The sequence below is a fragment of the Eumetopias jubatus genome, unplaced genomic scaffold (genome assembly GCF_037043125.1).
Source record: "Eumetopias jubatus isolate StellerSeaLion01/CBP00866 unplaced genomic scaffold, mEumJub1_p1.0 scaffold_1, whole genome shotgun sequence".
NCBI classification, from domain to species: domain Eukaryota; kingdom Metazoa; phylum Chordata; class Mammalia; order Carnivora; family Otariidae; genus Eumetopias; species Eumetopias jubatus.
In genome coordinates, this window is record NW_028274807.1 from 58,342,677 (window position 1) to 58,414,765 (window position 72,089).

General features: G+C 39.7%; 2 protein-coding genes across 5 annotated transcripts; one reads left to right on the plus strand and one right to left on the minus strand.

Moving 5' to 3' along the window:
• Positions 1 to 1,574: 1,574 nt before the first annotated feature.
• On the plus strand, positions 1,575 to 21,980 carry GTPBP8 (GTP binding protein 8). 3 transcript variants are annotated; one of them, XM_028110577.2, is made up of 6 exons: positions 1,575 to 1,944; positions 3,557 to 3,655; positions 5,399 to 5,529; positions 6,715 to 6,814; positions 8,759 to 8,877; positions 21,690 to 21,980. In XM_028110577.2, exons 1-6 carry the CDS (start codon positions 1,609 to 1,611, stop codon positions 21,718 to 21,720), a joined length of 816 nt encoding a protein of 271 aa, XP_027966378.1. In that variant the 5' UTR covers positions 1,575 to 1,608; the 3' UTR covers positions 21,721 to 21,980. The 3 variants fall into 3 exon arrangements, with proteins under 3 accessions (XP_027966378.1, XP_027966376.1, XP_027966377.1); XM_028110575.2 differs by lacking the exon at positions 21,690 to 21,980 and adding an exon at positions 13,566 to 18,909; XM_028110576.2 differs by lacking the exon at positions 21,690 to 21,980 and adding an exon at positions 9,063 to 9,276.
• On the minus strand, positions 15,914 to 30,055 carry RMP64 (ribonuclease MRP subunit p64). Of its 2 annotated transcripts, none has more exons than XM_028110570.2 (9): positions 29,870 to 30,055; positions 28,091 to 28,245; positions 24,992 to 25,071; positions 24,472 to 24,603; positions 23,982 to 24,059; positions 22,726 to 23,087; positions 22,518 to 22,579; positions 19,487 to 19,740; positions 15,914 to 17,463 (listed from the first exon to the last, which is right to left on the minus strand). In XM_028110570.2, the coding sequence occupies exons 1-9, from the start codon at positions 29,970 to 29,972 to the stop codon at positions 17,001 to 17,003; spliced, it is 1,689 nt and encodes a 562-aa protein (XP_027966371.1). In that variant the 5' UTR covers positions 29,973 to 30,055; the 3' UTR covers positions 15,914 to 17,000. The 2 variants fall into 2 exon arrangements, with proteins under 2 accessions (XP_027966371.1, XP_027966372.1); XM_028110571.2 differs by lacking the exon at positions 29,870 to 30,055 and adding an exon at positions 29,415 to 29,765.
• Positions 30,056 to 72,089: the final 42,034 nt, after the last annotated feature.

The following is a 72,089-nucleotide window of genomic DNA, read 5'->3' on the forward strand; positions in this document are numbered from 1 at the left end:
TTGTAATCAGTAGAGTTCTATTATCAATAGCCCCAAAAGAACCACATAGAGTGGGAATAGATGGTTCCTTTCTATGCAAGGGATGCCAAACAGCAAAAAACAATACACATTCAGTTCAAATGTCTATATCCAAACTAATTTGATAGGAATAGTTAGAGTCATTGCCAGCATCCATCCTTGTTTACTCCACTCTGGCCACATTGGCCTCCTTGCTGTTCTTCAGAAAGCCATACACACTCCCGCCTCTGAGCCTTTGCACATATATCTGGAATACTTCTCTCACCTCCTTCAAGTTTGCACTCAAATATCACCTGCTCAGTGAGGATCACACTAAAATGCAACACTCCTACAGCTCTACACATACACACACACACACACACACACACACACACACACACACACACACCCTAGTGACTCAGCTTTGGCTTTTTCCTAAGCATTTATTGTCCAATATATTCTGTGTTTTACTTAATTATTGTCTCAAGGCAATAACACGAGGACAGAAACTCTTATCTGTTTCATTTACTCACTGATATATCTCTAGCACCTAGTATAGTGCCTGGCATGTAGTCGGTGCTCATTACATATTTGATGAATTAACAAATGATGGAATCTAGCAGGGGTGCCTTATCACTCTGTTAGATCATGTACATACAGTATTATACAGGGGAGTACATAATAGCACAGTACATGAATACAGTCCTCATTTATCGGCCTCCCCAGGCTTCTACAATTTAGCAAAACACATCCTAACCTCAGTGCTGTGGCACTAGACCCAGGGCGGGATTTCCACAGTTCTCTGGGAGGAGCGATCCCCTTGGATCAATTCAAGCCTTATCTCACGTCCTTGTTATGTTTGCGCAATCCGTACGATTTAAGTAGCTGCTTGGTTTCCTAATCCACATTCCTTTTTCCCACTAGGATTCAAATCCTATTCTGAATCTAAACCCTGACACCCTGCCTAGCCAGGAGGCTAGATCTTTTGGAGAGGGTGCTACTTCACCCAGACAGACCACCTGGACCCAATATACTGCCAACCATCAGTCAGAATATCACAAGAACACAGAGAATAGTGTTGCAACATCCCATCCACCAGACTGAATCCCCTTTAATACTGATTTGGCCTGATTTTCCTGGACTTTGACAGTTCCCTCTTGGACTCTGTATTTATTGCAGCTCTACAACGGAATTAGCTTTGCCTAGTCAATGATCCGTGAGACAACCGGATACTGTGAGGAGTAAACAGGCCTGGAATCCACCAGAGCTTCATACGTTTGCTCCTTCTCGTTTGACACTTGAGGGCCACACAGCCCAGGTATGTCTTTGCACCTCTGCAAGCTGTCAAACAACCTTCCCACAGTGATACACAAGTCAAAGGCACAGTCTTCAGTCTGGGGCTGAGCGTGAGTCAACCATCAGCCCCCGAGTCCCCACCCCTACCTCCCCGACGCGAGGAAACCGCTGCCTCGGCCTCTGTGGATTGGCAGTTCTGAGGCGCAAGTGTGTGAGGCCAGTTGAGACTACAATTCCCATCAGGCATAGCGGGATCACCCAGGCGCAAACCAGACCTCGGCGCGAGACCCAGCGCGGGACTTCTGGGAGAGGAAAATGACAGCACTGGGCTTGCGACTACCCACCGGCAAGCTATTGGAGCTGCCGGCGGCGCTGGGGCGCGTGAACCGAGCTTGCAGCACGTTCCAAACCTTCGCGGAAGTTCTCAGGTTGCCCACGAGACAAATGACGAAGCTCGCGTTCCCACTACAGGAACTCCAGCGGCAGCTCACACCAGACTCGAGGTTGGACCTTCACGTGAAGACCTTCGACCCGAGTCTGGAGGACATCTCCAAGGCGGAGAGCGTCTTCACGGCCACCGGCCGCAACTGCATCGAGTACCTTAGCTCCGCGGTGCGTCTCGACCACGCCCCGGACCTCCCCCACCCTGAGGTGAGAGCCACGGCTGCCCTCAGGTCGTGACGCCTCGGGCAGGCATTTTGCCGTCACCGAACGAGAGAGATTTTCTAGCTTTGTGGGGACGCATGTAATTATTTTAACTAAATAAGCATATATAGTTTATTTTGGTAATGAACGTACAAGACTATAGGATTGTAAAACCCAAACCAGTTCAAAAAATTAAATGGCTTTTTATTATCTTTTTTCTTTTTAATTAATGTAGGGGAAAACATGCCAACATAAATGAGACAAAGTGAAGACTATGAAAAGTAAAATAGTTACACAAATGTGGTGATCCTTATCAGTACGTAATTTTCACCCAAAGTCTTCTGTCGTGCAAAAGTAATAATTATATATACATGGCAACAATGTAGGTTTTTTTTAAAACAACTTTAGTGAAATTTCATGAGTGTGCATTTTATGCGTGTCTTATTAGAGAGCTCATTATTTGCCACTGCACCACTGCAGTGGAAATTTTCCTTCTAATCAGAACTGCTATGATAGTTTAAATAGAACTAAGGGGTAGGTAAGTCATTTAATAATTTTGAGATAGCGTCGTGTTTTGACTGAAATTTCTGAATTACTGGACTTTTTGTGTAATTCGTTTCTTAAAATTTAGTTTTATTTATATATTATCATTGTATTTAATCTGGCAGAGCATTTGAAATTTATGCAGGACTCAGATCAATTCATGTTGAAGGACTAACCGCAGTCTTGCAAAATATATAGCATCCCTGGCCCCACCCACTGCCACCCAGTCCTATTCATATAACCTGAGGTTATTCAAATAACCTCAATAAAAAGCCATTTAATTTAATGCCCTTCCAGATTTTCAAAACACCTCCCGGCCAGAGGGTGATACCACCTTCACCTAAAACCACTGATTGGTATTGTACCCCCTTCAATACCGTGTTAAAAAGCGGAGTCATGTATATTAATGGTTATTATCAGGAACGTCATGTTCCTTTCTACACTGTAGAGGTCTAAAGGAGAAAAGCTTAATGGGAACAAGAGGTCAAGGGGAAGAAATAACCTCATAAATACAACGGTGTTACAGTCTACTCTGGGAGTTCATAGGGAAATGCAGTTTCAGACATGTAGTTGTACTTTAGAATAAGTTTTGTTGAAATGCATCTAGTTTTTAACTTCAAAAAGTTTGTAAATATGGAATGCTTAACAAATGTCCCAAATATTCTTGAGTAGCATGATGTAGTTAAAGGCACAGGTTCTGGATATAGATGTCCTGAGTTTAAATTCCAACTTCTTCCATTTCCAGCTATATAATTTGGGGCCAGTTACTTAGCATTTCTCTACCTCTAGTTTTATCATTTGTAAGATGGGGATAATAATATTACCTACTTTATAGGGATGTTGTAAAAAGTAGATAAGAAAATTTATATTAAGTGCTTGGAAAAGTACCTGGCACTGGGAATCATTCAGTAGATAGTAGCTATATGTTAGAATTTGAGGTTCGACTAAACATAAGCCTCCTTTTTACATGGCTAGGCAAGACAATAGTTTGACAGATTTTTTCAGCTAATACAACATATAATAAAAATGTATATATAAACCTAGTACTCAGTTATCTTCTTTTTCCTTGTATAAGGTGTGTTTTATAGGCAGAAGCAATGTTGGAAAATCCTCTCTAATAAAAGCCTTATTTTCACTGGCCCCAGAGGTTGAAGTCAGAGTCTCCAAGAAACCGGTATGTTGAAGGAAAGGGTTGAGGAGGTGGGATATAAAAGAAACAGTATATTGAAATGTAAAATATGTCTGAACTATCTCTGAATTGACTAAAGTGACTAATCAATGTTGAGAGGTACAAGAAACCATACTTGCTAAGTTCCTAGAACAGTGATTTCTTTGAAACTAGTATTAAAGTAAGATATTTTAATGATGCCTGTATATATATCCCTGAAGAAGAAGGAAGTATGTCTGGATTTATTTTAGCTGTCTTGCCAGTTTCTTGAGGAAATCTTTTGTCCAAATCTTTTCCAAAGAGTTGCCAAGTAAAGTGTTCTATTGCCATTCTATATTTGCTTCTTTAAGAATGATCATCTAGTCCTACCCTGATTTTAGAGGCAACTGCTTTGAAGAGGCTTTTCCCTCCTACAATTTTGTGTATCTTGCTAACTCCTTTCTCCCTCCCTTCCCTTACTGCCCCTTGTCTCTTAAATGCAGGTATAGAGACAGTGTATTTATATTAGGCAGACCCCATTTTACCCAGGGCCAAATTATGTGATTATCCCAGCCAGTCTGCTGTAGTAGCTTTTCTGTCATTTTTTAAATTTCCTCTACTCTTTCTCAGTGATGCAGACTACCAATATCTAAGATATAGTGTCCTTAAAACTCACCCCCAGTTCCCCTCACCTTATTATCTATCCATGGCAAAACGTTCCCACCAACCTACGGCTCACTGCCCCACTTTCTTTGCATTGGAACCCTTCCATGAAGCTTCCCTAGTCTTCTCTTCCTCCCCATTTCTTCATATAGTTGATTCCCTGGCTCCATCACTGATGCTGATGACTGTAATTCATTAAATCTCCTATCCTTAGGCCTACTCTGTCTCACCAAATAACAGCTAAACTCTGATTTCTAGGTGGGGTGGGTTCCCTTCCTGCTGTGAGGAAGAAATGTATTCTTGACATTCCGAATCTGTCATTTTCCTATGGATAGACATCTCAACTGATTGGGAACCTAAGCACTGTTTTATAAAATCTTTCTTCTGAAAATATTCGTTCTGAGTTCCAAAAATTGACTCTTTAAGCTGTTTATCTTAATCTTTTGTTTTCTGATTAATAGTGTCATTGGACACAAAATCATGACTTTTTGTCATCTTTACATCATTTTAGTTTAACACATATTTTATGGTGTTGTACACGCTTTTAAAAAATGGTTTAATGAAAGCACTAAGCCATCTAATGAAACACGCAAAACATCTTGATAATAGGGAAGCAGTAGTCTAGGTGTCATAAACTATCAGGTTTTGCATCTAGGTTTTATGAAAACCTATATGACTGACAGTAAGTATTTTTAGTTTAACCAATCTGTGCCATAATTTATTTCTCTTTAAAGTGGAGATATTTTATTCATCAGAGAATATTAACTAATGTAGTAACACCATTATAGGGTAACTTTTCACTGAGAAAGAGCTAATGAAAAGACTCCGACATATTTTGGATACATATTCCTAATCAAAAGTTCTTCTTAGGTCATATGTATGCTCTTAAAAATGAATTGGAGGGAAGAAGTAGTATCTTCTAAGCTTATCTCCAGCCACTTCCCTTCTATATTCTTTTCCTGTATCATCATCAGCACAGCTAGGATTATATTCAGAACACTTAGGCTTTTAATAAATATTTGCTGATTGAATAAAAATATTTTGAGTCATTAAATATATAAAGGATGTATTTTAAGAAAGTTTTTATTTTTCCATTTATTTTATCAGGGGCACACAAAGAAAATGAATTTTTTCAAAGTTGGAAAATATTTTACATTGGTGGACATGCCAGGTTATGGCTATAGAGCTCCCGAAGATTTTGTTGACATGGTAGAGACCTATCTAAAAGAACGAAGGAAGTAAGGAAAATGTTTTTTTATAAATTTAATCCAAAAGCATGTTTTCATTAATGGAACATTCTTCACATTATGACTCCATATTATCAAGTGACTTCTTTTAGAAAGTCCATTTTATTCTCATGATATTCTACAATACAATATTTAGGGCCAAGGTATGTACTGCTTGCTTAATTTTTTCTTGTAGATTAGCTTAATCTTAAATTCAAAAGTTTTTCTAAATTAAGAGTATAAATGTATTTCAGCAGAGTTCATTAATTTTCTTATGTCAAACTTGTGAGTGGCTAATTTTGAAAATAAAAATTATTGGTTAATGTGGTATTTACTAAATTTAAATAAACCTCAGTACATTTTAAAAATACCTCTGATATCACATCCTCTGTAAATGGTATCTTTGTTGTCTCCATAGGTAGTCAAATGGCAGTTCTATGTTTCAAGCATTGCACAACATACAGAAAAATTAAATTTTTGAAATATAAAAAAGTATCTACAAGTATCTTGCTTGTTGTAGCTTTACGCAGAAACTAAGATGAAATATTTACACACAAAAAATACAAAACATAATGTCTTTGGTTTCTCTTATCTGTTACTCTTAATATTTGAGAATTTAGACATTTTTGTGATAACTTATAGTTAATTGGGTTCATGTCTCTTTCCCCACTAGAGTTCAAGCTTTTTTTTTTTTTTTTTTTATTTACTTGTCAGAGAGAGAGAGAGAGCACAAGCAGGGGGAACTGCAGGCACAGCAGGCAGAGGGAGAAGCAGGCTCCCCGCCGAGCAAGGAGCCCAATGCGGAACTCGATCCCAGGACCCTGGGATCATGCCCTGAGCCAAAGGCAGACGTTTAACGGGCTGAGCCACCCAGGTGTCCCTAGAGTTCAAGCTTTTAAAGGAAGGGACTCACTCATCTTTGTGTCCAGCCCTAGGCAGAAGATCTTAGGTCCAATACTTAACTGTTGAAATAAATTAATATTTAGTAAATTTAGTTATTGAAAATATTGAAATTGAGATTTATTGGATTGTAGGATGAACTTCTAGTAAACTGAGAATTCCTTTTGCCTAAAAAATTTTTAAATTTTGGAGTGAAAATTATTCAAAAGAAAATTTCTCAGGATAGTGAGGGTCAGGGAGAGAAATGAATGAGTATATTTGATATTGCCATTAATTTTTATTTCTGCATTCTTATAGTTTGATGAGAACATTTTTGTTAGTGGATAGTGTTGTCGGAATTCAAAAAACCGACAGTATTGCCATAGGAATGTGTGAAGAATTTGCATTACCTTATGTGGTAAGTATTTCTTTTGAATCATGGTTGCTGTTGGAAATACCAGTTTGTGTGTATGCATGTGTACATGCTTGTGTGGGTGTGTCTTTTTAATGAGAGAGCAGGTCTTGTCTCTGCAAGAGTAGTTCTCAAATAATCTTTTTTGATTATCAGCCATTAGTAGATAAGTTCTGTGGTATTTATATTCTTTTTCTTTCTCTCAGCTTAAATTTTCAAAATTATAGTCAAAGTAAAGTATTTTTAAGCTGTTCATTTAGTGTTCCTAAGTGCTTTTCCCTTTCATTTTTTTAATGGCAATATAAAATTTGTCTAAAACATATTAGTGGCTCTTTAACAGCAGTTTGGCATATACTACTTATATCAAAGTGTAAATGAAATTGCAACTGAAAAATTTGCTGAAGTAATTTGTAGTTTAAGAACCCTTGCAAGAAAATAGCGGGCTCCAGCACACACAGGTAAGATTTTTACATTCTTTAAGAAAACAATATTTCTTCTGGGAATATCTTACCAGTATTTTTTTCTGTTGTTTGTCCTAGAATAGAATACAAATTAGTAGGTTGGTATCCACATTTACTTTGCTTTGTGAGTTTTCCAGATAAAATAGCACTCCAAAGTTCCTTTCTAAGGAAAAGAATCCATTGACTATAATTTGGTTTCCAAAAAAAGGAAACCACTAAAATGTAACAGTGAAGTTTAATGCAAATCAAACCATGTTACTAATCAGCTAAGTTTTTGTATTCTTCGGATTATGGAATTTTGGGGGTTTGCCAAAGCCCTGTGAAGCATAAGCTATAACTACAGTTAGTATGAGAAGCCAAAGGTTTGATTATAGTCCACATAGTAGAAAATACCCAATAGTGCCAAACTGATTTTAAGTTATATAGTATTCCTGATTTGGCATCATAGGTACCAATTTGTAAAATTGTATATTTTCCTCAGTTTCAAAGGAAATACTACTTTCTTCTTTGGAAAGAGGTTGTGATAGAGGAATTATGTCTCTCCTTTTAAATATCAGCATATTTGCTCTTATGAGGAAAGACTCCCAATTGGAGGGACTCACAAGTCATTAGAAACCACACACTTTCTGCTTCTCGCTCCTTTTACCATTAACATTTTTTATAACTGAAAAGCCTAAATGATTAGTCAGGAAATTTAATTTTATAGAAATTCCCCAGGAAAACTGAAGGTCAAAGTTTTACTTTTTAATTGATTTTGTAATCATTCCTATAATTGTAGTGGATATAAGATACAAATAGCCTGATTTCTAGTTTGTCCTTTATATTATTACATATAAGGCAGAACCATTTTGTAGGTCGAAAATGATTATAAGTTGGCAATTTTATATGGATCAGCCTAATAAAATTATGTGTCTTAGTTAACATAAGATATATAGTGACATGAAATTTGTTTTATGTCAATTGCAAATATGACTCAAGGGTCCTTTTCACTAGTCTTGAATCTAAGATATGTTGGCCCTGTGTAGTTAAAGCACCATTTAAACAGCAAACACGTAGTATATGCTTTATACATTGCATACATTCATTCATTTAATCTTCATGGTAACTCCTTTTGGGAATGTTGCTTTTATTTTATAGATGAAAAAATAAGTATAGAGAGATTAAGAAACTTAGAAGGATCATCTAGTTGTTATTAAACATGTATAGCTAGGGGCGCCTGGGTGATGTAGTTGGTTAAGCGTCCGACTCTTGGTTTCAGCTCAGGTCATGATCTTGGGGTTGCGGGATTGAGCCCTACATGGGGCTCCCTGCTCAGCCAGAGTCTGCTAAGGTTTCTCTCTCCCTCTCCCTCCCCACCCCACCCCCCGCCATGCACTCATTCTCTCTCTAGAATAAATAAATCTTTAAAAACAAATTGTAGTTAAAATGTATAAAACTGTATATTAAAAAAGACTTAATTTCTAATGCTTAAGTATTTGTTTTCTTACAGATGGTATTAACAAAAATTGACAAATCTTCCAGGGGACATCTTTTAAAACAAGTGCTTCAGATCCAGAAATTTGTTGACACTGAAACACAAGGATGTTTTCCTCAGTTGTTTCCCGTAAGGTAAGAGTTGAATTATTTTATAACTTTATGTACTAACATCCTTTAGTATTATGTAGTGTTTCTTAAATTGAGGTATCACTTAAAATAAGAGGAGTTTGGAAGACTATGCATTAACCATGATTTATTGGTACAACCCATCAGCACTTTTATTTTTTTCTTCCTTCTATTTTGTCTTCCTTCTGCAGGCTCTTGCTGGATCTTCCCTGCAGCCTAGCTCAATCCTAGATCTCAGCAGAAGTGAAAACTTTTTACTTTTTAAAATCAGCTAAATAACAGCCACAATAAAGATACTACCATGCTTTTCTCAGTTTCCAAGAAAAACAAATTATCTTTATAGTAGAAAGCTCATTCAGGATGTGAGGGATAAAAATTTTTCTAAAAGGACCAAATATAAAGAAATGCTTCTTATAAGTTAGAATTAAGCATTGGTAGAGACAGAATGGTTATTTCTAGAGCTGGCAATTTTGAGATATTTGATAGAGTTTAGTGATGAAACATGAGTCTATACTTGTAGCTTATACCTTGGATATGGTAAGTACCTTGTACTAGAGCAGAAATATAGTGCCATTCCCATAGGATTTTCTTACTCTAACTTCTTTGAGGAAAGCAATATGGTATTTGCTATGAGAAATAATTAAACCAAGTAACAGTTGTATATGAAACTATCCCCTAATCAGTCATTCAAGGTCCTACCAATCCAGATCACATTTAAATTGTTTGTAATTATGAACATGCCTGTCAGAATCCTTCTTTCAGTCATTCCTACAAAATGCTCTTCTCCCTTGACTTTCATTCAAGTATTTATCCTGTTCATTTGTCTGTGTTCCATTTATATATTGGAGACTCCTAGGGGCAGGAATGAAATCCTACTTCTTAGAGCCCTGAGCATTGTCATGGAAGAATAGCTGTTTCTTTTAACTGTTTAATAAGAAGGAAGTGAGACCATCACTAAAAATGCAGCACAAACATAAGATGGACAGAGGACTGTGGCTTAACAGCAGCATTTATTGGGGAAAAAATTAATCTTTAGTTGACTATAAGCTGAATTTGAATTAACAGTTTAATGGGGCTGAGGAAAAACTGACAATGTTTTCTTGACCTACATTAATAGAATTATAGTGTTCCAAAAAAGGCAATGATCTAGCAGTAGTTCCACACAGCTTTGAGCCACATACCATCAGATCAATCAGGTTAGACGGTGGCTCGACATTAAGAACAACTAGAGCTATCTGAAAACAGATGGTCTTGGGAAAGGTTACATCATTCATAACACTTACCTGGTCCTCACAGTAAACATCCCTATTTCCAGCTACGGTTATAGGTCAAGGAAATGAAATAAGTTGCAGAGAGGTATTTGTTTAAATAGAAAGAGCATGGGCTTTGGGGTCAGATGGCCTTGATTTTGCATGGTTCTTCTACTTCTTGGCTATAGATTTTAAAGCAACTTATTTCATTTTCTGTGTCTGTTTTCTCACTAGTAAAAATATGATTGTTAGAAGGATCAAATAAAATGGATGTACACACAGACACATCATAAATGTTAGCTTCCTTTCTTGCCAAGTCAGTAAGTAGCAGGGGTAGGCCAACAACCCAGAGTATCAGATTTTCAGTACTTTTTAAAGATATTCCCTTCTTTAGATATGTCAGCATTCTCTGGAATCACTGCTGCCATTGTACTTGCCATAAGTGACCAAGGCACTTGAGATACAGGAGCCTGGTGACTTTCAAGAACTTCAGCATTCATTGTATATAGTGACCACATACAGGAATTTGGCAGACTGGACTTTGTAGCTCTCAAAACCCAATTCAGAAAGTAGAGTTATATACATTCCTTGGCTTTATGTGCATGACCAAGTACTAGTCTATCCCTCCAGAAAGAAGTTTGGCCTATTCATGAAATAATTATGATAAAATAAGGTTTTATTTCCTTCTCTTCCTATGATCCTTATAGGAGAAAGGTGGAAGTATAGTCCAGTAAGCTTTGGCCTTTAAGGCTTGGCAAAAGTTAAATGCTGAACTTCATGTCAGAACTCTGCCCCAGCTGAGTAGAGATGTGTAAATGGTGAAAAGCCCCTAAAAATTGATGCTGGGATCAGTCTGTCTTTATAACTGTCATGGGAGAAATATGTTAAGTAGGTACAGTATAATTGCTTTTTATATAGTGGAATTCCAAGCAAAGACAATGGACTCTATTGGACAATAAGGACTCTATTGGACAATGGACAATGGACAATAAGGACAAAGAAAATCACATTACAACATTGACAGAAATGTTGCAAATGAGTTCAAGATGCCATAATTAATGTGCGGACAGTCCAACTTGTATTTCTCCTTTAAACTATGTAACTTCACTTATAACCCAGAAATCATTATGGGCTGTTCTCAAGCAAGCAGCTTTGGTCAAAAAGTCTAAAATGCTGTATTTTATCAAGAAGGGAATTAGGAGTACAGCAGAAAATATTTTACCTGTTTTATATGCAGGTATATATGATTCTTGTATCCATAAAAATCATAGTGTATTCATAAAAGTCCATGTAGCCTGAGAAACCATGTGGTCACTTCCAGCTGACAAATGGATGGATGCATATGGATGGATATAGTAAGATGAGTAGACAATAATAGACACAATAATGGTGATGATGATTTTTTAAAATGATGAAAAAAGGTCTAAATTATCAAGGTTGTTGAATCTTTGTCACAAGAAGAATAAACTAAAGAAATCAAAACTTTTAGTCTAGGAAATAAAATGCAAAATAGAAGATATTCCAATAGCATTTTTCACAGAAATAGAACAGTCTTAAAATTTGTATGGAACTACCAAAGACCACAAATAACCAAAGCAATCTTGAGAAAGAACAAAGCTGAAGGTATCATGGTCCCTGATTTCAAACAATATATTGTAAAGTTACAGTAATCAAAAAGGTATGGTACTCGCATAAAAAAAGACACATATATCAATGGAACAGAATAGAGAGGGCAGAAATAATCGCACACATATATGGTCACTATGACAAAGAAGCCAAGAATATACATTCGGAAGAGGGCAGTGTCTTCAATATCTGGTGTTGGCAAAACAGGAAAGCTACATGCAAAAGAATGAAACTTAGATTACTGTCTTACATTATACATAAAAATTAATTCAAAATGGATTAAGGACTGGAATGTAAGGCCTGAAGCCATAAAACTCCTAGAAGAAAACATAAGCCCTTAACATCAGACTTGGCAATGATTTTTTGGAGTTGACACCAAAAGCGAAGGCAACAATAGCAAAAATAAACACAAGGGACTACAGTGAACTATAAAAAAGCTTCTGCACAGCAAAGGAAACCACACAAAATGAATAGACAACTTCCTGAATGAAAGTATTTGCAAATCATGTATCTGATAGGGGCTAATATCTGAAATACATAACTCCTACAACTCAATAGCAAAAAAAAAAAAATGATTAAAAAATGGGCAGAGGATCTGAATAGACATTTTTCTGAAGAATGCACACACATGGCCAACAGAAAAAGATGAAAACATGAAAAGATGCTTAGCATCACTAACCATCAGGGAAATGCAAATCAAAACCACCACAATGAGATTACCACCTCACACCTATTGGAATGGCTTTTATCAAAAAGGCAAAAAAAAAAAAAAAAGCAAGAAATAACTAGCATTGGTGAGAATGTGGAGAAAAGGGAACCCATGTACACGGTTGGGAATGAAATTAGTGCAGACTCTGGAAAAGTATGAGGTTCTTCAAAAAATTGAAAATAGAACTACCATATGATCCCAAAATACCACTTACAAGTATTTATCTGAAGAAAACAAAAACTAATTTAAAAAGATACCTGCACCCCCACATTCACTGCAGCATTATTTACAATAGCCAAGATATGGAAACAGCCTAACTGTCCATTGATAGATGAATGGACGAAGAAAGTGTGGATATATGTATACACAATGGAATACAATTCAGCCATAAGAAAGAATGAAATATTGCCATTTGTGACAACATGGGTGGATTTTGAGGGGATTATACTGAATGAAATAAGCAGAAAAGACAAATACCATATGATCTCACTTATATGTGGAATTTGAAAAACAACAAAAAAGCAAATCATAGATACAGAGATTGGTGGTGGTTAGAGGTGGAGGTTGGGGGATAGGAGATATGGGTGATGGGGATCAAAAGGTACAAACTTCCAGTTATAAAATAAGTCATTGAGATATACAGCATGGTGACAATTATACTGTATTGCATATTTGAAAGTTGCTGAGAGCAGATCTCAAAAGTCCTCATCACAAGAAAAGGAAAAATTATAATTATGCCTGATGACAGATGTTAACTAGACTTTACTGCTATCATTTTACAATGTATACAAGTATCTAATCATTATGTTGTACAACTGAAGCTAATGTTATGTGTCAATTATACCTCAATTTAAAAAAAAAAAAACTTAGTCTGGTTAATAAAAGGCAAAGTAGTAGATTTGGTGAAATTTTTGGGATCCTGAAGGAAATTGATCAGATAATGTGGATCATCAGATTTCGAATACAAGAGGCTGACGGAAGAGAGGAAAGGTAGAACAAATTAAGACATTCAGTTTCATACGTGGAACTCAAGAGTTTTTAAGTTAGATGAATTCAGATATGTTACTATATCTGAAGTAAAGAAGAAAATTTTTCTTTTCTTTTCACAGTTCTGTGACCTATTCTGGAATCCATCTGTTGAGATGCTTTATAGCGAATATAACAGGAAATCTTAAGACTAATGGCCTCTAGTTTAGCTGAAGATTCAAAATTCTTTTTGTCAACTGGAGTTGAACATATAGAATTTCAACTTTGTTTTAAATGTTGTGTATCTATAATTTGCAGAAGGATAATTTCATCTTTAAAACCTGCATCTTCCCAAAGCAAGAATGAATTTGTGCTGGGGAAAAAAAAGTTTATAAATAAATTATCCAGTTCATTAGAACAGATACTGTTCCTGTTTTAACAGTGTTTCTATTTTAACATATTGACAAACAAGAGCATATAGAAGTCCATTATGTGAAAACCTATTACTATGTAGAGAAGGATTTGCCCTGTTTTTATTGGGCTTTTGTCTTTTAAAGACAATGTCTATTATGTATATTTAAGGATTAAAATGGACTAGGTAAAAAAAGGGGCTACTTTTCTGTTAAGCATTTATAGGTAGATGGAAGATAAATGCTTCTCTCTATGCCTATAATTTATCTTTTTTTCTGAGTCCTTATTTGAATATAAAAAAAAAATATTCTTGATAAAAGTTCAGTCAGTCCATGCTGGAAACATCAGTCATTTCAGACTGGGATCATTCACCTTCAAGTGAACACAGGATTTAGAATCAGAAGACCAGAATTTAAGTTCCAGTTCTAATATTTATTATATTGGGTCTTGGGCAAATTACTTGATTTCTCTGCCCTTCATTTATAACTCACAAAGCTTATAGAAGTTAAAATAGTATTGTATGTGTAAAAGTATCTGTATACTCTATATATATTTGTAAAGTGAAACCAACCAAGAATACAGCAAAATTCAGATTTATCACAGAAAACCTCTTGTCATAGAGGTGGTAACATTTTCTCTAGTGAAAGACAAAAACCAAGAACTAGTTTTAAGTGAGAACACTGATATTTGCAAAAAGCAGAAAAAGTTGATGGACCAGTTTAGAATTGTACAATAAGATTCAGAATGGAAAGATAAAGCCTTACTTTGACCTAAAGTTAACAGAAAAGATTTTTATGAAGATGCTACTGACCTATTCATGTAAGTGGCTTAGCTTTTCAAAGTGAGGCTGAATACTAAAAAATTATAGCAGTAGCCCTGGATAAAAACTTAAGGCTGTAAAACAAGTTTGTGGCTTTTTTAGGGAATTCGATTATGTTTATGTTTCCAGCTTTATAGTTGATAGCCTTGGTCTTGCACTGCTAACCAGCAGTGTTTTAAAAAAGAAACAAAAAACTTTATGTAGGTATTCACAAAGTAAAATATATGGTTACAATAGACTAATCTTAGAAGTCATCATTTTGCTTGCCAGTGGTACTTTACTGCTTGTCTTAGCCGTGGTTCTTCTCAGAGCAGAGCACAAAACAGAAGTTTGCATGCAGTCGTTTATTTGGGAAGTGATCCCAGGGTACAGGAGTGATGGAGAAAGGAAACAGAAGAAAGGAAAGTCAATCAAGGATGCAGGAGTTGGACATCACATAGGTACTAGTCTTGATCTTGAGGGACCTTCTGGGGAGCCTTAGGAAATGTGCCTCTGAGTTGTCTTTGAAGTAGGGAGAAGGTGGCTCCACACTTCTTCCAGCTTGTGCATGCCTAAGTGCCAAGCAGTTCCTGCAACTTGTCAGAAGGAGCAGGAAGAGAGAGGTCTTTGGAACAGGAGGCAAAGTGCAGTTGTCCACTCCTATTGGAAACTGGTTGCTACAGGTGTGGCTGAACTAAGGCCAAGAGGATTTGGCATGGGAGGTCTCACCACAGTGCTCTTATGAATGACCTGAGTGTTTTAATGCTACCAGAGCAGTAAAATTGGTATTCACGATGATGACACTAACAGTTTTTTTTTTCTTTTTTGGCAGGGGGGAGGGGGCGCAGAGGGAGAGGGAAAAAAAGAGAACCTTAAGCAGTTTCCACATTCAGCTCGGAACCCACTGTGGGGCTCAATCTCACAACCCTGAGATAATGACCTGAGCTGAAATCAAGAATTGCATGCTTAACCAACTGAGCCACCCAGGCTATTTATTAAGGACTTTGAAGTAAATCAGAATGTTTAGCAAGGTTTCAGAAAGAAGGAAGCCATGCCCTGGCTGTGTTTATCAGTCTCTTCAGAAGGTAATCTGCATTTTAAACAACCCACCAAGTGATTCTCAAAACAGCCTAAGGTATCAGAACCACCAGTATAGATAAGTGGGAAAATCATGCAACTCTTGATTTCAGCTCAGGTCATTATCTCAGAAAGAACAAGGCCAGATAAAGAATGGAACGGAAACAGATTAAGGATGGCCAAGGAAAACAAGGGTGCGGTATATACTGGGGCACTGTTTTATTTTTCTATATATCTACATATAACATAAAACTTAAGGCTACAACCTTCTTAACAAATAGAAGCTTACTGACCTAATTCTAGTAAACTAGAATATTTGAAAATATGTAAGATTTACCCTCTGAGCAATGGTACAAACAATATAAAAATACCAGATGACAGCATCAGCATTAAATTATAGATTTAATGTGTGGCCTCCTGGGTCTATTTTGTATCAACTAAGCTGTATTTTTTTATTTAACTTTATCTACTTCTACTTTGTTATCCTGTTTGTATATCATGTATAACCACATGTCACCTTACATCCTTTCTGGAAAAAAAGTTTATTTGGAATCAGTCACTAGCACCCAAATAAGTAAACCAGAAAAAAACCCAAAAGCTTGTGGAGAACTCCAAAAGCATTTTAATATGCCCTCCTGTGAGATAAGGTAAATGAAGTGAAATATGGTAGTGACCAGTCCCTGAGAATACAGTTAGTGGCAAAACTTTTTAGATCCTTGTGATGATCAATTCTAATTTATAATCAAGACAGCACAACCAGGAGAAGCTACAAATATTGGTTTTTGGAGATGAGCTTATCTACAATGGAGCCAGTTAAGACCAAAGTGACCTTTTAAGCACTCCTTGATACTTCCAACCCCACCTGACTCCCCAGATACCCTAAGACACAGTAGGTTTTTATAAACCTAATTACTCAGTTCTTAATTCCCTGGTAAATCATAAAATTATTCTGTTTTTCAGGGACAGCTGTTTTACAGTTTTAATCAAGGAATTATATCTGCTTTTCAAGGACAGGATATGGTATATTTTTTTCATCTTAACACCTGGTACAAAGTCAAACTCAAAATCTGACTATTTAATATTCAAATACTTGTCAGTTAAATGACACAGAGCTACTATAAATGTTTATTGAACTGAAATGAACTGCCGTACAATGTTACACTAAGGTAGCTCATCTCTGAGTCCAAGTGGTACTTCCAAGTCTTTCCAGATTTTTTTTCAGCAGTTCCATGTAAAACAGCAGGACACTGGACCAGTTTGTTAAGCACTTAAATGTCTCACAAATGAGCATCTAAACTCCCATTTGAGCAAAAATATCATCAATGTCATCTGTCTCCTTAATGGTTCCTGATGTATTATGTTTGTTCATTTGCATCACTGTCCATGAATCAGTTTCATTTTCCTTGCTTCCTGTAAGGTTTTCATGAATTTGTTTCTCTTTAGTTTGTATGACAGGATTTGAAACTCTGCTACTCAAGAAGTGATTACTGTTAGGGTAGAGATCAGTTCTATGAACTGTACAGTGCGAGAGTCTCCATTTACTACTATCTGTAGCATTCTGAGTCCCTTGAGGGGATGGCTGAATTGCCTCTGAAAGAGTCAACTGCAACTTTCTCTGTAGTTTCCTCTGTTCCAGTAAAAATCTATTCTGAGATCTTCTTCGGCTCACATGATGCTTTGAGGTTTTGATTCCTGAGCCACGAAGAAGGCAGTTGCAAATAGATGTTTTTATGCATTCTAGTTTCTTCGGCAAACTTTAAAGGACAAGAGAAAGGAAAAATCTGGGATTAAGACACAAAGACATTTTCAAAAACTTTTGTCTCCTTTTTACCAACTCCCAAAAGAAAAGTACACAATTTATTTACAAGTCCTATGCCTGTGTACAACCCCAGAATTATCACAAGAAATACGAAAATAGGAGCTTCAACCCAAATCTGTGTTTTCAGAGCAGAGCTTCCCTTTGATTCAGACTAGCCAAGTATGTCCCCATTATGTTCCCAAAGTAAAGTACCTCCTACAACTGCCTGGCAAGGTAGCTGAATGGTGAGATACCCGCACACTTTAGTGTCAGAGCCTCTCCCTGATAACCGCTAAACTGTCCGTAGTGTAATAGGAGTGGACTGGGGAAAGGATATATCACAAAGAGAACCATCTGCCTGGATGCATTAATCCATATCTGGATAAACAACTTCATGTTTATCAGGGAGGGAACAAAGGAAAAGGAATCAAGGTGAGGGAGGGAGTTTATCTAAGAATGAGAAGACAGAGCTTCTGGCATAGACCACCTGACACCTTGGGCTGCCCTAATCGTGATTCATATATCTTCCTCAAGTGTGGGAATTCAGAACTCAAGCAGCTGATCATTTTAGGTGTTTTGCTTCTGAATAAGGTATACTGCGACAAGGTACATCAGTACCTTGCTAACTGCCTCACTGTTTGTGATAGATTTCAAAAGATTTGCATGGGCCTGTAACTTCTACCCCCTCACTCTCCCCTTTTCCTTTTTAAATAAATACATAACTTTGAGGAAACTCCTTTATAATGTAGTAATTCAAGATCAGTTTCATACCCTTTTCTTGTTTACTCTAAGTGGTGATTTTTAAGTGGGGAGAGGGTAAGTGTACCTCCTAATTGAAATGGAAATAGAAAAAAATGAAAACAGAAGAATCAGAGGATCTGAATTGAATTCTGGATCTCCAGCTGTAACAATCTGAGCAAAATTCCCTATGTCCTCAGCTACAAAATGGGAATAATACTGCCTACCTCAGAGAGTTATCATGGACATTAAGCAAATTTAAAATGTACTGTAAGTATAACATATTGAAGCAGCAAAACAGGGCAGTACGAAAGAACAGTTATTTTTGTGGGGAAGGGAATAATGGTTTAACCAAATACCACTTTGTTACCCTTCTCACTAACTCTTAATTATTGTCATCTTTGTCTCATCTACCCCTTTTCCATCTTGGGCTGAGTTCCCACCCTAGAATAGTTCCTCTTTAGATGGCTACAGGTCTTTAAAGGACCCTAATGTAGAAACCCTTCCAACAATTCATTTCTTAGGAATACTTAACAACTTCTCCCACAACTCTTAATCAAAACTTGTTTTTGTTGATCTTTACAGCCATTTGTGTCTAAAATTGTTACCATGGGCATCTATTAGTTTCTCAATAAAAATATAAAACCCTAAAGTGTCTAACTTCATTGTAATGCTTCAAGTAATACTGGCTCACAAAGAAAACCATCCTTAAGCAGTTCTGTGAATCTAAGAATCAGAGGAAAAGGAAGAAATCAATACATGGGGAGTCTGGCACCCATGAACAAACATTACTTGACCCTAAGCCCAGAGTCTGGTGTGTGTCCTTGTAAGAGGCAGACCCTTCTGCTCTCACACCCTCATCCTGCTGCCCTGAAGCTGTGGGCAGACTGGCTGTCTCTCCTACTAGAGCAAGAGTGAAGAGTTAGTACTCCATGAGGATTAAGTCTTACACAATGTATCCCCAGGCTTAGCATACCACAAACACTCCTAAGGCTTTCTGAAGGAACAAATGGAATGGTGAAGAACATAAATGAATAAATCCAATTAACCAAGTTAACTTTCTTCTTCCCAGTGATACAGCTGTGCCCAACAAAGGCAAACAAAATTGCAGTTTGAATAGATCCTTCTTTTAGCCACCCTAGGGCTACTGGCCATCCCATTTTTTAAAAAGCTGACTTGTATATACTTTTGCCCTATACAACAGAAAAAGTAAAGGAATATAATTCTTATTATATACCTACCTATAGCCTTGAGCTTCCACATGTTTAAGCCGGTTACTTTTAAGAAGTTTGTTACCTAGAAAGGAGGCCTGAGCCTTGAGTTTTTTGCTCCTGCACCACAAAATTGCTGTTTGAATTTCTTCAGAAAGTTGAGTGAAACTCTCAGCCTCTCGAAATCTTTGCACAAAACTTTTGGCACAGGGAGTTCCTGTTGCTTTCTGAGAAGAACGTTTGGTTCCCTTTACTTTGGACTGAGAACATTTAAATTTGGTCTCCTGAAACATGGAAAGGTGAGAAAAATATATTGGATTTGGTACTGATGTGTAAATATATAACAACAGAAAAGTTGACTCACTGACTATGAAAATTAGAAAATGTCTTTTTTTAAAAGAAAGGTTTTTTAAAGCTCACTGTGCTTTCCTTTGTATTAAAAAACTTAACGAGAAGCCATCAGAGAGGAGGACAAACCATGAGAGACTCTTAACTATAGGAAACAAACAGGGTTGCTGGAGGGGAGAGGGGTGGGCATTGAGAAGGGCATGTGATGTGATGAGCCCTGGGTGTTATACGCAACTGATGAATTACTGAACTCTACATCTGAAACTAATGTTGGCTAATTGAATTTAAATTTAAAAAAAAAACAAAACCTAATTTTTTATCCACCGCTCCTAACACAAGATTTTTTTTACCCCCTCTATGCAACAACAGATCCCATCTATAACTGAATTCAGATGGGAAACATAAATATTCTAACTGAGATCTATTTAATCTATACATAAGAATGAAACTCTACATGAATAAATACTGGTCAAAGTCTATCTGGTAGGGGAAAAAAAAATGACTGACGAGCCCTTTTCCTTGATACTACTAGACTACCACAAATTTGTTTTTCACTTATTTCCATACCCTGAGTTTCCCTCCTCAGTGATGGGTCATAAATGTTACTGAAAACACATGAAGACAGGGATGATGCTGAATGTATGTTAAAAATGCTTAACTGAGCAACACTTCTAATTCAACCATCTTTTGATGTGGCACCTTTGTCTCTTCAACCCCATCCTTCTATGTCAAGTAGAGTCTGAATTGTAGCAGCTTTCATTGTTTACGAAAATATGCCACTTACTAGGTCTGCTTTCATCCTTCATTCAAAACTTCTTCCAAATTTCTCACTTTCAAGAAAAACATTAAAAAGTAGTAGAAAATATAAAAGTAGAGACCTATCAATACTTTGCATTGGTGATCGATAAAAGAAATTTGACCTTAGAAGCAAGCTGAGCATGTTAGTGCTAATTGCTAAAACTGTGGTAGTGATTAGTCATGAACAAGGGCTGCTGACCAACCAACCAGCTTTAAAACCAGCTCACCCAGGAACAGCTGGATGGACTGCAGAACTTTCAAGGGTCAGAGAACCATAGTTCTTGAGACAGAGTTGACAAAACAATTTGGGGGACTGATATAATGGTAAAGAACACAGACTGTGAGGGGCCCCTGGGTGGCTCAGATGGTTAAGCGTCTGCCTTCGGCTCAGGTCATGATCCCAGGGTCCTGGGATCGAGTCCCGCATCGGGCTCCCTGCTCCTTGGTAGCCTGCTTCTCCCTCTGCTTCTCTCTCTCTCCCTCCCTCTCTCTCCCTCTGTCTCTCATGAATAAATAAATAAAATCTTAAAAAAATAAATAAATAAAATCTAAAAAAAAAAAAAAAAAAACACAGACTGTGAAACCAGACTGCCTGTGTTCAAATCCCAGCACTGCCCTGTACTTGTGGTGTGTCCTGAGCAAGTTCCTTGTCCTTTCTAGGCCTCAATTTTTCTCATCTGAACTATGGAAACAGTAATAATAGCACCAACCTCACAGGGCTTTTGCAAGGATTGTAGGAATTAACACACATAAAGCATTTCAAAAGTAAATGCAATATCTGTATTAGCTATTATTAGGACTATGATGATGATGATGATGATGATGATGATGATGATGATGATGATGATTCCTCCCTCCAGAACTCATAAATTGGATAGAATATAAATCCAAGCTAGAATCCCTATAAACATTCAAGAAAGAACTCTGACTTAACAGAAATGATTAAGAATTTTTAAATAGAAAAGAAGAAGTAATCCATGCAGGAAACCAGGAGAAAACAATCTGAGAAGGACAGATGGTAACAGAAGTCAAGTAATTACCACATCAAAGTGGGTGACACTCATGTACTTTACTTATCTGTTGCTAGGTCCAGAACAGAATTTACAGACACTGACTAAAAGGAATCATGTTAAAGCTTGAAGCCTAACGGGGAAAGAAAGAGAAGCCTCATGACAAAAGATGAGGATGACAGTAACAATGATAACAGCTAATAACATCCGACCACAGTTAAGTGCTTACCATACTCCAGACTCTGTGCCAAAGACTACATGCATGAAAACTGCATAACCCTATGGGGGGCATACTATATTAGAAAAAAGAGGTGTGGGCAGGTCAAGAAACTTAAGGTCACACAGCTAGTACCAACTAAAGCCAGGACTCAAACCATTTCTGACTACATGCTCATACTCTTTACTTTTTAAGATTTTATGCATTTATTTGAGAGAGTGAGAGAGTGAGCGAGCATGAGCCGGGGGCTGAAGCAGAGAGGGAAGGAGAGGGACAAGCAGATTCCACACTGAGCACAGAGCTTATGCGGCGCTTAATCCCAGGACCCCGAGATCATGACCTGAGGCAAAATCAAGAGTCAGACGCTCAACTGACTGAGCAATCCAGGCACCCCCAAAGCTCATACTGTTAATACAATCCGCACCTACAATAGATCCTAGGGACGCTTTAAAATTCTAGTGAAACTGAGTAAGATGTTTTTGAAGGCATTCTCTAACCCAAATTTATTGGATGCACTCAGTCCCTTGGGAGTGCCTCTATTCATTCAGAAGCATAGGCTGAAAACTAAGGTGGCATTATGCTGAGAGCTGGGGATAAAAACAGAGATTCAATCTTTGCCCTAGGCAAATGGCATCTACTCTACAAATTAGCAGAAATCATAAGCCATAGTAATATAAGCCAGACAAACCTGAATAGCTTTGTGTTTCAGCTGTTTGCAGAAAGCTCTCACATCAAATTCTGATGACTTTTCTGTAGAGATGGAGAGACCACAGATACAAAAACTTAGGCATACCATTTTCAAATCAGTGAATTCTTAAGTATATGACATTTCTTGCCAAATTTCTAGAAAAGAAATAAAGGGAATTATAAGAGTTTGCTATATAAAAGCAAATTACCTTTGAAGATTCTCTTATTCTGTACTGGCTGTCCAAGATCCACATTATTCTGTGTATTGATCCTCATTTGTTTAGCTTTTTTGGAAATTCTGAGTACAGTTTCTTTGCTAGACCTTGGTGATTGCTCTTTTGTTAAAAACAGTTTATTTAACAATTTAGTTACTCCTTTAGCTGCAAAAGCTGTAGGCACTTTTTTCTTAAAAACCTCAAAATAGGGCTGTCCTAAAAATTCAGCAATATCAGAGGGAAAAGTAAAATCTTTGAAGTAAGGCAGTGGTTGAATCCTAGAGACCTCTTGAAGCAATCTGAACAATGGCTCATATAAAGAAGTCAGCCTTTTCAAAACACCTTTATAGAGAACCCTAGAAAAAGAGAGGAGGTCATGAATTAGCCAGTAATTATAATTTGCAGATTATTTAATAACCACAACAGACTCAAAGCTGAAAATAAATGTCTATCTGTCTGCCACTATAGATAAAAAAGGCTCTAGCGTGGGCGCCTAGGTGGCTCAGTTGGTTAAGCGACTGCCTTCGGCTCAGGTCATGATCCCGGAGTCCTGGGATCGAGTCTCGCATGGGGCTCCCCGCTCAGCGGGGAGTCTGCTTCTCCCTCTGACCCTCCCCCTCTCCTGCTCTCTCTGTCTCATTCTTTCTCTCTCAAATAAATAAATAAAAATCTTTAAAAAAAAACTTTATTAAAAAAAAAATGCTCTAGCACATATTTGTGAAGAGCCAGATTAGTCCAGCCCAAACAGAAAAATCCAAGTACAAAATGTTACTAAAACTAAATAAAGTACTCCACGGGAAGATGTCTCAAGGATATGCATCAATATCTTATGTATAAGGTTTTAGCTACATGGTGAGATTTTAGGCAAGTTTCAGGTTCTTCACATCTTCTCTGTTCTTTTGGAATGTCTTAAAATAAGCATGTAATATTGTTATAATCAGCAAAAATTAAAGCTATTTTCATTCCAGAAAAGAATAATATGTGAGCTGTTAGTTGGTAATTCTAATGTTATCTCTAAGAATAAACAGAATAAACAAGATGATTGGAAATAGTACTTGAGAGACCCAGGATAAGACATCAAAGACCTAACCATCAATACTTAGGTTCCCAATCCACCCCAAGTAAACTCCAATCAACTGAAGAAATGGAACCCCTGCACCATCAGCATCCCATGGGAAAACAAATATGAAAACCTAGGCTGAGTTAGATGAAAAAGAAATGATGGACTTCAAAGGTACATACATACATACCATAACCTGCTCACCAGCCCAACCATCACAAGGTTTAAAATAATGAATTCTTGTAAGCCAAGGTGTTTCACAGTCAAGCTGGAGAATCAAATTAAAGTTGGAAAACAAAACCAAAGTAATTTGGATTTTACAAGTTACATTTATGAAAGAAACAGATGGGAAACAATTTTCTTGAAGAAATTAAAGCTTTAAAACATTCTATTTTCAATCATGGAAACAAAGTAATACGCACTCTGCTAGAGTTCTCATTAGTTAGCTTCTATGATTAAGAATTTCTGTCAGTGCCCTTAGGATAATACATGCTAGATGGAGACCAGCAGTCTCTGGCAATGGCTGTATCAGGCAATTCCTAGGAAAAGGAGGCCAAGAAGCAAAATTTTAAGAATACGTTATAACTTTTACAAATCTCCTAGCTTTCAAACAGTAATACTATTAAATATATCCAAACAATTCCAATTCAGAGGAAAGCATTTCAGTTGATCAAGGATACAGAAATGTCTTGCAGCAACAGTCCAAGAAGCGAAGTAACAACTTGCAGGCTCCCAAAATCTTCATGAGCACCAGCTCAACCACCGGTTGGCTGGGAATGACACATGCTTTGGTAGTTACAGGCTGGTTTTCACTTCAAAAATGGAAAAGAATGTTATTTTCATTCTTAAAGTTCATTACTTATAAAGCACTTACACAGCAGTTTTCAAGCACAGATGAGCTGGAAGCCCAATCTGAAGTAGTTATGTTCAATAATAATTCGCTGGAGTTGATAGACAACAATGTTTCAATATAATCTATCTTGACCCAGATTTCAGTGTCATGCCAGTCCCTCCTACAAGCCAACAGAGGAAAGACTATCACAAATACCAGGTGCCCCTTATTAAAACAAAATTTGTAAAGCTCCTCAGTTGGGTTATATCCCAACACCAGGCAAAGAAAAGTCCAAAGGGAGATCACATTGAAGAGCATGAGTTCCCAGCCCACCACACAACCCATCACAAAGCAACTGGACCACTTACTTGGAAGAAAACAACTCAGACAGATGTTGAATTGAACCCTCCAAATCCATGTTTTTCAAACGTTTTAAACATTGTTCAACCTGAGAGAGGGAAGAGCAGCTCAAATTCATATAATACAGACATGGCCACTGATAGGACCAGGAAAGCAAAGAAATGCAAAAGTTCAAAGTATGGAAATACACTCAACACAAGGGAATACCTCTGTTTTAGGGTAAAGTAATCTGTAGCTCAAAGGCAATTGCCCCTCCTTAAAGATTTGAAATTAACCCAGCCAAACAAATTTCTCAAATCAGGTTATAACTAGGAATTTACTATATGTCAGGATGTGCTTGATGCTATAAACGGCACCGAACTAAGTATGAGATTATTCTCAAGATTTTTCTGAAGCAACACACTTTCTAATAATGAAACTATTAAAACAAGAGAGTAAATTAATTAAGCGCTAAATTTCAGCAGTTTGTAAATGGCCACAGAAATGAGGGAAGTGATTGGTTTATTCACTTTACAAAAGTATACTGAACACCTACTATATGCAAGGCATGCTGGGAAATAAAATAGTATATAAGACACTTCCCATTCTCTTGTTGCTAAAAATCTAGTAGTAAAAATAAGAAGACATATAAATTTTTAAATACTAAAATAAAAGATATATCCTATTTAAAATTGCAATCTGCTCCGCACCCCTCCTTTTCCTGCTTTATTTTTCTCCATGGCACTTATCACGATCTGACATTCCATGTATTGACTGACTAATGGTCCTTCTCCTCTCAGCTACAAAGGAAGCTCCATGAGGGCAACATATTTCATCTATTTTATCCGCCACTCTAACTCGGCACTTTGCAGTGTTAAGTAGGCACCCAACAGCATTTTTATTTAAAAAAAAAAAAAAGGTAAAAGCTATGCATTATACAAAATGTGGTAAGAATTCTGTAGTCCTCAGGAAATACCACATGAAGGGCACGCATGGGACTGCATCTAGACTTTGAAGGGTGTAATAATCTGGATGGGCACTGATACTGGCAAAGATAATATCTTGCTAAAGCTACATACATGCTACTAAAAATTTAAGTAACGATTCTATCATAACAGCATAGTTTTCAGAACAATGGAACCAATGATCTTCAAATTCTCTGGGGTTAGCTCCTATCTTTTCAGTTTTTAATTCTGGACACTAGGAGAGAAGCACTGACAAACCAAGATGATAAAACACTTGGGAGGAACATAAGAACAGTCTTCATAACCCAAAGTATTCATATAGAGAAAGGAATCAAGACTATTTTCTGTGCTTTATGTATGGGAACATGAGAGGGAGGCTAATTCTACTACTTAGCTTTCTTTGAAGGGAGAAAAAAGTAGATGACAGTAGTGTGAATAGTGAAATGTTAAGCAGCTAGAAGGCAGTAGTAGGAATGGAGATGGTAGTTGCAGCAGCATGAAACATGTTCCCTACTTGAAGGAACGGCAGGGGACATAAAACATTACACAAATAACTGCCACATGCGGACCACGCTCAATACCATAATAGTAGTACAAAGGGGAAGCCCAAATAGCCCACAGTCATAAAAAAAAGGAGTTCCACTACACTAATAATCAAAAAATGCAACTTAAAATGAGATTATCACAATATGCACTCATGCTACACCTTAGGAAGAAGTTTATCACTGCCAGATGGCTTGAAATGGGACTTGCAGGATGGGAAGACTTTTACCAGGCAGAGATGGAGGGGCTGGGTATTCTAACCGTACAGGACCAGGTAAGCAAAAGTCAGGTGAGAGAACGAACGTGGTGAGCAGGGGGAATTGTGAAGAGTTCAGGTTGCTTGGAATATAAAATACATGAAGGTGAGAGCAAGCTAAGGAAAACTGAAAAGGCCAGATCATGCAGGATATTGTAAGCCAAGCTAAGAGGTTTCATCTTTATTCAGGAGACAATGGAGAACCATTAAAAATATCAAAGCCAAGTTTTAGGATGATTAACCTGGCTTTGGCATATAGGATATGCAAGAGTATAGGAAAGACTGGAGTTGAGGGAAGGTCAATTAGGATAGCAAGACAACTAAAAGTTGACAAGTTCTGAAGAAAGAAGATGGAGCCAGAACTAAAAGGGTCTAGATATAGAGAAAGTTTTGACCGATCAATTGACTGAATGGGAGAGCTACATAAAAGGAAGAAGCAGAGAAAACAGAACACCAATTTTTTCTGATTATTATTTGTAACTTGGAAGCCAGGAAGAAAAATAGGTTCAATCTGATATGTTCAACTTGAAATACATTCAAGTTTGGTTTTAGATTAAAAGACTCCTAAAGAGATAAAAAGCTGCCCCAGCAAAGAAAACTTAGGGAAAGACCACGCTCCCAGATCTTTCTTTGATGAAGAAATCTCCATTCTTTTTGCCTTAAGTAATGGGAGGAGAAAATTAACCAGAGGGCACAAATCTGTAAAGTTAGAGAATTTGTCTGTTTCACCCCTGTATACTGAACACCACGCACAGTGCCTAGCACAAAGAAAGTTACAAAAAATACCTGCAGAATTAATAAGGTGAATGAATTTATGAGCTTATAAGGAACCCTAATAATCGCTAAACTAGAGGGCCCAATTTTGTCTTAAACTCTAAACATTACAGGAAACCACTTTCCATAACTTGTTATACAGCCATTTAGTCTAATATATTACTGATTAGATTATATGCCCCACAATATATAAACCACAACTTTGTTCTTTTTATGATTTTAGGATTTTGATTATGCTCAGGAAATTGTTTCTTAATCCAACACTTCATCTTGCTCAAATCACTGTATCTGTGAACTAGGCAAAAGTACTATAATTATAGATTATATATAATGGAAACTTCATAAAAATTACCCACTAGAAACAAGACTGGCAAAGAATTAAACACAGTTCCTTTCTAAATAAATTGCTTTTTGAAATGCTTTCAGGGGAAAAAAAAAAATGAAAGCCCACATGCAACTGTGGACTGAGGATCTATTAAGTCACAAGTAACTGACTGAGTTTCCCATAATAACAAAATATTAAGTGACAGTGTGATTTCATTTTCATCAAGCAAACATGTTGAGTAGTAAACACAGGGCTTCCTCCTTACCTGTTTGAGGGCTAAGTGGGGCTTGTGGCGGCCCATTCTGTTGTGATTGCTGTAAAGGACTGCGCATAGCACATCTGTTTCTGCATCTAAGGTTTGGCTCTTCAGTGACAGTGTAACAAGACAGCATTCTCTAATTATGGCTGCAACACAAAGGTCTAAACCAGAGATATTTAATAAAACTTAATATGTATTTCTACATTAAACTTATTATGTAAAAATACCCGAAGGAACATCTTTCCTTACTAAGGGGATTAAGAACAAATTCATATAATCAGCTTTAACTATAAGAACATTATTAACAATTCTAAGTATGTGAAAGGATGGAAAATGGTGACCGAGGATATAAAGTTCAGAAATCACTAAGAGAACATCTGTTAAACAATAACGTGTATCTTTGTATCACATTTTACTATGATTTTTAATAACCTTTCATATGACTACTTTGCAGTCACTTGGTGTACACTTATGCCTAAGGACTTTGATGGCAGGGTACATGTTCTATACTTCTCTAAATCCCCTAATTTGTTATGTACATAAGCAAGGCAGAATGGATAAACTCATACTCTTAAAAGCAAAGGTGCAATATGTGGGTACTACTTTCAGATAGTACCAGATAAGAGAAACCACTGTGGCAACTGGAAGTTACATTATTTGATGAATGCCTGACTGAACACAGGGCGCTCAGAACGAAGTAACACCTTCCTAGTCTGAAAAGCTGTGAAGTAGAAGGTGGAGTTAATGTGTGTCTCTGTGGTACTGAGGGTAGCACTAGCATCCCAGATGGATGGAATACAAAGGCAGATTCCTACAGAACAGGGAGAACTTTATTTTGTCCCCAACTATATGAAGCCAGAATGGACTGCTTGGAGAATGGGGAGTTGCTGAATTTCCATGCCTGACAGAAATCCTGTTAAAGAATTTTTTAATAGAGAAAGAGGAAGATTAATCTATAAATTGCATAGGTTGTGTGGATGGTGAGGAGGATGGGATGATTAGATAGACTGTATTTCACATTAACTATCACTTGAGTGTCCATTTACTGTATCAGGCACTGTTCCAAATGCTAACAGTACCGCTTCCTCAAAACAGCCCTATGAGGCAGGTACTAGGTTTATCCGCATTTGAAAACAAGCTGAGGCACAGAAAGGTTAAATAACGACACCCCCCAACCTGCCCAGCTCCAGCAGAGCCAAGTGCCAGGATTCCAACCCAATTTGGCTCCTGAAAACAACAGCAGGACCACGGATAAAACACTTTAAGAGCACTCTCCCCTCATGACATCATTAGATGCTCTCAACAACTGTGATAGGTAGGCAGCACTAACCCCGTTTTACAGATGAGGCACTGGAGGCCAGAAAGACTGCAGTATAAATACAGAGTGCCCCAGCGCCTTCCTAAAAGATCAGGAAACAGACGGCAGGGGGAACGGGGCTGCTGGCTGGCTGAGCGAGCACAGGGTTTCCAGGCAGCACTTCTCCCCGACGATGGCTGCGTCTACCTCTCTCCGCCCCCTGGGCGCGGGGCTGGGCCTTGGGCATTCGTCGCTACAGCCAGGCCGTGCGGCAGGCACAGTGGGTTTAATGGAGGATTCCAAACCAAGCCAGTGTCCCCACAACATTCCCGGCAAGCGGGAGCCCAGGCGCCCTGGCCGGGTCCTAGCCCGCGCCCCTTCCCAGAGTCCCGCGGGCTCAGGAAGTCCCGCCCCCACCGCGCACGTGCGCCGGCCCAGCCGGACACCGCCTCCGGAAGCGTCTGCCGTTCACCGGGCCCCTCACTCACCCAGAGCCGAGTCGGGGTCCTGCACGGTCACTGCGCTGCGGCTCCCCGCCTTCGGGATTCTCACGCGGTTCCACGGCTCCAGGCCCGGCAGCACCGTAGCCATCTTAGGAGGCCGGGGAGGGGCTGGGAAGGGCGGAGCTGGGCGAGACCTAATGAAGCGACCGAGGGAGAGGAGAAGAGAGGAAATCTAGGGGAGGAAGAGGGCAAGGGGTGGGACTGGGGCGGGGCCCGGAGGTGGGGGCGGGACCTTCCCTGAATCGTGGACCAAATACAGTGGACTGGAGAGGATGGTCGTCCAGTCCCTGGTCACCAAAACCTGGCCGCGTATCAGAATCACTTGGGAGAGTCTGGGGTTGGGGGCTGGGGAAGAACCATCCCAGTACTACTCAATCAGAATCAACAAAGCGGGGAGGAATCTGCATTGTGTTTAGGCTTCCACACAGGGAAGTTTGGAATTACTTCCAAGGCATTTTACAGATGTAAAAACTGAGGCTACCCATACACCCCCATCTCCGCGTCAGACATTAGGGGGAACGGAAGAAATTAAATAGAGGTTTATGAAAGGTGTGGCATTTGAAACACAGAAGAGGGGATTTACTTTGTCCAAGACAGTCAAGGAAGTTTCCTCTACACCAACAGCAAAACCGCTATCACATCAAAGAAACTTGGAGGCCCTCTGACTCTCCATCAACCCCATCCTCTCTATCAGTGTTTAAGACATGACGGTATCTCAAGCTCTGCTGATCCTCACCTCATTAATAACTTTCTAATTGATTCTTTATCTTCAGCCACACCGACGTGACCTTACTTGAGAAAGTCATCCACCCTAATGTATTAGAGAGGCAGTCCGTGGGTTTTGGAGACAGACCACCAAGGTTCTAATTCTAGCTTTGCCGTTTACTAGCTCTATGACCTCAGGAAAGTTACGTAACTCCTCCAAACCTTAGTATCCTTATGGGTAAAATGAAAATTACAGTCTCTGCCTTAGGGTTGTAAAGTGCTTTAGAACAGTGCCTGGCATACAAGCAGATATTTACGCTTACCAGAATTAATAGTGTTACTATTTCTACTGTTTAATACAAGTAACCTTGCCCTATTGAAACACTTGGCCATGCTCTTCCTACAGGCCTTTGCAAATACTAATTCCACTTGGATCATCCCTCAGAAACACTGTCGCTCAGCTCTGGTGTCATCACCTCTGGGTAGTTCTTCCTAAACATCCCATCCCCACTCCATAACTTGATAAAGAGATCCTTTTATATACTACCATAGTGTCTTGAACTGGCCTCTGCATTAGCTTCCTATTGCTGCTATAATAAATCAGTACAAACTTAGTTGCTTAAAAGACTTACTGTATTTCTGGAGGTCAGAAGTCCAAAATGGATCCCACTGGACTAATGTTGGCAGGACTTCTGGAGGCTCTAGTGGAAAATACATTTACTTTTTCCAGTTTCTAAAGGCCACTTGCATTGCATTCCTTGGTTCATGTGTCCATCCTCCATTTTCAAAATCAGTAACATAGCACTTTCATTCTCCCTCCACCTCTCTTTCTCTCATCCTTTTGCCTGTTTAGGACCCTGGTGATTACATTGGGCCCACCAAAATAACCTGGTATAATCTCCCCATCTCAGAATCTCTAACTTTATTACATCTGCAAAAATTGTTTTGCAATTTAAGGGAACATAGTCACAGATTCTGGGGATTAAGATGTGGACATCTTTGGGGAGCCATTATTCAGTTACCGTAGACTCTCTCATAGAATTTACTTCACTGTATTAATTTGTATGTCTTCAGTGGCATATGAGCTTACTGAAGGCAGTACTAACCAGTAGTATAGTTTATTGATCTTTATATCTTAATGCTCAACTCAGAGCCTGGCATATAGTAGGACCTCAATGCATTTTAATAACTTTATTGGGGTATAATTGCTATACAAAGAATCACACATATTTAATGTGTAAAATTTCACAGTTTGTCAATATTTACTGGTTGAATAAGAGACTAGATAATGCTTGAATAGAGTTTTAAGATGATTAGGAATTTCTCAGGCAGATAAGGGAAGAAGGACATCCTTGACAGAAAGGTGTTAAACAATGTGGGTTGGAAGAATCACTAGTCCTGGGTCAGTATTGCTGGAGCATGATATGTGCTGAGGGATGAAGCTGGGAATGGTGGTGTCAGATCCTGGGCAGAACTTGGATTTTACCCTGAAGGCTGGTGGTTCCCCACACTGGCTGATCATAATTAACCTGCATAGCTTTTAAAAAATAGAAATTAGCAGGCCCCACTTTGGAAATTCTTATTCATTAGATAAGAGTAGGGCTCTAATCTTTGTTTTTTTAAAAGCTCCTTGTGATGGTAGTTTTGATTGGGGAGCCCTTGCTGTAGGTGATAAAGGAGTCTCTGAGTCTTAGGCAGGACAGTTTTGGTCACTTTGCCTCAAAGAACACCCTGAAGAACAGATTTAAAGGAGATGAGACTGGACATAAGGAGGTAAAGGAATCTGTTGCAAACACTGAGGCAAGACATGATGATGGCCTGGATCCAAACACTGGCACTGAAGATGGATGGTAGAACCTATTAAATGTCTGGTATTTAGATACTTAGATGTCTAGCATGACTTCCAGATTTTTGCTTTGAGTTTTCGATATAGGTTTCAGAAGTAGAACAGATTTAGGTAGGTGGCAGAGATAATGAAATAACTTGATATATGGAGTTTGAGATCACCCATAGGCTGTCCACACGAATATGGCCAATTCACCAGTTGAATAAATGGGACTATAGCTCAAAATGTGATTGCAAAGGGAGGGATGTAGAGATGGTGAATATAGGATAATATTTTTAGAAGCTTAGATAAGAAAGGGAGAGTTTAATTTGTAATAGGGTATTGTTTTGTTTCTCATTTTAAGGTAGTGTATCAGTCAGGGTTCCACCATTCAAACAGAATCAATAGGATATAGATATATAGGTATTTTTTTAAGGAATTTATTGAAAGAAATTGGGCTTGCACAATTGCGGGGTTTGGATAGTCAAGTTCGAAATCCATATGGCAACAAGAGCGGGCTGGAAACTGAGGCAGGAGCTTAAGCTACAGTCTATAGATAGGATTTCTTCCTCCTTCCTGTTTTCAGAGAAACCTCAGTTGTGTTTTTAAGACCTTCTAACTGATTGGATTGGGATTACCCAGATTTCCCAGGATTATCTCCTTTACTTAAAGTCAACTGATTGTAGCTGACAATCCCATCTACAGAATACTTTCACACATCTAGACTAGTGTTTGACTGAGTAACTGGGTACTATAGCCTAGCCCAGTTGATACACAAAATTGACCATTATGGACAAGAAATGACTTGCTCACGTATAGGCTAAAGGAGAGGAGCCAAAAGAGTTAGAGAAGCTAGCCATATCACAGAGATAGAGGGGAGAAAATTAATAGAACAAGACCCATTATTTATTCAATAGTTTTTGAGCATCAGTTGTTTGCCAGGCACCATACTAAGTCCCAAAGGAGACAAACAAGGATGGGATCAAGTATTCAGGTAAAGAGGTTGACTTAAAGATCAAACAAGCCTTTTTTCTCCAAGCCAGGAAGAAAAATAAAAATAGCTTTAGATATGGAGATGTTTAGGGTGGCGTACTAGGAGGATGAGGGACCCCAGAGCAAAAGCATCTGTGTAGTCTGTGGAGGAGGATTTGCGATCATTACGGAAAACAGAGGGCAGGGAAATGGAGTTGCAGGTGAGCATTGGATATTTGAAATCAGAGCTTCCTTGAACTGGGGGGTATGGAAGAGGCAGGGGCTCTGTACATTAAACAGAAAGTAAGGGTTTAGGGCCATGCTTGGAAAATTTTAGACTCTGTAAAGAAAGACTGCCACAGACACAAATGACCATCAATTAAACAAAACCTTGGTCATCTCATTAGTAATCCAAGAAATGCTAATTAAAGTAATTTTCAGGTACTGTCAAATAGAGTAAAAAGAGTAAAAAGCATGATGTCCCATGTTACTAGGGCTTTGTACAAAAATTTAGATACAAAGTTATCCTTTGTTGTCATAAAAATGGAAAATGATATAATACTTACGCGATGAATCAGTTGGTTTCTAATATTTTGGCAGTTGAATTTTTTTTCCCCACAGAAATCAAATATATAAAACAAATAAAAGTGGAATTGCAGTGATAGAGGTGTATGGTAGAATGCAGGGCCCTCCCATTAAGTGTTATAAGACACTTCCTAGGAACAGTTTTGAACCCACAGTTGTAAATAAATAAATATGTATGGATGTGAGCAATTTTTGATGATACGGTAAGGTGTTTTTTAAAGCAGCTTAGAAAACAGTATGTATAATGTGATTTCATGAAAAAAATACACACTCACACATTGAGAAAAAGGTCTAAAAGGATCTAAATGGTGTTAACAATGATTATCTTTCCAGCAGTGGGATAGATCTTTTCTTCTTCTATGAGCTTATTTGTATTTTCTACTTAAAGGAAAGGAAAATAAGGAAAGAAATAAATATGTGTTATTAATGAGAAAAATATTTTTAATGCCAAAATAGTGTATGCCAAGGTCTTAGGATATGTGTGTGTGTGTGTGTGTGTGTGTGTGTGTACGCGCTCATGCGCACACACACACGCTTATATTTAGAGACATATGCTTTCTACTATGCATCCTACTATGGCCTCTCAGCTTCAATCCTACCCTTCTTTTTTTTTTTTTTAATGATTTTATTTATTTATTCATGAGTGACAGAGGTGGGGAGAGAGAGAGAGAGAGAGAGAGAAGCAGAGGGAGAAGCAGGCTCCCAAGGAGCAGGGAGCCCGATGCGGGACTCGATCCCAGGACCCTGGGATCATGACCTGAGCCAAAGGCAGATGCTTAACCATCTGAGCCACCCAGGCGCCCTTCAATCCTACCCTTCTATACTTTGCTCTGTGATGCTATGGCTGGGACAACACAAAACCAAATCGTCTTTGCCAGCTGGTAGTTACATCAACATGGACCACTTAGAAGGAGGTTGGAAGGCAGGAAGAGGAGAAAAGGGACTTGTTCCTTCCTGTTTACTCCCGTCTTTCTGACAGTATTGCTCAGCAACAGCTCTTTATCCTGGGTAATGGCAATTGGTTCCAGTCCCTGACTCTTTTGACACACTAGCAGAACTTGTTGACCCCTCAGAGGTAGTAGCAACACCTGGATGGTGTTCTCTCCTCAAAGATCTTGGTCCCAATTCTGCAGATCCCTTCCTCCAAAAGTCTACATTTGATAACCCCAAACTCTTACCCTTGTTTCTTCAGCTCCAGGACTTGTAACTGCTTTTGCATGTATGCTTTTTGTTATTAAACATCTGTTTAACCAGTTCCTTATGTTAAATTCCCTCTGGTGGAATAGGTCATATGAATCTTTTTTACTCTGACTATTATGATACGTAGAACAAGAAGTAGTCCTGGGAAACAGCCCCTCAAAATGGGATGAGGTTGGTTTGGCTATGTCCCTTAGCTTTGAACTCAGTAGTCTCCTTATCAAGAGGAAAGGAGATATGATAAATCCATGCTATACTGTACTGTCATGCTTAATCACCTGAGGTTGATTGTGATGAAATGCCTTCTGAAGCCCCAAGGGGACTAGATGACTATTATGGTAGCAGTGATGCTTCTGAGTGCCCTGGAGAGCCTACAAAAAGTGACAAGCTCAGATCTTTAACTCTTAGCTCAAGTATAGAGAATCAGAGAGCTTCTGTGGTGGCCCTGTCAGAATCACTAATTTCTTACAGCCGCAGGGCCGAACTTGACCCCAAATTTAATTTTGTTGGTTGAATAATTCCAAACTAAATTGAATTTATTGACTCTCAAGTCTTGTATATACAAATTAGGGCATTGATTGGTAAGAAGGACTCTTCAGACTTGGAATAGGAATTATCTAATTTGATTTGGGAAAAGCTGAGAATCAGAGTAGCCTGTTACCTTGTGTCTGAGGAGCCTTGTGTGAAGACCCTATAAAAACCTCAAGACCCACCCCAACCACTTCCCATCACCCCTAGAGCTATACCTCAAGTAGGATCTCAGTTTGCTCCAGGGAGACAAATACAAAGTTTGACATGGAAAAATATAGTTTATACTCCAAAATAATTACAAAATGTTGCTAATTTTTCGTGACAGAAACTGAAGTAATAGTGGATTTTAAGGTTATTAAACTAAAGAGAATGTAATATGAAATACTGGATTGGACCAGATGTGTCGATATGTCTCATCATATGATTTGCTAGAGATTCTTGCAGTTAGAACTATGTATGACAATTTTCTTTGTTGATTGGAACTTGAACTCAGCTATAGTTTATAGTCAATGAAGGCAAATGTCAAATTTCCTGGCTTGATGTAGAAGGAGGAATCCATATTCTCAGGGAGATTGGGATAATGGAATGGATATATAATCTGTGATATGCACACTCATCCACCCACTCACCCCTAACTATGTCCTCTTAAAAGTCACTCCCTGCACTGAGGCACTGAGAAATGCATTAATGAGGTACTACCAGTATCCTCACAATGTTCTGTAATGGCTGTCTTCTGTAGGCTAGGGTGATGATAGGAAGATGCCACCATTGAAATCTGTTCCCAGAATGACAAAGGCCAGATGATACCAATTAACTACAGGAGACAAGATTGATGCATTTACTATAATGGGCAGTAGGGACAAAATGGTAATCAAATTGTTTTGACTAGCAGGGATCTTTAGTAGTAGCTAACTGATGATGGAGTCTGGAAATTGAATAGATTCAGCACAATGAAATATTACTTCATCTGTATAGGAGGGGCCAGAAACCTCATTTGAGCACCAAAATGGAGAGACATGACTTTTTACTCAATTTATAGACTTAAACAAGTTCAACAACATATATTCCCTTGGTAGACAAGGAAGCCAGAAAATAGATGCTCATTGCTGTCATTTACAGTAACAAAACTTTGGAAACATTTAAATATCTGTTTTCAGTTATCTACTGCTGGTTAACAATCAACAACTCAGTGACTTAGGTTATTGGACTAGATCTAGAAGACCCAAGATGGCCTTACCACTTCGGCACTCTCCCTGGGATGACTCAAATGGCTGAGGGTGAGCTGGGATGTCTGGGTCTCTCTCCTTTCATGGCATTAGCTGAGCTCACACATATTGTCTGGGACCTTGGTTCTCTTCCATATGACTTTTCTTTCCATGTGGCATCTTATTCTCTAGGACCTATCTCTCCATATAGACTCTCTCCAGTAGAATAACCTGGACTTCTTTACATGGCAGCTGGATCCGCCATGAGCAAAGGCAGATGCTACCAGGCTTTGTTTTGTCTGGGCTCAGAGGTCCCTGAATGTCACTTCCATCACATTTTATTGGCCAAAACAAGTCATAAGGGCAGCCAGATTCAAGGAATGGGAAAACAGACTCCAGCTCTTGTTGGAAAAAGCAATAAAGACACATTGCGAAGATGCATGAACACACGGAGGAGTCATTCATTCTTTGGGGGCCCTTTTTAACAACCTACTGTAGTCTAATAAACATTTCTTTAAAAAATTATGGTAATGTTCTGGTCCAAGATGGCAATGTAGGAAGACCCTGAACTCACCTCCTCTACAGAACACACCAAATCCACCTATTCGTGGAATAATTCCTTCTGAAGAAGAACTGAGGGCCTACTGAACAGCTTCTGCACAACAAAAGATAGAGATAATGGCAGAAGAGAACAGCAAGAGTGACAGACACTGGTAACAAAGGGAACCCCACCCCAAACACTACAAAGTGCAGTGGAGAGGGATAGTACTAAGGTACTACGAACAGATTCATCTGTCCTTGGGCACAGAAAAAAAGCTTTGGTTTAAAAGAGCAACTAGCATATGAAAGAGCAAGCCCCAGAATTCCACCAACTGGTAGGGGAAGCTGCAGGAGCACTCTTAGAGTAAGGGGAACTGGAGAACGACAAGGTTTATGTCCCCTCTCCACCTTGAAATCACAGACTGGAGCAGTGTCCAGACACTATAGCCAACTTGCCGCTTCAGCAAGCCCCAGGTTCTTTAACCCACCCAGCTGCAGTCATGCTGGGGCACACAAAAAAACCTGTGGTTTAAAAGAGCATCTAGCATAAAAGAGAGCCAAGCTTAGAACTCTACCAGCGGGCAACTGCAGTGGGAGGGGAGCTACTGGAACACTTTCTGGGTGGGAGGGGCTGGCGGACACAGTCTACACTCCACCTCCACCTTACTAATGGGAAGAATGTGAAAGGATGGAAAAACATTTACCATGTAATGGAAGCAAAAGAAAAAAAGTTGGATCAGACAAAACAAACTTTAAAACAAGGACTGTAATAACAAAAGACAAAGAAAGGCATTACATAATGATAAAGGGATCAGTCCACCAAGAGGATATAACAGTTATAAATACTGTTATATTATATATTTATATATAATACACACCCAACACTGGAGCACCTAATACATAAAGCACATATTAATGGACATAAAGAGAGAAATTGATGATAATACAATAATAGTAGGGTACTTTAACACCCCACTTATATCAATGGATAGATCAGCTAGGCAGAAAATTAATAAGGAAACAGTGTCTTTGATTAACACATTAGACCAGATGGACATAACAGATATACAGAACATTCCATCCAAAACAACAGAAGACACATTTTTTTCAAGTGCACGTGGAACATTCTCCAGAACAGATCACATGTTAGGCCACAAAACAAGCCTCAATAAATTTAAGATTGAAATCATACCATGCATGTTTTCCAACCACAGTGGTATGAAACTAGAAATCAATCACAAGAAAAAAAAAAAAACTAGAAAAAACAAAAACTTGTGGAGGCTCAACAACATGGTACTAAACAACCAATGAATCAATGAAATAATCAAAGAAGAAATTTAAAAATACATGGAGACAAATGATAATGAAAACACAACAGTCCAAAAATCTTTGGGACATAGTGAAAGCAGTTCTAACAGGGAAATATGTAGCATTATAGGCCAGCCTGGGTGGCTCAGCTGTTAAGCGTCTTGCCTTCAGCTCAGGTCATGATCCCAGGGTCCTAGAATTGAGCCCTGCATCAGGCTCCCTGCTTGGCGGGAAGCCTGCTTCTCCCTCTCCCACTCCCCCTGCTTGTGTTCCCTCTCTCGCTGTGTCTCTCTCTGTCAAATAAATAAAATCTTTAAAGAAAAAAAGAAAAAGTTCAAATAAACAATTTAAACTTACACCTAAAGGAACCAGAAAAAAGAAAAATAAACAAAGTTCAAGGTGAGTGGAAGGAAGGAGATAAAGATCGGAGCAGAAATAAATGACATAGAGACTAAAAAACAAAACAAAACAAAAAACAGTGAAACCAAGAGCTGGTTCTCTGAAAAGATCAACAAAATTGATAAACCTTTACCCAGACTCATCAAGAGAAAAAGAGAAAGGACTCAAATAAGTCCTTTGACTTATTTGAAATGAAATTAGAAATGAAAGAGGAGTAACAAGCGACATGACACCGCAAGAAATACAAAGGATTATTATAAGAGAATACTACAAAAGCGAATATACCAACAAATTGTACAACCTAAAAGAAATGGATGAATTCCCAGAAACACAACCTTCCAAAAATGAATGAGGAAGAAATAGAAAATCTAAACAAACCAACTACTAGTAACAAAATTTAATTGGTATTAAAAAAAAAAATTACCAAAAAATAAAAGTGCAGGACCAGATGAATTCACAAGTGAATTATAAGAAATATTTAAACAAGAGTTAATACCTACTGTCCTCAAATTATTCCAAAAAATAGAAAAGAAGGGAAAATTTTCAAATACATTCTACAAGGCCAGCATTACCCTGATATCAAAGCCAGATAAAAATACCACATAAAAAAATTTACAGACCAATATCCCTGATGAACATAGATGCAAAGATCCTCAACAAAACATTAACAAACTACATCAACAATACATCAAAAAGATCATTCACCATGATCAAGTGGGATTTATTCCAGGGATGCAAAGATGGTTCAATATTCACAAATCAATCAATGTGTTAACACATCAACAAAACAAAGGATAAAAGTCATGTGATCATTTCAAAAGATGCAGAAAAAGCATTTGACAAGATTCAATACTCATTCGTGATTTTTAAGAACTCTCAACAAAATGGGTTTAGAGGAACATACCTCAACATAATAAAGGCCATATATGAAAAATGCATAGCTAACATCAGACTCAATGGTGAAAAACTGAGGTTTTCTTCTAAGATCAGGAACAAGACAAAGATGTCCACTCTTACCACTTTTATTCAGCATGGTTCTAGCCACAGCAATCAGACAAGAAAACAAAATGAGGCATCCATATTGGTAAAGAAAACGTTAAACTGTCACTATTTGCAGATGACATGATACTATACATAGAAAACCCTAAGGACTTCACCAAAAAAAAAAAAAAAACTACTATAAGTAATAAATGAATTCAATAAATTTGTAGGATAGAAAATTAATACCTGAAATTGGTAGCATTTCTATCACTAATAACAAAGCAGCAGAAAGAGAAATTAAGAAAGCAATCCCATTTGCAATCACACCACAGGAATAAAATACCTAGGAATCAACTTAACCAAGGAAGTAAAAGACCTATACTCTGAAAACTATAAAATATTGATTCAAGAACTTGAAGACAACACAAACAAATGGGAAGATATTCCATCCTCATGGATTAGAAGAACTAATATTGTTAAAACACCCATACTACCCAAAGCAATCCAGAGATTCAAAATAGCAACAGCATTTTTCACAGAACTAAAACAAATAATACTAATATTTATATGGATGCACACAAGGCCCCAAAGAGCCAAAACAATCTTGAGAAAGAAAAACAAAGCTGTAGGTATCACAATTCCAGATTTCAAGATATACTACAAAGCTGTAGTAATCAAAACAGTGTGACACTGGCTCAAAAATAGACACATAGATCAGTGGAACAGAATAGGGAGCCCAGAAATAAATACATGCTTATATGACCAATTAATCTATGACAAAAAATTCAAGAATATACAGTGGGGAAAAGGCAGTCTCTTCAACAAATGGTGCTGGGAAAATTGGACAGCTACATGTAAAAGAATGAAATCTGGACCATTTTTCCAATACCATACACAAAAATGAACTCAAAATGGATTAAAGACCTAAATGTGAGACCTGAAACCATAAAAATCCTAGTAGAGAACACAGGCCATAATTTCTCTTCAGCCATAGCAACATTTTTCTAGTTGTGTCTTCTGAGACAAGGGAAACAAAAGCAAAAAATAAACTACTGGGACGACATCAAAATAAATGCTTTTGCACAGCAAAGGGAACCATCGACAAAACAAAAAGGCAACCTACTGAATAGGAGAAGATATTTGCAAATGATATATCTGATAAGGGGTTTGTATCTAAAAAAATATAAAAAACATACAACTCAACATCAAAAAACCGTCCAATTAAAAAAATGGGTGGAGGACCTGAATAGACATTTTTCCAAAAAAGACATACAGCTGGCCAACAGACATGAAGAGATGCTCAACATCACTCATCAGGGAAATGCAAATCAAAGCCACAATGGAATATCACCTTAGACTTGTCAGAATGACTAAAATCAAAAAGATGAGAAACAATAAGTGTTGGCAAAGATATGGAGAAAGGAGGTGCACTGTTGGTGGGAATGTAAATTGGTGTAGCCACTATGGAAAACAGTATGGAAGTTCCTCAAAAAATTAAAGATAGAAATACCATATGATTCAATAATTCCACTACTGGGAATTTACCCAAAGAAAACAAAAAACACTAATTCAAAAGATATGCACCCCTGTTCATTGCAGGATTATTTACAATAGCCAATTTATGGGAGCAACCCAAGGGTCTATGATAGATGAAAGGATAATGATCTATCTCTGTATCTATATCATCTATATAAATACACATATACACATACATAATGGAATATCACACAGCCTTTGAAAAGAATGAGATTCTGCCATTTGCAATAACATGGATGGATGGACCTAGGAGGAGTTATGCTAAGTGAAATAGGGCATACTGAGAAAGACAAATACCATATGATTTCACTCATGTGTGGAATCTAAAATAACAAATGAGTGAACAAAAAGCCAAATCAGACCTATTAATACAGGGAACAAATTGATGGTTGCCAGAGGGGAAGGAGATGGGGAATGGGCAAAATGAGTGAAGGGGAGTGGGAGATGCAGGCTTCCAGTTATGGAATGAATAAGTCACAGGAATAAAAGAGCGTAGGGAATATAGTCAATGATATTGTAATAGCATTGTATAGTGACCATCTGTCAAAATGCTGTACTTGTGGTAAGCATAACATAGACAAATGTTGAATCACTGTGTTGTACACCTGAAACTGATGTAACATTGTATGTCAACTGTATTCAAATTTCAAAAATAAACAAAAATAAAATAAATTAAAATTTTAAATTAAAATAATGAAAAATTATGGTAGGATGAAAAACAGGGTAGGCAAAACTGCTGAAACAAACAGATCCAAAAATATAATGATTCAAACACAAGAGATGTTTATTCTCATCCACATTGTATTCAATACGTGATTATTCAGAATTTTAGGCTCCTTCCTCCCTTTGACTTTGAATTCCCCTAGGGCCTTATCATCTGCATCTTGCTATAAGACGGGGGAATGGATAACATAAAGGAAAGATACCTTCATCTTGAAAGCGTTGGCTCAGGAATGGCACATATCACACTCACTCATATTCCATTGGCTACACCTAACTGCAAGAGAGCCCTGGAAATGTACTAGTGCATGACCAAGAAGAAGGAAATGGATTTTGGTGAACAGCTAAAAGACTGTGCCATGATTCTTTTTTAAAGATATGTAATGGCACAGGGAAATGCTCACATTATATTAAGTGAATAAAAGATTATAAAACTTTATAAGTAGAGTTTGACTCTAAACTGGAGAAGAGGCAAAAAAAGAAAAAAGATGTATATCTGGAGTGAAAATGATGCCAGGATAATAATATTAGTCATTTCTGATTGGTGAGAATACAGAAGTTTTATTTTCTCTTCTTTTTACTTTCAGAATTATGTTCAATGAACCCAAATTACCTCTGTAACATGATAGATGATATTTTTTAATTTTTTTTAAAGATTTTATTTATTTGAGAGAGAGAGAGAGAAACAGCATCAGAGGGAGAAGCAGGCTCCCTGCTGAGCCGGGAGCCCGACGTGGCACTCCATCCCAGGACTCCAGGATCGTGACCTGAGCTGAAGGCAGTCACTTAACCAACTGAGCCACCCAGGTGCCCCAATAAAGGATATTTTTAAATGTTCAAATATCTAAATTGCAAATACAAAGCACTCTTAGCAAGGATCATTGCTGACAAGTCAATCTTCTATCTCAACTCCTAGAACCTCAAAGACATGTAAAGAAAAAAGAAAAAAATGCCCATTGATAGCATGATTTTTGCCACTCTATTTCCTGAGGTATTTAGAGGCCAACACAATTTTAATACAGAAATCTCTGATTTAGAAGAGCCATTTCTAAGTCCATTGTTTGAAACTGAATGAATTCTCCCATAAAATTATTATAAAGGGTAATGATTAGAATCCAGAGCCAGCTCTACAAAGATGTTTGACTCCAACATACATGCTATCCCTGCCATTGGTTCTATAGAGGCCAACTATGGATCCCAGGACTGTTATAGAAAAGTGCTTTCCACAGTCAAGATGGTAGCAGGAGCACATCTTTCCTCAACTTGTGTTGCCCCTTACCCCCTACAAGCCCCAGCAGCCAGAGTGGCAACCTGTACCCTGTCATATCCCCAGGATCAGCTTCCCCACCGTGTGGAAAGCAGGCACTAGCACTCTCTCACCAGTGAGCCCCTGACATAGTGAGAGGGAGGAGGTGTTGCAAAGCTAGATTCTAGGCCTGGGGCAGGGGTTCCTATGTGGCCTGATCATATGAGACCTCGGATTCTGAGGGAGACACAGATTAGGATGATGAGGAAAATGCTAGGGACTCCTGGAATGGGGAAGAAATGCTTTTCCATTCATTTTCCTTCACTGAAGTAGTGATCTTGAATTCCCTCGTTCCTCTCCATCCCAAGTCCTCTAGCATCCCAGCTACTGCATGGTCTTCCTCTCCAGTGACCTTCACATTTGCTTCACTCCAGTCATACGCTCACGAGTCATGTCCTAAATCTTGTCATCCACAATTGTTCCATCTCTGCAATCATAAATTCAGACATTTCTGTTTGTCACAAAAGCTTCCTATCTTTTCAACTTGTCTTACTCAAGTTACTCCTTATAAATCTGATCTTAAAAGTCCCTGAAGCACCAGTCCTTAACTGTTTTTTCTCTCACCTTCGCCCTGATTTGTATACAGCTTAGATTCTCCCAGTCCATCACTGGCCAGTGTTCCCAACCCCCTCACCTCGCTATACTTCTGTTGCATGTGCCTGGCAAATGCCTAACCCTATATTAATTCTGCCCTCTGAATTTTCTGTGATCACAGGAAAAAACATGTCCTTAGACAAGAACTCTCTCAAGTTCCTAATGCCAAACCTGTGAACCTACTTGCCCTCCCTACCCATCCCCTCTTCCAGTCCTCCAGTTACATTGGATAAGGCAGTCCTCCTCTCACCTAAGGCAAGTCCCCCATCTATGTTCCACGTCTCAAATATTTCTGCCTTCTCATACACTTCGGGCAATAGATGAACCCCCTACTCTTGAACATCAACAATATACTTTTCTCTATTGGCTCTTTCTCATCAGCATTTAAACATAAGTCTCTTCCATCTTGGAAAGAACAAACTCCTCCCTCTTCAGGGTGTTTATACTGGTTGTCCTCTCTCTCTCCTTCCCTTTCACAATGAAAGGAAGCAGAAATTAATTCCAGGGCCAAACTCCTTGGCAGTCTAACTCCTTCTTCACTACGTACTCAGTCTTCAACCCATGACAGTTTGGTTTCTGACTTCCTACTAATTACTTTATCAGTGAGTATGCCAGAAGGAAGTGGAATCCACTCCAGATGGTTCAAAAGAAGGGGTTACTTACAGAAATGTAGGCAACAACCATGTAATGGTGATATGCTCAGAGAGTAGGGACACTGGTAAGCCATTATCATTCCTGGAGCTGAAGAGACACAAAAGGAAGTAGAACAGTGAGAACTAGAACCAGGAGAACAAAGCACCTGGTGGGAACTGAAGTTAAGGTGGGGTGCACCTACTTCCTGAGACCAGACACGGAAACAGGGAGGGAATGGGAGGAATATCTTGCCCTCTTCTGCTTTCCGAATGCCATTGGCCAAACCCCATTGGAAGCCAGAGGGCAAAGGAGCTCAAGTGATAAAGTCTACAGGGCTCAGCCTCTGGGGCACAGAGAAGGGGAGAGAAGGGTGGATAAACAGAATAACCAGCACATTCACACAGCTTCTTTTTCAAAATATCCAGTGTCTTGCTCGGACACTGTCAACTACTTCTTCCTTGAAATAATTTCTTCCTGGGGCATCTGTGACATTACATTCCACCATTTTTCCTTCTTGCTTGGGATGCTCCCACTCAGTATCCTTTGCCAGTCCCTCTCCCTCTGCCCATTCCTTAGATATGGTGTTCTCTACATGCTCCCATGGCTACATCCAGAAGATGAAAATACAAATCCCTGTCTGCCGCTCAGATTTCTTTCCTGAGCTTCAGACTTCAGAGCAGGTAACTAGAGCATGCATCTGTATTTTCCCCTGATGATGCCAAAGCATCTCATATTCAACACATCCCAACCTGAAGTCACCTCCCACCCTCCTCCCTGAAAACTTGTACCTCTTCCTGTGTTCCACTGAATAACATTTCTCTCCACCAAGTTATCCAATCAATCAGCCAAGCCATTCTCTTTGCTGCGGATAGAATGACTTTTCCAAAATTCAAAATATGATCATTTTACTCCTTTTTTTAAAGATTTTATTTACTTATTTGAGAGAGAGAGAATGAGAGACAGAGAGCATGAGAGTTAAGAGGGTCAGAGGGAGAAGCAGACTCCCCACTGAGCAGGGAGCCCGATGCGGGACTCGATCCCGGGACTCCAGGATCATGACCTGAGCCGAAGGCAGTCGCTTGACCAACTCAATGGCATATTAATTCCACGATAAAGTCTGAAGCTCATCACATGATATAAAAACTATGTATCAAAGCTGGCTAGCTGTACAACAAGATCCATGTTCTCCCCTTACTGCTGAATTTACAGCTGGGCTGCTCTTCCCAGCTGCTCTGGAATTCAGGGTGACCACGTCACTGAGTTTTATACAATGGATGCCATCCCCGGACTAGTGTCTTTAAGAAGTACCTATGCCTCTTCTACACTCTCTCTTTCCTGTTCAGTGGTTAGAATGAAGCCCTAGAGGATGGCAGAGTCACAACGTGGAATTGTTGTCTGGAGGAAGTCATTGTACACCAGAAACATTTGCTTGGACTGTTAGGTAAGCTAGGAATATATTTCTATCAAAAATTGAAGTGAAGGGGCTCCTGGGTGGCTCAGTCGGCTAAGCGTCCGACTCTTGATTTTGGCTCAAGTCATGCATGATCTCAGGATTGTGAGATTGAGCCCCGGGTCAGGCTCCCCACTCAGCATGGAGTCTGCTTGAGAGTCTCTGTCTCCCTCTGCCCCTCCCCCACCCCACTCACACTCTAAATAAATAAATAAACAAAATCTTTAAAAAAAAAAACTGGAGTGAAAAGAGGTTGAGTAAGTAGCCCAAGGTCGCATGATTGAGTCTATTCAACAGAACTCACATTTGAATCCAGACTGCCTTATGCCAGAAGACAGGTTATTGACCTCTGTGGTGTATTGCTTTTCTTATTGTACATTAAGAATTTTTATTCTATTGCTTATGTGCTATCTCCATTCAGTAAAAGCTTTTTCGGAAGAAAGATCATGTATGTTTGTTAATTGTTGCCTTCTGTTATCTGGCAGAGTAACTGGCTTAAAACAAGTGCATACTAAATATCAAATGAGTAGCACCGGTGACTTACAGAAAAGATAGGGACAGAGAGATGGGATAAAATGGTTATTCTTCCTCTCTTGTTTTACTGCTTTTGGTCAGGAGAGAGAGAAGTATTTTGAGGAGGAAAGCAGAAATCTCATATGTAAAGGACAGAAGTCGATCAAGAATTGACAGTATCTGAATTGTAACTAATTCTCACATTTCAAAAGTCACCTGAATGGGTGAAAGTTTATTTCCATGGAATTCATCCTCTGCCCATAATTTATTTTCCTAAGGAAAAATAGTCCTTTAGAAGAAATTTCCAAATTTCTGCCATGTAGAAAAATTTTATGTCCAAATCCTAATCATCCCTTAGTTCCCAGTTCAGATGCCCCTAGTTTGCCCTGCCCCGGAGGTTGGCATTAATCGCTTCCGACTCTGAACCTCCATCTCACTTCATCTCAACCTCCCTCATGATACTGACCACAGTTGGTCTTGTTCTTGAGACACTTGTGCTCAGTTCTGTAAGCACCGCCAGGCAGAAGATATATATCCTCTATCCTGCTGGCACCTGGGTGCTCAGGAAATGCTTGCTGAATAAATACTGAGTTAATTCATAAATAAATAAGCTTTCCCATAAGAACCAAGTACTAGCCTGGCATAAAAAAATTCTTCATTAAAAAAAAATAATAATAATAGCTCTGGAAGTCACTGGAACACACTTGAAAGGTCAGCCATGCACTTATATGCATAATGTGTTAATATCCCACACACTAGTCTCCAAAAATTTTCCTGATTCTAAAATGTATTCTGTCATAGATTCAAATTTAAAGTGCATGCTTCTACCTGTCTATACTTTTTGAGAAAAATTTTGGCATTTTCAGGACTTATAAAAAACAAAAAGCATGGTCTCTTTCAAAATGTAATTTGTAGGGGCGCCTGGGTGGCTCAGTTGTTTAAGCATCCAACTCTTGATCTCAGCTCAGGTCTGCATCTCAGGGCCTGAGTTCAAGCCTCTGAGCTGAGCTCTATGCTGGGTGTTGGGCAGGGAGCCCACTTAAAAACAAAGTGCAGTTTGCATGCAAAAGTCTTAAAAAGACAGCCTCTCACTTGCATTGAGGGGCTCTCAGAAGGTATAAGACTAACATGATTCATTTGAATTCTGAAAGTGAATTTTGGTTTGGATTTTGATCTGAATGTATAGGTATGATCCCAGTTTATGATCTGGAGTATGTAAGAATTACAGTCTCTCTCAATCAAATGCTGGTTTTCATTTTTTAAAAATGTTTAAAGATTACTCCTTACAAGATTCTTATAACTATCTCAAGATACAGGAAATAATGGTTGAAGGGGGAAAAAAAAGACTTTAGAGAGAAAAATGAAAAACAAGTTCTTAGCAAACAGAAAAAAAAAGGGGGGGTAGAATTAAAGTCCCATTACTGAGAAATCAGACTCTCATGGAGAAACCGTTCAAACTCCACTTATTTAATATATCTTTCTATTGTGACATGTAGATTCACATTTTAGTTTAACTTGATAGCTTTAGGTATAATCGTTTCCCGTAGACCTGGGCATGGACATCTTAATAGTGCTTGCTCAGGAAGGGCCTTTATGGCTAGTTCAATACCCAGTTTTTCCACCAGGGGGCAGAAAAAGGCTGTACCCAGATGACTCTCTCTAACTGGCTCGTTTTGGCTTCAATCCGACGTCAAGCCAAGGAACTTAATCCACATTCCATTCCTCCAAGTGAATCCTAGCTCCACAACCTCAGACAGAATGGAGACAAATCAACTTACGTCTGGCAGTTGAGATTCAGATAATCAAGGAAATATCTCACAGGCAAAGGAGATGCGTGTGATTTCAAGACATGTCCCCTGAAGAGTGACCCAAAGGCCTCACTTTGGCCAGGGGTCCATAACCTAAGTTCATTTTCAAGGACCAGAGTCATCTGATCCTGGGAATGCTAAACTTAAAAAACAAGTTGATAGTCAGATAATTGGATGTATTTTTCCTACCTTAAAGATTAAATGCCCAAGAACTGGCCTTAGAATATTATTTCTACTTTTTGACAGCCTTGCGGCAAAATTTCCAAGTCAGATTTATAAGGTGCATAGGGATTTGGTTGCTTGTTTGCTTTCTTCTCTCTTGCCAGTTACCTCCTGAGAACTGGGCATGGGTCAGTAGGATCCCTCGGTTGTGGCTGCTAGCAAGTATGTGCCTGATTTGGCAGGTTTCTGAGAAGGTACCAGGGCTTCTAGTGGAACATAACACCCTCGTGCTCTGCCAGGGGATGGAGCCCAGCCACATTTCAGTGTCTGCTCCTTACCCAGGCTCTGAGCAGCAGCCATCTTTGTGGTGCAAGAAGTTGTTACTGGAATCTTCCAAGTGTTTGCTTTTGCAACTAAACTAGTCAAGAAAATGTTTTTTTAGAAATTAAGGTTCACTCAGAAAGGAGGTAGTCTTTGTACACCCAGCGTTTTCAAGAGATCCACCATCTGTGCACCCAGATATTCTCACAAACACATACACGCATGCACACAGCCAATAAACAAAAAGTTCTCAGGACAGTCATGCTCCTAAAAGCTTTCCTTTTCACACCAGTATGTATCACTGTGTATTCTTATAAAATCTACTGTGAGAGCTGCCACTTAGCAAGAATTTTGCCCTAGAAGTATATAGGAAAATATGATCGGGGCAATACGCAAATGTATTCAAATAGTGACAAGAAGTTAAAGTGTGATAAAGCCAATATGCAGGGTCACATCTAACTCAGGTCAACTCTGGGATAAAAATTAAGGATGTTAAAACTGGTATGAAAACTCTTCCCCCATAAGCATGTAAGCATCATGAAAACAGGAATGATGAGTTTCTTATTTTAACAAGAAATGACTTAGTTCCTTTTTCTTACTAAGTACCTTTTCTAAGTGTGCTCAAGTAATATCTGTCAAATGAAGAAAATACTTCAGAAATCTGCCACGTCAGAGACCAGTATCTCTGAGTAAACCCTCTCCAGGCAGCCGTTTCTCCACCCCCAGCATTAAAGCAGATTATGATTTCTTCAGTAGGAACACTAGGTAAGGTAGTTGTTTTGGGTCAAGGGCCCATGTGGAAAAGCTGTAATATTAGCAATAATATTCAGAGAGACCAGCTGCCCTGAGAAGCGTGTGGGCACAGATACTGATTGAATAAATAGAAGACTGCCCTCTCGTTTTCTCTCTGGGGTAGGATTGCCAGACTTAGCAAATAAAAATACAGGGTGCTCAGTTAAATTTGAATTTCAGATAAATGAACTTATCAGGGGACATATTTATACTATAATAATATTCATTATTTATCTGAAATTCAAAAATAACTGAGCATCCTGTATTTTACCTGGCAGTCCTACTTTGGAGCATACACTTTCGGAGCAGAAGGGTAAGGGAATGGTCTGACTTTATATTTGTGATCTTCCTTCCTTTCTGGGCATGTAGGTTGTATCCTTTTAACTTCAGCATATGAATGCCATGATAGCGGGATGATAACAGTAGATAACATTTAATCCCCTGAAGTGTGCCAACAAAAATCCCAATATTTGAAAATGTTCTCTGGCCTCCCAAGTTTTGAGAAGCACTAGTACACAATCTTTAGTAATCGGTCATTTTTGATCTGAATGAAGAGCCTGCCCTGTAACCTTTCTGGTCCCCCATATTTTGGGAAATACTTTCTGGGCAGATACCTTATTTTATAAAGTTGACACTAGGCCTTGGAAGTTCTGTGTTTCCTAAGTTCCAGCTAATTATCAACTTCCTAATAATGGAGTAGATCTACCACCCAATTCTGGGTATGCGGCAAGGATTCATATGCAAGAGTGTGGGGGAAAGTACTGAATTAAGTGAGGAGACTATGAACTCAGCTTTTCTAATATAAATAAAACCTAGAAAAAGTGATCCTCAGACTTCTGTTCATGAACATCCAGTATTAGTCCTGGATCAGAGCCCATCTTTCTTGAAAACCCATACCTCACTGTAACTCTAAACAAGTGAGCAGTTCACTCACCATCACAAAGGGACCGGGTCCACCTTTACCCTGAGCTCAGCCCTTGCACTTCATGGGTCCAGATGACCCTGGACACCTTAGGGGGAGGTGGGGGGGGGAGTGGCAGGGGACAGAGGAATCTAGGTGGTGATGAGGGAGGGGAGAGTAATGAACACTTTTCCATAAAAAAATCGTTGTTCAAGTGCTCTGTTACCACTTGTAAACATTACCACTTTTAATTGAACCATATTATAAATGAGTATCATTGAGTAAAATGCCACCAATCAAATGAATAAAAATGAAACTCTTGCTTTTCTAGAAACTTCCATTATGTTATATGGCATTTAAGACCTTACACAAATTAACACTAATCTATCTTCCCAACCTCATCTCTTGCCACTTCTTTCTAGGACTGCCATACTCTACTCCAGGGTGTTTGAGTCTCAACACTATTGACATTTCAATGGGATAATTCTTAGTTGTCAAGGGCTGTCTTGTGCATTATAGAACATTTAGCATCAACCCTGGCTTCTACCCACTAGATGCTAGAAGCACCCCACCCCCAAGGTCATGACAACCAAAAGTGTCCAAAGACATTGCCAACTAAACAGTTGGGACATAAAATCACCCCCATTGAGAACCACCAGGAATAACTACCTCACCTCCACTAAAAACCACTGTAGCCCATGAGACAACTTGCCCTTCTATGAACACGTTTTCACACGTTTCACACGCCATACTCTGCTACACATACACTCTCTCTCTCTCTCTCTCTCTCTCTCACACACACACACACACACCTTTCTTCCTGTTCCCTTTACCTGAAACACCCTACTTTTCTCTTTTTTATTGACAAACTTATACTTATTGTTGAAGGCCTAAATCAAATGCTATCTCTCTATATTGTTTCCCTTAGAATCCATCCCAACTTAATTTCCTTTCCCTCCTCTGGCTGCCAGAGGCACTGCACATATCTTTGCTAGTACTGATAGTATTTGCCATATGAAATTGTTATTCCCTCCTCCCTGAGAGACTGTGAGGTCCTCAAGAGCAAGGTCTGTGTATCCACACTACACAGCATGATCATGTGTGTATGTGTGCGTGTGTATGTGTGTAACAAAACTAACACTAACAAAAACAGAAAGCATTCAAATAAATGTTTTTGTTGAAGCATAAGCCAAAGTCCTAAGTTATGCCATTTACTATATATTTCCTAAAGGAATATGTAGATTTTCATACTCATCAAGTAGATTAACTTAGACTAGATAGCTTCAGCAAAGCTGGATTGCTCACTATTTTCCAAACATGCATGGTACTTTCCCATCTTTACCCAGTTGCTGAAATTATTTTCTTCCCCTGGAAAGTTCTATTCTCATTTCTCCCTCTCAAAATTCGCTTGGAGTCCCTGAGGAAGAGCTGCCTTTGGAAGGAGAAAGGATCTCTTCCCCTGAGAGAGAAGGAAAGAAAAGGGAAAGGAGTGTAGCACCACATCACCAAGGTAAAGAGGAGAGTGGAGGGACTTCACCTCCAGACATTCTCATCCACTAGAGCAAGACGGTAGAGCATGCGCCAAGGCCGCCCAGTGTGTGAACCTACAGTTCCACAAGGATAACCCTCCACCAGATGTCTCAGGGAGATGACAAGGGATGACTTAAAGGGTGGCAAAGCAGCAGTGAGGTTGCAGGGTTCCTTTCAGATGGACCTATCTTTTCCTGGAAAACTCCTACTCCTACTTCAAGATCAGCTCAAAATGTTCCCTTCTCTGACTCATCCAGGTGGAAATTGAACTCATGGGAGTCCTCTCTCCCCCACCCCACCCCTGAAATCCTTACAAAGGCATTTACCTTGTATCTTGGGTTTTATGTTCACTCATCTGCCTCTCCCGTTACCTCTGGAACTTCTTAAAAGTCATAACTCATCTTTATATTCCCAGCACCTGGCAACATGGCCAGCACATATAAGTGCTGGAAAAATGTTGAGTGAGTGATGGGTGGGAAGAATGAGCATACTGAATGAATGAGTGGAATTCCCTCCTCTGCAGAAACCTACCTGTGCTCAGTAGATTAAGCAGAGCCGAGACCGAAGGAGAGGCTGGTCTGGTCGTCTCTGACTACACAGGAACAGGGCAAGACTGCATGTGTGCAAGCACGTGAAGGAAAGCAAACAAGAATAATAGCCACGAAGTAAATGTGAAACTCAGATGGTTTTCTCAGAAGCCATGTGCAGTCCTGAATAGCAGGGGAAAGAGTGGGAGGACGGGGAACTGAGTGCAAAAAGTAACGGGCCCAGGAGATAATTTACAATTGGGAACGGAATGCCTTCCTAAATCCGAGTGTGTGGTCCAGAAAGCACAGTGCCGCAGACGCAGTTACTGTAAAAAGCCACTCGTGACTTTTTTTTTTTTTTTTGCAGAAATAAAGTCTGTTTTGAATCTGTTTTTCTAGCAGCACATAGCCTTGCTTTGAAAAGCAGTAGCTCCACGAAACCGTCTTTCAGATCGAACTCCATTTCATGTTCACACAGGGTACTTGCAACACTGGGGTTGCTGCTTCCTGAAGCCCCTCCATGCGCTCTCTGCCTCTGTCTTTATGCCTAACAGCCGGCCTGCTGGGTGGGAGCGCTCTGTCTGTTTCACACACGGGGAGACTGAGGCAAGCAGCGGTTACACGAGAAACCCAAGATCACACACTAGTACACAGGACCAACATGGGAAGACCAAGTCTTCCTTTCTTTTTTCAAGATTTTATTTATTTATTTGAGAGAGAGAGAGAGAGCACAGAGGGGAGGAGAGGGAGACGTGATGCGGGGCTGGGTGCCAGCACCCTGGGATCATGACCTGAGCTGAATGAAGGCAGACGCCTAACCGACTGAGCCACCCAGGTGCCCAGACCAAGTCTGTCTGACGGCAGGGCCCATATGCTTCCCACTTTATTGAGCAGATGCTCCTTCAAATGTAATCAACAAAGGGTAGTGTTTGGGACACCCACAGAATCAAGGCTTCATGGGTCCTGTGCTGGAACGACCCTATGCTTCCCTTAATGTTCTGCTGTTGCTGTCGTGAAATTCTTAATACTTTAACAAGGGGCCCTGCGTTTTCATTTTGTCCTGGACCCTGCAAATTATGTAGGCAGTCCTGCATAGAATCATAGAGTGTTTGCACTGGAGGGGCTTTGAGAGGTCACCGGTTCTACCCCCATGCATTTTAGAGATGAGGAAACAGGCACAGAGAGGTCAAGTGGCCTGCCTTTGGTCACACAGCTGACTAGCAGCAGAGCGGCAGCAGAGCCCAGGTCCTCGTGTGCTTTGCCCCTCACCACACTGTCCCCTCGAGTCCCCTTCCCTACAGGAGCTTATCTCTAGCCAGAATGTCATTTGTGGCCGAGCTGGGTCAGCTCATTTCACTCCTGGGCAAATGGCCCTGGGTATTTCATAAAACCAAATGCACATAAACCTAAATGTGATTCCAACAAAACTGCAATGTCTATGCTGAGGTAAAAGAAACTTTTAGGGGAGTCTCTCACCTACCACCCCTCTGCCTTGCGCCAGCCTCCCTAACATGCATTTCTTAGCAGAGGGAGGCAAGCTCAGCCAGGTCAGGCTGGGGTCATTGCCAGGGCAGCCAGGGGAAAGTCGGGCTCAAGGCCAAGGCCAAGGCTCCTACCAAAGCTGACCCAGAGAAGAGGGAGCTTTTTGGACTGGCCAGACTCCCTCCAGGGTCCGAGGCCTAGATATTCTGCTTCTCCTCTGTTGGGTACACATTAAGACTGGTCAGAGCCTGTCAGAGCCACTGTCACTTAAGACGATATAAGGGTTTGTAGTCACCTCTTTCATGCCCATGTATTTGGAATTTACAAGAATGAAGACACAGGGCTCTGATTTCCAGTCCAGAAAACATGTATTTGCCTCAGACACACGAGAGCATGCGGCTCTACTCAGGGGAGACCTGGTACTGGGAAGTGTTGGACTGTTTTGGAAGTCACACCTGTGGACCATGGCCCGAAGAGGTGTGGCCCATGCAGATCACCAAGGGAACATGGTTCTGTTCTCTAAGAGCTTCTCTCAGTTTCCTGGTGTTGTGAAAAGGTTTTGTCAGTAGGCACAGGATGAACAGTTTCCATTTTCAGTCAGAATAAACACAGTATGTGTTAACACTGCTATGGTGTGGTCACAACTTCATTAATGGTACCACCAGATGACCATTGTCCTTATGTCATACAGGGCCTGGCACATAGTAAGTGCTCATTAAATACTATGTGAATGAATGCTACTTGTGGCTTTGAAGGATTGCTAAAATATCAGTATAAATGAGGGGCACCTGGGTAGCTCAGTCAGTTAAGCATCCGACTCTTGGTTTTGGTTCAGGTCATGATCTCAGGATCGTGAGATCGAGCCCCGCATCAGGCTCTGCGTTCAGTGAGGAGTCTGCTTGAAGATTCTCTCCCTCTGCCCCTCCCCCAATCATGCCCACACACACTCTCTCTCAAATTAGAAAAAAATCTTTAAATGAATGACTAATGTAGTGTCACAGATTTTCATTCTAACGTGATGACCAAAAAGGGGTATTTCATGAACTCTGAGGCGGTTAAATGGGTCCATGATATCTTGTATGCATTTGATCCAAATGATGACAAATAAAGATGGAGAAAATTTTAGAAGTTGCCATTTCATTTCTCCATTATTGTCCAAGGGCTCTATGTATTTATGCTAATTTTAGTAACTCTAACACACATACAGATATATATGTAAAGTATATTTATAAATGTATTAATAGAGAAATATAAGCATTTTTATTTGCTAATCTGTGTGGGTATATATATGTGTGTGTGTGTGTGTGCATATATATATGTCTACGTATGTTTGCGTGTATGTGTGTACAGAGAGAGAGAGTCTGTCTTTTTTCCAACATCATGACTCACGACTCCTAAATACTCCATGTCTACTTTCACAAAAGAAGAATACTCTTTTATGAAACCATCAGACCACTGCCCCAGTCTGAAAATCAGCATCAACACAACACCAACTTCCAATCCACTGACCCCATTCAGATTTCTCCAACTGTCTGAGTGTCTCTTTTTTCATTCCTCTCCAGAAACACCCATTGTCTCATTGTTCTTCAGTCTGGAACGGTCTTTCCTTTCCCTGGCTCTGTGTACTTGACTGTCTTAAAGAGACAGACTTTTCATTCACTAGGATGACCCTCCACTTGGATCAGTCAGATGTTTGCTTAGACACAAGCCATGCATTCTTGGCAGAAACATTGGAGAAAAGATGCTGTGCTCTTCTCAGCACCTCACATTCCGAGGCTACACTATGGCCTGTCCCACTACTAGTGATGTTAACCTTGATAATCTGGCCAAGTTTATGTCTGCCAAGTTCTCCCCAGCAAAGTCACCACTTTTCTTTGTATCTGATTAGTGTTTTGTGGGGAGATAGTCCAATATTACACCTATATGCTGTACATCAACTTTGCACACTTAATAGTTGGAACTCTACTGTAAGGAAGAACTACTTCTTTTCCTTCATTTGCTTATGTACACATTTATTTATATCAGTGTGAACTTATGGAGTATTATTTTATTCATTGCATTTCAATCCAGTGTTCTCATTATTTATCTTGATGCTTTAGTTGTCCTAGATTTGGCCAGTAGGAGCTCTTCAAGCTGACTTATATGTCCTATTGATATGTCCCCATCATTCTTTGAGCATTACTTTCTGTCACAACAAGATGATTGAGGTTCATCTGGTTCTTTCCTTGCCCTAGCCTTATAGTCAGCCATTCCTCTAAGGAGCCCTGGCTCCTTTGAGTGGAGGAAGCATATAAAAACCAAGATCTGGGAACGTGGTATGCTCAAACTATTTCTATATCTATGTATATATATTTAAGAATTCATACCAATACTTACAGCTTCAATCCAACACCTCAGCATCTTTCTAGCCTTCCCTATTTCCACGTTTGAAAATCTTGTCTCAGATGGTGAGAAGTATGAATTGACTATCCTCCATATATTTACCTATTTGCTCAATTAGCTTATTTGCTAAAGGTAACCAATCCACAGCCTTCCAGCTGTCTGCTCCATCTGCCACCTCTCCATCTTTACACTTTATTCCTCAGCCATCAGGCTGCCTCCCACCACCACATCCTCCTATTACCACCGCCCCCTTACTGCCCTGCTTCCTTGGATGAAGGTGAGAAGGGAAGGGAATAGATTGGTATTTTGAAAGGCTTCCCAAATTATTCTAAGTATGCATGCACGTTTGCACATCATCGGAATAGAGAGCTAAAGGAAGGCAGATATTTACATGTAAACCTGAGTTCCAGATTAGCAGATTCCCCATATGGCATTCTCCTGGAAGCATCTGTTTTAGCAAGAATCCACCGTCTCACTGAATGGGTGGAGTTGGAAGGCCCTGGAAAGGGTGGGGAGTCAGAAGACTTTGAAGCAAGATAAGATGGTAGGACAGCAGAAGTTGAGGATGGCAAAAGAAATCATATAATTTTGCTACAGGCTGGCCCTCACCATCCCATCTCAAAATTATCTCATATACCCCTTCTGGAATGTACATATGTTTCACTCCTCCCTGATCTAATTTGCAATTGACCTCCTAATGCTTTAACTCCTAAAGTCTGGGAAGAAAATGACTGCTTTTAATTTGTTGAAGGCTTCACTCTATTTCTGGTAGCTGTCTCCTGTTTTTCCACTTTGGAGAATGGATTGCGCTCCTGAGCACGAGTATAGCCAGAGCATGCACAGTTTGGTCTTGAGTACATCTCTGCCAGCACACCTCAGCCTTGACCTATGATATCTGTTCTTGGACCCCTACTTGGCAACCTCATCACCTTCTTTATTTAGTCTTTGCCATACAGCCTGGTAGAAATTGCACACCCAACACTAAACTCCACAAGGCAGAACTGCCAGGGAAGAACAGTATTGACGCGCCCGAGCCAAAATGACCACACTTCCTCCAGCTCCACACTAATGAGGAAATTTGTCGAATATTTATTCTGGAAGACAAATTGAAATCAAGTTAATAGGAAAGGAGGATGAAGGATTGAATTCTGTTATTGCCTTTCCCGGCTTCTGACGTTGCCGGGGAAAGCCATAAAACCTTATTTGTGCTGTTCATTTTCATATTTTCATGCTTACATTATGGCTGAAAGAAAAGTCAAGGCTGGCTCCAGATGAAACATCTCTGCCTGAAAAAGGAACATTTTGTCCCAGAGCCACAACTGGCACAGCCCTACAAACTAAGCTTGCACAACAAAGTTAGGGCAAAAGTTAAACAAGGGAAGAACTGAGAGGAGAAAGAGCCCAATAGAGGCGGTTCTTTTATTTATGAAAGCTTTTGTGTAGTCAGTATCTGGTTTGCTAATAATAGGTTGGTCTCTAAAATAGTCCTCTGACCTGGTGTGCAATTCCCAGCGATCACCATGGATGTCATTTCAAGAAGGAATCCTTGAGTACCTTACAGACTGACATGGACCACGAGAAAACTCCAGTGTGAGGTGGAGTTCACATGGCATGAAGTTGAGCTCTAGGAGTACCTTCTTTTTTCCAAGATACAAACAGGGAAGCTTAAAGGTGATTTTGTTTTCATGGGTGTGTATGTGTGCATTAAATATCAAAGTACCAGAAGAGGAAAGGAACAGAAAAAAAAGCAAACCAGACTAATTTGTAAGCTGAAAAGAAAACCACAATAAATAGAATGAATTAGGGGTTGGGGCCAAGACCAGCTGGGAAATTAATACAGTTACTTACCCTAAGAAAGATTAGGAAAATACCTTAGTCTGTTCAGGCTGCTGTAACAGAACACAAGACAGGGTGGCTTATAAACAACAGGAATTCATTTCTTACAATTTTGGAGGCTGGGAAGTCCAAGATCAAGGTACCAGCCAACTTGGTGTCTGGTGAGGGTGTCCTTCCTGGTTCACAGACTGCCATCTTCTTACTGTGTCTTCATGTGGTGGACAGGGGGGAGACAGCTCTCTGGGGTCTCTTTTGAAAGTGCACTAATCCCATTCATGAGGGCCTCACCCTTATGACCTAACAACTTCCCGAAGTCCCCACCTCCTAATACCATCACACTGGGGATTAGGTTTCAACATATGAATTTGGGGAAGATACGAGCCCTCAGTCTATAGCAGGAAGTAAGGAAGATTGTACTAATCAAGGCACAAAGAGGCTCTGTCAACCAGCGGTTTCACTTGTCTTCCTACTATGTGCACCACGATTGTGTTGATACCATAGACCAATGAGAGAAGTAGAAGGTCTGGTTTCTATTTACAATCTATGCCAGGCCAAGTGGTGTGCTGGAATCGGCTCACACCAGCTCACGAGAACAGCATTAAATATTCAGGAAATTCTCGAGCCGGTTGTTCAACCATTGTTAGCTTGAAATCAGCCACAGAAGTAATATTTACACCATGAAAATGGACAAACCCTACAAATTATGACTTCATTTTTCGAGGGCAGGTTTACCAGCACACAGTGCCAGTAACCATAAAGGGAAACTCCCCAAGGTTGGAGATGATCGATTTAGAGTTAGAAGGAATATGAGGATTGACACGAGAAAGGACAAGATGGCTTCTGTGAAGCCGTGTCTGCAGAGGAGGGCAGAGCAAACTGGTGCCTTGGGGAGGCTCCTGCTGAAAGCAGGACTTGACTATGGAGTATAAAAGAAACATCCATTTTTTTTCCTAACCAATCTTAATCACCATCCCTTCCTCATCCCTGACAAGGGCCATCTCATCAACCTACTCAGTTTCTAAGGAGAGACAGAGAGGAACACAAACTAGAAAAAGAAGGAAAAAGTGGAAAAGCTGCTGAAGCATGCAACTCATTGGCTTTTACAGATGGGACAGGCTTTGACAGTATAGGCTTTGACAGTACCCACCCAACCCCTCTCTTAGAGTTGTGAAATAGAACCAAAGTGGTGGAATGACTCATATGTCATACAACTAGTTAATTCCATGGCCAGCGCCAGCAACTAGGTCACATTCATTATCCCTACTATGTGCTAGGCACTCTGATGGTTCCTAATCCTTGCTCTTCCTACCACTGCCTCCAGTATTACTTACTCGCCAGAAGGGGAGGGAGGCAGGTTGGAATGAAAGGAAGAATGGAAGCTCGTTAATCCTTCCCTCCCAGCCAGCACATGGAATATGTGTTGTTTCAAGAAGAGTTGAGTTTATTAACGCCAACCATGAAGGGTCTGCCAACTTAGAAAAGGGATGTGTGCTTGAAGAGATGATCATGAAGGTGCTGTGTATGTACCATCTGGTAGAAGTAGAAAAAAATATTTTTTGTCCCAAATTGAGTTCCAAGTCATAATTTCTTAAATCACAACTTTTACTCCCTAGGTGACTACCAAAAATGAGCTGATGATTTCAATTCTTTCCAGATGGAAAAAGGTTGATGTCATCCCAAGCCTTGCCTTTGCAAGAGTCATTTATTCTGCCCCACATAATGGGGCAGCTGAGGCTAAGGTGTCACAGTTGGAATGAGTCCCTGAGACCAAACAGGCCCCTCGAGAGCTAATTTCTACCTGTCAGGGTTGCACCACTCAGACGTGGGGAGAGAAACTCATATTGTAGCTACACCAGCTGAACCTTCTCAGGGAATAGAAGACTCGCTTCTATACTGGCTATCCAGCCGCTGTCATCAGTATTAAACTCACATTATATTTTTAAAAGAGAGGCTCTTATTAAGCCAATCTAAATAAAGCCTTTGTGAGAAAACAGTGCCATACTAGTCCCCAGAAGGGTGGATGGAATGTCTCGCTTGATTGATCCTCTGCCTCTTAGATTGTGGTGATCATTCCAACAGAAGTAACAGGAGGATAATGTCCACCACTGGCAACGTAGACTTTCTTTGGCAAGAGGAATACAGAGGTTTTCTTTAAAGAATCATTTTGGGCCTAGAATTATATCAGATCCGTTTTCAGAATTCTTACTTTGTGCCTCATGATTAATTGCATTATTGAGATGACTTAAAGGACAAACTCATCATCCATAGGTATGTCCACCAAACAGATGGTAACTCTCTCACCAGAGCTGGCAATAAAGTAGAACGATAGAGACACAGAATAAAGCAAAACTGAAAACCATTGCTAGGTAGTTGTCCTCTGACCATTCACTCACCCTCCCCTGGAAAGCAGGTCCATCTAGATGAGATGCACTATAACATGATATGTGAGCTTCATAACAATTGTTCTGGGTCATATGGTGACCAGCCATCCCAGTCTGCCTAGGACTGGGAGGGTTCCTGAGATACAGAATTTTAGTTTTAAAATCAGGGTAGTCTCAGGTGAATCAGGAAGAGCTGGTAACAAAATTAAACTCCAATTCCACCATCACCCAGCTCACTGACTACAAAACTAATGCTCTAAGAAATTGAAAGCCTTGCTCGAGATCACAAACTATATGATGGCACAACCTGAATTTGTATTCCAATCTGACTTCAAAGACAGGGCTTCCCTTTCAATAGTCTGTAAGGAGATTTGTATTTATTGACAGAAAGGGATAAAAATATTAAAATAGTGGATGTTTTCTTGTAGCCCTCCACATTAGAGGCCTATTTAACAAGACAATAGGCTAAAAAACTAGGCTTTGGATGTGAAAGGTTTCTTAAATTTCTTTGGGAAGGAAGCATGGAGAACTCAGATCATAGAGTATTCCTATATTTTATGGAAGATACAATTACTGATTATGAAGACTAGGTCATGAGTAGGGTGACCATATATTCCAGTTTTCTGGGACAGTCTTGGTTTATTCCTATTATCCTGATGAATAATTAAGAGTGCTCCCTTTCACTCTCAAAAAAGTCCTGATTCAGATGATAAATTATATGACTTCCCTAGCCAAGAGGCTTACCACTCCAAAATAGAAAGATGTGATATAATGGAAAGAAAACAAAGCCCAGGGTGCCTGGGTGGCTCAGTCCGTTAAGCATCTGCCTTGGACTCACATCATGATCCCAGGGTCCTGGGATCAAGTCCCGCATCAGGCTCCCTACTCAGCGAGGAGTCTTCTTCCCCTCCCCTCTTCCCCCTCCCTCTTGCTCATGTGCTCTCACACATGCTCTCTCTCTCTCTCTCTCTCTGTCTCTTTCTCAAATAAATAAATAAGATCTTTAAAAAATTTTTTAAAGAAAAAAGAAAACAAAGCCCACTCTTTCTGGCTGTGGAGTTATAAGAAGAGACAATAGATAAATAAAAAGGAAAAAAGACAGATAAAGGAAGGTTCCAGGCACCTGAATACTGAAGTCAGCTTATACTGGCTAGCAAGGTTACTTTGTAAAAATTCAAAAATTTTCTGAGCAGGTCATTAAATCAATGGTAGCTAGAAATCAGCCATTTCATCACAGAAATTAGCAAATACTGCACACCAGGGCTTTTCTCCTTCACAGATCCAGAGGACCAGCACACTATTGGATCCATAGAACTCATTCTCTCTCTCTCTCTCTCTCTCTCCTGCCCCCCTCCCCACCCATCATGTACATATGTACACAGATCATGAAATGGCAGGTATGCTTTAGAAGCACCCAATGAAGTCAAGTGAATTCTGAGGGGAGGAATCTTTATTCTGATTCCTCATCTGGGGCTCTGGAAGACTACCTCCTGTGCTGCCCTTGATCAACATGGGATGTGTTACTTTAATGCAAACCCAGGGGTACGGTGTAGTGGACAGCAGAAGACATACAAATTTAGCTTGTCCAAACCACTTTCAGTTACCCAGGACATGCAGAACTCAAATTAGGCTGAGGATCTATCTAGAGAACTTGCCACAGAGAGCCTGCCAATCTGACATGGGATTATACTCAGCAGAGAAGACCACCTGGACCAAGGCCAAATATAGGTCTTAGCTCAATTCCAGAAGGGTCTGCAGATGAGGCAGGACTGCCAGCCCTGATTACTATCCCTAACGGAGCCAAAAGGGACCTAAGTGAGCATTACACCAGCCACTGGCTTTAGCCATGAATACCAGCAAGGTCAGTAGGGATGAGGTGAACAAAGGACACTACTGTGGATCCCAGAAGAGCAGAGGGCACATAATAGTAAGCACTTAATGCATATCTGCTCTCCCCAGTTTATGTCTAATTTTCTTTCCTGACTATTAGCCCTGGTGACTTGGGGCCCCACATGAGATACGGAAGCAGGGCCTTAAGTAGACTCCTTAACCATTATTGTGCAAGGCCTAATCCAAATTAAAAGTCCCTTAGTCTGTGTCGCTCATGGGTTTGCTTCTCTCCAAACTCTTATGATACAGAAATTAGTACTGGAAGTGATTTTAGAGCAGCAGAGCCTTAAGGATGGGTTCTCTGAATTAGCTTTGGGTTTTCTGGAATTGTTACTTGGATCTGATTAGATTTAAATGTATTAATTAGGGGCGCCTGGGTGGCTCAGTCATTAAGCGGCTGCCTTCAGCTCAGGTCATGATCCCAGGGTCCTGGGATCGAGCCCCGCATCGGGCTCCCTGCTCAGCGGGAAGCCTGCTTCTCCCTCTCCCACTCCCCCTGCTTGTGTTCCTGCTCTCACTGTCTCTCTCTCTCTGTCAAATAAATAAATAAAATCTTTAAAAAAAAAAAATAAATATATGTATTAATTACCCTACTGCCAGTGGTAAAGGGGACACTGGTCATCTGTGTCATGCCAATACAGAACTTATATTATCACCTATTACCTGCAAGCACACGTAATCAACTGCCAACAGAAGTCAAAGCTTTTTGTGAAAAAGCAGATGTTGTCATAGAACGTAAAGATAAGAAGTATAAAGGAGATAGTTAGATGCTTCTTAATAAGCTGGAGAACTTGAAAGAAAGAAAATGGTGAGTTTAGGCCTTCAGATTCCCAGCTCACATTGTAATGAGGACATATGGGCACATCCTGACCTTAAACCCCTAAATTCTGCTGAGTCTTCATTGCTGAAAGAAGCATTCCTTCCTTCCTATCTATGGAGGTTAGTCTCTCCTCACCTAAGGAAACTGAAATGGCCAATCCTGAGGTGGTGACCTTTCAGGAGACTGCTGATCCTTTTCTAGACCTTCCCTCATGCATTCTCATTGCTTCTAGACCTACGACCAGACTCAACTCCTGGCAGGCCCAAAGGGTAATGTACGGAATTGATGATCCACAAGAAGGTGCAATGCACACAAAAAGAATTGCACAATTTTGCCCATTTTCACAGAAAATGGGGAAAATGTATGGGAATCCTACATAGATCCTAAAGGTGAGAGGTCAGGGTGGAAGGAGTATAATGTTGGACAAGGCCTAATTCATTGATATGGCTGCACTAAACAGAGAATCTGGATTCTGTGTTCTAAGTACTAGCTCAAGCAGCCAAGAGCAGCTGGAAGTGGCTCTACCATGGGTTGGTTGATTGAATTCTGGATGCAAAGGTGGCCTATCCTAAATAAAATGCCAGAACTTCTTTGATACACTGTAGAGCAGCAATTCTTAACAGTGTAGTCCACCGAGCCCTGGGGGTCTCCCAGTACCCTTTCACAGAGTCCATAAGATCAAAACTGTTTTCATAATAATACTAAGATGTTATTTCCATTTTTCACTATGTTGCACTGATGGTGCAAAAGCAATTATGGGTAGAGTGTGTCAGCAAGAATCCAGCAGGATCTCCAAACTATACTAGTCTCCCTTGTAGTCTTTATGGCCACACACTGATGATAAAAAGAAAGTGTTAATTGCACTTAAGGCTATCCTTGATGAAGCAGTAATAATATTAATTGTATTAGGTTTTAATCCTTGAGTGCACATCTTTTTAATATTCTGTGTAATGAAATGGGAAGTATTTTTTTAAAGATTTATTTATTTATTTGAGAGAGAGAGTGTGCGCACATGAGTGTGAGTGGTGGGGGATGGGGAGGGGAGGAGGGCAGAGGGAGAGGAAGAGAGAGAATCCCGGAGCAGACTTTGTGCTGAGTGGGGAGCCCAATGTGGGGCTCGACCGCGTGACCCTGAGATCATGACCTGAGCCGAAATCAAGAGTTGGCCGCTTAACCGACTGAGCCACCCATGTGCCCCCAGATGGGAAGTATTTATAAAGCACTTCTGCTGCATGCTGAGATATGATGGTTGTCTTGAGAAAAAGCACTTGTGTGACTGTTTTAGTTGGGAGCTGAACTAGCAATTTTTTTTTCATGGAATACCATCTTTTACTTGAAAAAAAAGACTGACAAACTATAGGTTTTTCTTGCCATTTTCATGTTACTTCAGTGAAAACAACTGGCAGCATTTGTTGATGATAAAAATTCAAACTTTCTAGTGAAAATTAGAGATATTGAAAATGTGCACCTGCCACTATATGCTTGACAGCTTTTAATTTCTAATATTAACAAATGTGATTCTCAATATTGTAGAATAAAATGTGTCAACATTTGGATGATCTGTGTAAGTCAGTGGACCAATATTTTGCAAATGACCAATGCATAACACTGTAATATATTCTAAGTTCAATATCGTTCCATATCATCCAATGTTCAAGATAGACCAGTGGTTTTTACAGAATTAAAAAAATATATTGATGTCATTTAAATTTTATATGGTAATTAACCTTCAAGAAACTACCACTTATCAAGTTCTGGTATAGTATCAAAAGAATATATTTTAAATTTCTCGGTTTTAATTTCTAATACAGTAAAAAACAATAGATATAACCCAAATAAACAAAAATTCTTTAGAGTTATCAATAATTTCTAAGAAATGCCAAGTAGTCTGAAACCAAAAAGTTTGAGATCGGTTGTCACAGGGGAAGGTATCCAAAGGCTTCAGGACGTCTGAATGCTAGAGTGGATTTATCTTGTAAGACATGCCCCCTCCAACTATGTCCCACAAGAGAGTCCAGGAGACTCTCCATTTATCAAGTCTGTAAGAAATAAATATGTTCACGAAGGGAGCTGCAGAACCCAGAGCACCGATCTGCTCTGTGTTGCCATCTAACTGGTTTCTGTGGATTCAGGGATGGTAGGGGCTAAATGGCAGACAGTCACAAAGGCAAGGTGGGTATGATTACTAGAATGGGTAGCAGAGCCAAAATAATAAACAGAATGGTCTGAACCTCAGAAGTCACTGGCATTGGCTAATTAATTTTGCTGTTTCTAGAGCTGAATAGATGGACAGTCTACTAAAGTTTTACACTAGATTTGTAAAAGCAGAAAAGCTAGGTTTGCCCAAGAGAACTCTGAGTTGAATCACCACAATAGAGACTTGAGGCCTCAACCAATTTCTAAACTTAAGCCAGTCTTGAGATCCAGAGCCCCTTAAATGAAGATCCAGCTGAGTCCTCTTGAGGAGATCTTCTGTACACAGCCAAAAAATGTATATTATAAATCATCTTCCTAGACTTCCCTTCCTACAAGAGGCATATACCCCAGCTCTCCAGAGGCTTGAAACTGTCCTAATTAGCCTAATATTTCCATCTAAGTCATTCTATTCTAGTTAATCATTGCCTGGTGCTGCAAAGCCCACTCAGGCCAAGAAAGGGAGCACAGATTTATACAACCCTAGACCCCATAGCATGAACCTAATGTCCACAAGATTCATATTGGGCCAACCATGAGTATACTTTTCTTTGTCTCTGCTTCCTCCTCCCCGCATCTCTCTGTTTTCTCAGTCTTCTCTTTTGCTTCTGCCTTTTCTTTGCCCTTAAGGTTTTGTCTGTTAGCCTAGTCAGTAGCAGGTTTGTCCCAGATGAAAGAGGAGTCTTCTATATTCAGAGTTGAGAAGACGCACGCAAGATACCTAGACCATCAATGTCATGTCTTTATCAGCCTTGTCTTTACTTCCCATCCCAAAATAAAGCTACATCATAAGAAACTTCCAACTTTTGCAGGATTTGAAGGCTTTGCTGTAGTCTTCCTAAAGGGCTGGAACCTCATCTTACTTATGAAGGAGCTGGTTCATTGAAGGAGCTCAGGAAATGTGTACTGAATGAATGGATAAATGGTCATTCTCAAACTTTTTGCATGTGAGTGTTGAGGTTACCAGTATCCAGAGCACCTGAATCCTATAACTTAGTAGTTGGAGAACCCCAACTCCATACCTCATAGGAGAAGATATAGTACAGGTATTTCTAGAGCAAGCTAGAAAGGTATATGCTTTCATATACCTGATGCTCATTCCTCTAGGAAACAGAGGGATGTGGGGGAGAGGAAGCAGAGACAAAGAAAGGTATACTCATGGTTGGTCCAGCTAGGATATATAATGACAGTAAACTGAAATTTCAGACCCCACCCACTGGGGCCTTCATTACAAGTCCTCTGTAATGTGAGTTTTCTATGTAGCTGAGGATGCATCCCTTTAAGGGTCAAATATTTTCACTGAACCATTTTGAAATTCTAGGTATAGATATAATCATTTTCACAGATTTTTCATTTATTATGTATAAAAGTAAATATAAATATATATTTGGATATAACAAATGAAAATGTTATATATATGAGATCTGCCTTCTTAACCAGAGCCTATTTCACATAGTTCTCTATGTTCAGAACATCGAATTATGAATATCAAATGGGGTTTAATCAAATGGTAGTAATCCAGTTCCTATAGCAATTGGATGTCTATAAATGAGTCAGGAGTCAGGCTCTGTCTGAAAGAACAATTCCATAGCTAGGCACTGGAATGAGCTCACTGTCCCCCTAACACTTTAGGTTCAAGTCAACGGTTCAAGAATATGTTTATTCTGGGGCTCCTTCATGCCAGGCGCTGTGCCAGGGGCTGGGTACAGAGGAAGAATAAGACCTAGAGAGAGCTCTCAGGCCAGTTTCTTAAGACACAGAGGACGAGAAGGAGCCCCGGGGGCCTTCCCCTCCACAGTCAGTTTGTCCTCTTTCTCATCCAAATTGAATTGTGACCAAGGATCTCTTCCAAGGTTCTTGTTCCCTGCTCTCCTTTTCTTGGAGAAAACGTTTCTGTGGCAGCAGCAACAGCTCTTTTTATGTGCTGAGTACTTATGCTAATCAGTGATCTGGCACCGGTTTTCTGATTCTTTGGTCTGATTATTTATTATTTGTAGAGTGTGGTAAGTGCAGATGGTATTTTGCAAAGCACAGAATTCTGAGCATGAAACCCCAGCCTCAAGGCGTTGACTGTCTGATTTAGGCTTAAACAAAACACTGAACAAACAGGGAGACATCTAGTTGAGTGGATGTGGCTGGAAAGGAGGAAAAAAAACCGAGACCAAGAAAAAGAAGTAAGTTTTGTGGAGGGATTTGAAAAGGGATAAAGGAGCATCAAAAATGGGAGCTATTACCAAACCAAGGGGTTAAAAAAGAAACAAAAGGAGCATTGAGGAGAGAGTCTCAGGAAAGAAAGAAATTCAATGAGACTCCCTGCTTGTGTCTTTTAGTTGAAGAGATGAGAGGCAGGGATGTTGGAGTACTGGGTGTTATACACAACTGATAAATTATTGAATGCTACATCTGAAACTGATGATGTACTATACGTTGGCTAATTGAATTTAAATTAAAAAAATTTTTAAAAAGAAAACCTTAATGATCATGGACCAAGTGACAAGGTCATGGACTAGCATTTACCTTGTGCAGAGAAGGGGGGAAAGTTCAGAAATTCCCTCTTATTGATTCACCCAGAGATGATCATACTCTCAGTATCTCACTCAAACTAATAAAATTCACAAAAGCTCTTATGTAATTAAGAATTTAGAATTATTTGATCTTGAGTAGATGATACAGGTTGAAAGTAAGTGGGCAGAAAAGATAAACCATGCAAGCAGTAAGCATAAGGGTAGAAAGCTCTATTAATATCAGATAAAGTAGACTTAATGGCAGAGTATTTCCAGAGATAGAGAGGGACATGACATAATGATAAAGAGTCTATTCATTAGGAAGGTATAAAATAATAAGTGAGTACGCACCTTATAACAGAGCTGCAAAATATACAAAGTGAAAATGAGCAGAATTAAAGGGAGAAATAGACAAGTTCACAGTCATGGTCAGAGATTTGAACACCCTTTTCTCAGCAACTGACAGAACTAGATAAAAAATTAGTAAAGACATAGATGACTTGAACAACACTATTGACCACTTTGACCTAATTAATACTTTAAAACATTTCATACATCTACAGAACATATATTCTTTTCTAAGATGTGTGATAACTCTGACCCCAAAACTTGTCTCGGTTACATGAATGAATTATTCCCCACAATGTAGCAGAACGTTTCGTGTCAACCAAATCTCAGGTCCCTGCATCCAAATAGATTACAGTTTACCTTACATTTGTTGCAGTCTTCTTGATTTTCAAGTAGTGGTTCTAGGTTCCTTAGTAATACTTAAGGAATACTCTACTAGGTTAAACCTACAGACTGTCTTTGAGGTTGAATTATTTTCAGACACTGTAATTGCCCTTGTTGACTTCTTCCGTATATACAGAAAATTCATTCTCCAGGCGCTGTCTCCAACATTAACATAAAATATTCTGTATCTGAGTCCTAGAAGACCTGGTTCTTGTCTCCCTGCACCCCCTCAACCCCCACACAAATTTCTTAGCCGTGCGACTTTAGACTCATAACCTCTTTGAGCCTGACTCACTTCCCTTGTCTATAAAAGTCTTAGGACTGTAGTGAAGTTCAACTGAAGGGTTAAATGAAGCCTTTTTATGAACCATGAAGCACTATCCAAATATCATGGATCAATTATTTTTGTACTAAGACCAGTGGGGATATCTGTACTCCCAAGAAAGGGAAATTGGGGCAGGTATCAAGCCTAGGGTGAATAGAAATTGTATGATGGGAGGGTAAAGTAAAAATTGAAGGGTTTATTCTGAGGCAAAACCTGTGAGAATCTTAGATTTGATATCTCAGGAAAGATTATAGTTAGTGTAATGGGCACCATTTAAAGTTTGCAGAAAGAGGACACAGGGGGAAAGCTTGGGCCTAAAAATAAGATTTGGCCATTGGAGACTTTGCTGGAGGACATGTTGGATGTCATTAATCTCACAGCAAAATGGGTGGATTTCAGCCTGGGAATGAGGAATTCTAGACCTCGTTCTACTGTGGAGTTTCTGAGTAATCTTACACTAGAAACTTCATTTCTCTAAGCCTGTTTCTCCATCTGAAAGTGGAGAGTAATGATATATGTCACCTACAACAGTCCTGAGGTTCGATTAATGTTTGTGAGTGCTTTGAGCAATTTGGAAGGACAAGGTCTTTAAGAATACAATGGATTATTTAGAAAAGTGAAAGAACACAATCAGAGAGGACTCCGAGCGTCTCCCTCTGTGTAGCCTTCTCATGAGATTCCTCTCTTTTTGTCTTATAAGGAAAGAAAATCAAGTCAGGAGATGACTAATCCCACAGGCTAATCTCTTCCCTTAACCTTCTCTCGACACGCACACTTCTCCTATAGGAGTATGTTGGAATTTTGTTGTTCAGATTTCCTCATCGGTACAGATGCATTCTTTCCTAGAAATATGATCGTGAAAAATGAAGGCTGTGGTTTTTCGAGGAGCTGGCTGGGGGCCCGGCAGTCAGATGTTCTCTGTCCCTCGCTCTACCTTGGGCCTCTGCAAATCACAGTGCTGTTCAACTTCCTTTCCTCAGATGTACAATTGGAATAAAAATGCCCCTCTCTGTGAGGTCAAGTGAAAACTAGTTAGCTGTGTTTTCTTGAAGTTTCTCTCCATTGACATTTCAGCACTCTGCAGACATTAATTGGAACAACACTTTCAGAGGTTACTTCTAGCCCATGACCACAAAATTCTCAATGGAAATGAATATGAAAGAATCTGGGAAGTTTACTAATCGCAAAAGTTTGGGGATTCTGGTGACATTTCCTAAGCTTTCTATTTAGAAAAAGCACAAGGGGCCTTTGCCAAATCTCTTAGCCACTTGCAACTGTGTGTTATATTAAGAGCACCAAAAAGAAATTTTTATCTCTTTCTCTCTTTTTCTTCTTCTTTTATGTGTGTGTGTGTATGTGTGTGTGTGTGGTGTTGGTATTTGTCTCTGAATCTCTCTGGGTTTCACCGCTTCTCACTCTCTCTGTTTCCCTTTCTCGTTTCTCTCAAATTTAGGTAACGTGTAAAGGAAAGCTTAGTTGAGAGTTATCACCAAGTTAGCCAACTTGCAGCCTTGCTGGGAAATAAAACTCTTTTAAATACAACTGTCATCAAACTCATTAGCACCCTCCTCCCCTTACCTCTTTCACATTGGGTCACTCACAAGTTACAATGTGTTTCTTTTTCCTCTCCAGTCCCTGTTGTTTTGGGGTTTTGTTCTCTTCTTCCTCATTTCTGCGTTGCTTGCTCCATCTTAGAAGCATGGGTCACCCCCGCTGCCACCAATGCCATCACTCCCCAGCAGACAGAAAGGCTCAAATGTCAAAAGATGCCTGGGTTGCCTCTGACAAAAGTGCGGATCAGCTCTGAAAGGGAATAAATATGATAGGGGGCACAATAATAACAGTGTGCGCTTGTTAACTACAAAAATCCAGCAGGGTCGGGGGCAGGGAGGGAGGGAAGGTGGAGAATAGAAGCTGCCTCGGCAGGAGCCCCTGGGGGACAGAGCGGAGGGGGGTCCTCCAGCAGCAACCATCAATTCTATGGGCTGGTTTTGTTTTGTTTTGTGAGGTCTGAACTGAGGCTCAGCTGATGGGGCAGGGGGGTGGGTAGGGGGTGAATAAGGGATTTTACCCAAACCAGTGACTCTGAATGGAGGTCTTGGGCTCCATCGAGGGGGCCTCAACAGTGGGAGCTTTAAAAGAGGGTCTTTGGGCTATTGGGGAGGGGGGTAGTGGGGGTTGGGTGGGGGCTGGGGAAACATTTTGAGGTGGGAGGGATAGGGGGAAGGAGGAGAATAGCACAATAATGGGAAAAAGGAGGCCAGCTTCTGAGCTCTCATTTCTGACAATGAGTCCCATGTGGTTCTCTTTATCTCAGCCATTCAGGAGTCAATAGAGGGAGCTTTTTTATTTTCAACTCTGAGTATACAGCCACCCCACCCCCATCACACACACACACACACACACACACACACACACACACACACACCTAAAAGTGTGGGACACTGGGCAAGACTTTAGAAACATTTGAAAAGTTTTTTCCTTCGGTCAGATTTGCTGAATTTAACATCCACCTGCCAGAACTGTACATATGGGACATTCAGTTCACAGCCAGTGCCCCCAACTACTCTGCCTGTCCTCTCCCTCCACCCTACACTCAGCCTCTGCTCCCTCCATCCT

Excerpts from the sequence above, each read along its gene's own strand:
- GTPBP8 (XM_028110575.2), top strand. The coding sequence starts at position 1,609 with ATGACAGCACTGGGCTTGCGACTACCCACCGGCAAGCTATTGGAGCTG. Across the intron at positions 5,530-6,714 it reads TATCTAAAAGAACGAAGGAA|TTTGATGAGAACATTTTTGT; the intron begins GTAAGGAAAATG and ends GCATTCTTATAG. Across the intron at positions 6,815-8,758 it reads AATTTGCATTACCTTATGTG|ATGGTATTAACAAAAATTGA; the intron begins GTAAGTATTTCT and ends GTTTTCTTACAG.
- RMP64 (XM_028110570.2), bottom strand. The coding sequence starts at position 29,972 with ATGGCTACGGTGCTGCCGGGCCTGGAGCCGTGGAACCGCGTGAGAATC. Across the intron at positions 24,604-24,991 it reads TCTGAGTTGTTTTCTTCCAA|TGAAAACCAGCCTGTAACTA; the intron begins GTAAGTGGTCCA and ends CCATTTTTGAAG. Across the intron at positions 23,088-23,981 it reads GGGCTGGTGAGCAGGTTATG|GGTTCTCTATAAAGGTGTTT; the intron begins GTATGTATGTAT and ends CTCTTTTTCTAG.